Source organism: Stomoxys calcitrans, chromosome 4, assembly GCF_963082655.1.
Source record: "Stomoxys calcitrans chromosome 4, idStoCalc2.1, whole genome shotgun sequence".
In the NCBI taxonomy this organism is placed as follows: Eukaryota; Metazoa; Arthropoda; class Insecta; order Diptera; family Muscidae; genus Stomoxys; species Stomoxys calcitrans.
In genome coordinates this window covers 7,772,623-7,844,711 of record NC_081555.1, presented here as the reverse complement: position 1 = coordinate 7,844,711, position 72,089 = coordinate 7,772,623, and the positions used below count along the sequence as shown (strand labels likewise).

At 36.8% G+C, this 72,089-nt stretch overlaps 2 protein-coding genes across 2 annotated transcripts; both read right to left on the bottom strand.

Moving 5' to 3' along the window:
- Nucleotides 1-48,448: 48,448 nt before the first annotated feature.
- On the bottom strand, nt 48,449-58,023 carry LOC131997327 (uncharacterized). Its single transcript, XM_059368160.1, has 2 exons — nt 57,956-58,023; nt 48,449-49,558 (listed from the first exon to the last, which is right to left on the bottom strand). Exons 1-2 carry the CDS (start codon nt 57,964-57,966, stop codon nt 48,721-48,723), a joined length of 849 nt encoding a protein of 282 aa, XP_059224143.1. The 5' UTR covers nt 57,967-58,023; the 3' UTR covers nt 48,449-48,720.
- A 3,335-nt stretch (nt 58,024-61,358) lies between these two features.
- LOC106081197 (uncharacterized) lies at nt 61,359-61,990 on the bottom strand. Its single transcript, XM_013243002.2, has 3 exons — nt 61,883-61,990; nt 61,711-61,822; nt 61,359-61,641 (listed from the first exon to the last, which is right to left on the bottom strand). Exons 1-3 carry the CDS (start codon nt 61,940-61,942, stop codon nt 61,583-61,585), a joined length of 231 nt encoding a protein of 76 aa, XP_013098456.1. The 5' UTR covers nt 61,943-61,990; the 3' UTR covers nt 61,359-61,582.
- Between the last annotated feature and the right edge of the window lie 10,099 nt (nt 61,991-72,089).

The following is a 72,089-nucleotide window of genomic DNA, read 5'->3' as shown; positions in this document are numbered from 1 at the left end:
TGACAGCCGCAATATGTGGCTCAACTGAAAGATATTTGGGAGTAAAGCACGAAACTGATATTCACTTTTGGCACCAAGTGTCTAGGGGCTGCCCGACCCCATAACACGCACCGCGAACAACCCCCAAAAAGACATATTGACCGATTATGACAATATGGGACTCAAAAAAAAAAATTTAACGGAGTAGAATACAAGCTTGGTAGTTAATTTTGAGCGCAAGTATCAGGGGGCCCGCCCAAACTTTCCATAACAGACATTTTGATCGATCAATAACACGACTATGACGACTATGGCTCCAATGATCAGGTGAATGTACAACGTGTTACTAAAACCACCACATTTAGGCTAATTGGCGGATCCTGGAAGTATGGAAAATCAAGCGAGGTATATGAAGTGTAGTGTTTGTTTTCTTTACCCAGAGGAAGGGTAGTTTTTGTACTCTTTCCCTAGGGAAAGGGGAGTTTTTGTACCCTTTCCCCAGGTGAAAGGTAGTTTTTGTATCCTCTTCCTAGGGGAAGGACAGTTTTTGTAACCTTTCCCTAAGGGAAGGGTAGTTTTTGCAATCTTTCCCTAGGCGAAAGGTAGTTTTTGTACCCTCTCCCTAGAAGAAGGAAAGTTTGTTTACCCTTTCCCTAGGGGAAGGGTAATTTTTGCACTCTTTCCCTAGGGAAAGGGTGGTTTTTATACCCTTTACCTAGGGGAAGGGTAGTTTTTGTACTCTTTCCCTAGGGGAAGGGTAGATTTTGTAATCATTACCCAGAGGAAGGGTAGTTTTTGTACTCTTTCCCTAGGGGAAGGGTAGTTTCTGTACCCCTTCCCTAGACGAAAGGTAGTTTTTGTACCCTCTCTCTAGGGGAAGGATAGTTTTTATACCCTTTCCCTAGGTGAAAGGTAGTTTTTGTACCGTCTTCCTAGGAGAAGGATAGTTTTTGTACGCTTTCCCTAGGGGAAGGGTAGATTTTGCACTCTTTCCCTAGGGAAAGGGTAGTTTTTATACCCTTAACCTAGGGGAAGGGTAGTTTTTGTACTCTTTCCCTCGGGGAAGGGTAGATTTTGTAATCTTTACCCAAAGGAAGGGTAGTTTTTGTACTCTTTCCCTAGGGAAGGGTAGTTTTTGTACCCCATCCATAGGCGAAAGGTAGTTTTTGTACCTTCTCCCTTGGGGAAGGATAGTTTTTTACTCTTTCCCTAGAGGAAGGGTAGTTTTTGCACTCTTTCCCTAGGGAAAGGGTAGTTTTTATACCCTTTACCTAGGGGAAGGGTAGTTTTGGCGCGCTTCCCTAGGGGAAGGGTAGATTTTGTATCCTTTCCTTAGAGGAAGCGTAGTTTTTGCACTATTTCCCTAGGGAAAGGGTAGTTTTTATACTCTTTACCTAGGGGAAGGGTAGTTTTGGCACGCTTCCCTAGGGGAAGGGTAGATTTTGTATGCTTTACCCAGAGGAAGGATAGTTTTTGTACTCTTTCCCTAGGGGAAGGATAGATTTTTTATTCTTTACCAAGAGGAAGGGTAGTTTTTTTACTCTTTCCCTAGGGAAAGGGTAGTTCCTGTACCCCTTCCCTAGACGAAAGGTATTTTTTGTACCCTCTCTCTAGGGGAAGGATAGTTTTTATACCCTTTCCCTAGGTGAAAGGTAGTTTTTGTACCGTCTTCCTAGGAGAAGGATAGTTTTTGTACCCTTTCCCTAGGGGAAGGGTAGATTTTGCACTCTTTCCCTAGGGAAAGAGTAGTTTTTATACCCTTTACCTAGGGGAAAGGTATTTTTTGTACTCTTTTTAGGGGAAGGGTAGTTTTTGTAGTTCCCTAGGGGAAGATTTGATTTTGTACTCTTTCCCCAGGGGAATTCGTGTACTCTTTCCCTAGGTGAAGGATAGTTTTTTATTCTCTTTCCCCTGGGGGAATGGTAGTTTTGGTACGCTTTCCTTAGGGAAAGATTAGTTTTGGTTTTTGTACTCCTTCCATAGGGGAAAGGTAGTTTTTGTACTATTTCCCTAAGGGAAGGGTAGTTTTTGTACTCTTTCCCTAAGGGAAGGGTAGTTTTTGTACTCTTTCTCTAAGGTAAGGGTAGTTTTTGAACTCTTTCCCTAGGGGAAGGGTAGTTTTTGTACTCTTTCCCTAAAGGAATATTAATTTTTGTACTCTTTCCCTAATAGAAGGGTAGATTTTGTACTCTTTTCTTAGAGGAAGTGTAGTTTTTGTACTCTCTCCCCAGCAAATTCATAGAAAATTCCTTCAAAATTTAAGTTTTTATAAAATTTATTTTCATATATAGTTCTTGGAGATTTGTGTTTCCAATTGAATATCGGAAGAAAATTTCATTTATATGCTAGAAAATTGGTATTGAAATCTATTTTTAAAATTGATTTTAATGTAAATCTTTTGTGAATGTTATTCTGAATAAAAAGGGGATTTTTGTTTTTCTATGATTTATATCAAAAAAAAATTATGAATTTACAACGTCAGAATACGCTTTATTTTCAAAGATGTTAACAAAATGTTAGCTCTATGTTAACTTTACACTAAGATTCCAATTTTCACTAACCTGTGTTGTCCACTTTCTGCCGTCTTTGACACAAAGTCCAGCAGTTGTACACCAATTTGCTTAGATGTATGCTTCTTTCAACTGTATTAAGCGCCTGTTACGAATTCCTGTTACGAATGTCTGATTCACAGTAGATATTAACATGAGCGCCTCTTTGTCTGCTAATTCACTCAATCCACAAAAAACATACGTTAACAGCTAAATTCTTCTCACACCATGTTCTAATGTCGAAAACGCAGTTCTATTGCTCTTGCTTTTGTTTTAAAAAACACACGCGAAAAACACAAGACGAAAAATTCTGCCGGCAGAGCCTGCAGCATACACACGCACACGAAAACGGCTCGCAATTTTGTGATTCTTTAGTCTTTCCAAATTTTTATGTAACGAAAGCAGCCCAAACACATTCACTTCTTAATATGGATGTGTGTGCATTTTCCATTTTCATTTATTTCTAATTTGCCGATAACCACCGCTTACCACTATTCTCTCTTTGTCCAACATTTTAGTCCAATACGATTTGCTATAAACACACACAAAGGGAACACACAAAAGCCTTTAATAATGCAACGAAATTGCCAAAACACTTCGTAAAATACCATGGGATAGTAGGTACAAGTTTTTAATAATTTTTAAATCATTTTTAATTGTTCATAATGTATTTCATATTTTTGTTAACATTAACAAAACGATTACCCGAGCCTAATGCCTTTAACACTATTTTCGATATTTTAACTCCTCACGCACCGATCACTCAAAGAAAACTAAACAAATTTGCCACCCAAAGCTAATTCCTCTACATTTTTCAGCCACAGGTGCATTGTTGTTATAAAAGAATGCAAAAACAATGTAGGTATGCATTTAACTCAACTATTCTTAATGATGATAGAGGACTGCCGTCAATAAACTTGTTAACACGAAGCTTTTCGGGTCGACGCAGTTTGAGTCAAGGGCGTGGACGACAATTCCTATGGCTAATACTGAAAGCAAGTAAAAAGAATTTCAGTATAGATTTCCGTGTCATAACGGAACACATAGTATATATGTGTATGCAAAATCTGTGCGGCAATCGGTGTAGGTCATGTGGGGAAGATGATGAGACGTTGGAGCATTTTCTATGTCATTGCCGGCAATCGCAGCTAACAGACAACGGCGCTTAGGTAGGGACTCAATACCAGACATTAACCAACTTAGGGGCGATGTATGGAAAGCAATTAAGGATTTTGTATGTAGCACGAAATTCCTGGCTTAGATTTTTCTTTTCGAGGTAACTTTTTGCATGTCCATAGTGGCATGGAGCGGACTAATATCTGCACCTAACCTAACTGACTGAAGAATCGAAATTGTAATATGATGCAGCTAAATTATTGAGCTATCTTAATTTGTTTTTAAACTTAAAATCTATTCACAAATATCTTCGCAAGTCACAAAATACGAGGTCAGCCTCAGTAATAAGTAAAAAAACACATTATTTTGTAATTTTTATAACTCCACAACAATTAAAAGCAATTGATACAGAAAAGCGAATGTTTTATAGAGCTTGGTAATCCCTTTCTGAAATAAAGAAGTTTCTAAATCGTTAAAAAAAAATTGGTAGGGGATGATCACGAATGGAGTCCAGGGTTTCTGGGGGCCTGAAATTTTGGAAATTGTCTGACAAACAACTCTACTCTATACAATATAAATTTTATAAAAATATCTCTACCATAAATTAACATTTCGCAGAGCAAACCAAATTTGGTAGGTGATGGCTTAATTACAGGCCCTACGAATTGGGCCCTCAAAATTTTGTAGATCGGCCAAGAAACACCTCCGCTTTATACAAACCAAATTTCAAAAGATACCTCTATTCATTCAAAAATGGCAAACAGATTTTCACTTCCTTTAAGTCTTCGGAATGTGTGATTTATCGAAAATGTTTAGGAAATTGGCCGTGGTGTCTAAATGAGTAGCAATTATACGCCAGGACTTGTCATTCAACAAAATGGCAAAGCTGGAATCGATATAATAAATTTTGGCCGTATTATATGGGTAAAACCCAAAATGAACTCAAAACTTACACTTTTTTGAAAACCAAAACTCAATTAGAGATTATCATATAACCAAAACCAATGAGCATATCGATCAATGTTTTCACCGTTTGTAGAAGAATATCTCCTCAAAAGAATAGCTATAAATTATCGCCATACTGGAGAAAGATGTTTGCCAAATCGGCATATTTTAGTATATTGGCCGTAAAGATCTCACTGTATTTAAAGTTTACTTTGGTAACGAAAACATGTTATCAAATTGGGATTTTCACCTTTGGGTTTTCAAAACTCAAAGAGTTTTCCAGTTTTTTCGAACAAAAATGCTAATATTGTACTTCACATATCTGTTACTAGGGTCAATGAAAATTTTTCATAAAAGGCATCATCTGGCCCTCTTTACAGTATAATAAGTTAAATTGAAAGTTTTATGTCAATATTTCTATATAAAAACGAAACTGATCATCTTCTTTGATAAAAAAAAGCCAACAATTGAATTTTTCCAATTTTTTTTTTTGTAAATCGCACTACTTTTGATGAAGAATCAGACTATGGCAACTTTGTCAACTTTTCTTTATAGAAACGAAACTATGATCGCCTTTTTTGATAAAAAATAATGCCAAATATTGCATTTTTCCGAATTTTTTTGATTTGTAACCAGCATTACTTTTGACTGAAGAATCAGACCATGGCAAAGATTGCGGCAAAAATATAGCATATTTTGTGAGCTTTTTAAATCAGTTTAAAAATGACCATTGCAAACAATTAAATGAGGGACCAGAATCTGTTAAAATAAGAAAAAACAAAAAAAAATGTTAGTCGATTATCTTAACACTAAAAATGATAATTCCGAGGCAAGGAAAAATTTGGAAAATTATGTCCGGTTTCACAAATTTTTTTCCACTTTGGAAACAGGAGCAAAATTTTGTAAAACGAAGTGACCTTTTTTGAAGACCCATTTATGACTCCCCGGGCCTTCTAAAGTCCCGAAATTTTGCACAATAATCTGGTTACCACCTTAGCTATAACCATTTAAAAATACAGTTATATCTTTAGCAGTTCAAAAATTACAGACTAAGTTTTTCGCCTATCTCACTGTGCGCGGTTCGAACTCGACAATAAGAAGGTCCCTTATCATTGAGATTGAAATCTTAAATCGGCTGCACTCATTGTTATGGGAATCCCCTCTGAAATAGTCAAAGGGAAATTTGCATTTAAATTAAAAAAAAAACAACTCATATTTTAACCAAACTTTCTTTAAAAAAAATTTAAAAACCCTGGTTTAGTATATATTAAAATTCATACTAAATAAAATTTCTGTGCAATTATATTATGAAAAATTTCAAAAAAAAAGTTTAACCAAAATTTATGAAAATGTAAATTGTATGTTTTTGCGTATTTATAATAAATTTGCTAGCTTTTACCAAGGCATCAAATTAATACGAAATTTTTCATTTCAATTAAAAACAAATTTTATTGAAATTTTGGTAAAATTTTCTTTGAAAAAAATTTTTATGGAAAAAGTTTTTTTGACAAATGCACACTCATGCCAAACTTTTGTTACGAATATAAAACTTGCAACATTTTCTCGAACGTTTTTAGAAAAATAATACTTCTTGTCCCCTTTTTTACTTATAATGCGTTCAACGAGTCGTACGCTCATAGCAAAAATGTTTGCTGCAACAGCAGAAATAAAAAAAAATTGTATATTCCATTTTGTTTTTCAATTTTACAATGACATAACTTAAAATTTTTTACAATTTGCTAATTTTTCATCGAACTTAAATAACAGCAGACAAAATAACTACTACTATTATATTTATGCTTTTAAACAAAATATGTACGCCTAATTTTTTTTTTTTTATTTTGATATAGCTAATGCCGCCATTTTTGTTAAGAAGTTTAAAAATTTTGAATGGGTTTATTCAAAACTTTAAAGTTTTTAATTTAATATCAGCAGACAGTGTTTGCTGATATCAACACCGTAATTTTTCTCGATGTAGTATTAAATTTAATTCGAGTAAAAATATTTTATGTTTACAAACATTTTGTATTTAATTGTAGATTAAATAAAAAACCCCGTTGAAGATGCTATTCATGAAAATTGCGAAATATTTGGAGAATAAATAAAACTTGAACACCCACATCGAAGACCTCGAGCTTGATCATGAATTTAACAGTTTATAAACAGAAAGGTCGAATAAAAAAAAACATAACGTTGATCTTCATAATGTTTCAAAATATCTAAATTTATGATGGTTTTATGAGATGCAACATAACATGTTAATCAATGTTAACTTACCTTATTCATTTTCATTTCATGTCTCGAATTTCTCTATACCCACTCTAATATATAATTATCGCACAGGCAGGTACAGGAACAGGCAACCTCAAAATCAGCTACAACGATGTCTAACATAACTGCAGCAACATTACTTCAAATTTGTTCAAAATCACTTTCACTTAGCTGTTTTTCTGCACATAACATTAGTATTTTATTTGGGGCAGATTAATTCATGACACTCAGATTCATAATGCATAGCAGTTGCTTCACCTTTCACTATCCTCTGAGCCGCATTAACGAAAATATTTTGCATTGTTTTTGCATTTCAACCACACACGAACAAACGAGAATCACGAAAGTCCATTACTGTTTACAACGCGTACTGCTCTGCCGGCGGAGCTCACGAAATAACCGAACATAATTTGGTGCGCTCTCAATGCCTTGCCCTTGCTTCACACCTCTCTTAAACACTCATTTCTTTGATTAAATTTAGATTTCTTTACACCTATTTTTGTTGTTGTTTATTGCATTCGCTTTCCTTAAAGCCACACTTCCGAAATAAATTCACATTGCTTTTGCATTTTAAACACACACGACGAACAATAAACGCCAAAGTCCACTCCCGTTTACAACGCGAACTGCTCCGCCGACAGAGCTACCGATATAACCGAGCACAATTTTCGAAGGAATATTGAGGGGCTACAAAACTACAAATTTGTTCAAAATTACTCTCACTTAGCTGTTTTTCTGCACATAACATTAGTATTTATTTCATTAGGAGAAGATCAATTCTTGCCACTCAGTTTCACAAAGCATTGCACTTGCTTCAGCCTTCTCTCGCAAAAATTTTCATTGCACTTTTACGAAATAATTTTGTATTGTCTTTGCATATCAAACACATACGACGAACGAAAAGCACTAAAGTCCACTACCGTTCACAACGCGAACTGCTCTGCCGGCAGAGCTCCCGAAGTAACCGAACATAATATGGTGCGCTCTCAATGCCTTGCCCTTGCTTCACTCCTCTCTGAACATCCATTTCTTTTCTTAAATTTTGATTGTTTTACTGTTTTTGTTGTTGTTTGTTATATTCACATTCCTCCAAGCCACACTTACGAAATAATTTTATATTGTTTTTGCATTTTATATGCACACGACGAACGATAGACGCTAAAGTCCACTCCCGTTTACAACGCGAACAGCTCCGCCGACAGAACTACCGATATAACCGAGCACAATTTTTGAAGGAATATTGAGGTGGTTTATCACAACCTTTAACTTCATTATTTAAATGACCATTATTGATAATCAGATCAGGAATCCAAAAAGAGGGGGTGAGCTTTCCGTTTTGTTAAGAAGGTACGAAACATGTGAAGCACAATCGTTTTTCGTTGTATGTTTGCTTGGCAAGAACACATTTTCGGTCTTATTCACTTTTTCATAAGTGCCCAATGGACTTACTTTTTTCTAAACAACATTTTTTTTTTTGCAAGAGACTTCCTTAACATTTTAATATGCTTCGATTTTCTGTTTTTGCTTCAAATGTCCAAAAGCCAGACCTTTTTTCAATGCCTCAACAGAATAACGGTAAACACTTTGTCCACTTCCACCTGCGAATCGAATGTTCTTTGTGTTGCTGTGGCCTTTTAGCAACTATACATATTCACACACACGCACACGAAACCCGAACACGCATTCAATGCAACAATGAAAGAGCTCCACCAAAACTTATCCACAAGTTATTAGTTAAATAGAAATACTTTTTCTAAATATTTATGCAATTTCTAAAGGTCTATTCAATATTTTTGGCATTGCTTATCAATTTTCTAAGATTTATAGGCGTTTGCATAACTTTTTTGCCGGTTTCTTACAATTTCACTACTTTACGTTCTTAACCCGCCGATCGATCACGAATAACTAATCATATTGGTGTTTGACAAAATTCCTTTAGGCAATTTGCAAACGCAACAACAACCACAATATAAGCAGAGTACTTTTTGTAAAGATGAGAGTTTAAATAAAGAGAAACCCTAAATGACTTTGGGGGTGGCTAAAGGAAAGAGTTTAAGATTCATTAAATAGTTAAGAGTTCATTGATCCCGAGAAAAAGATTTCTAAATGTTTGAGGGAGAGTGTGAAATTGCAACTGTTTTAAATGCACATTTCCCCTCCTCCAAAAGGTTTGTTGGTGAAACTGGAATCTGCTAAATGGAATGGTCGCAACATGGAAAAAACACTTGCTGCCATCAACAGTTCTTTAGCAATGAAAGTACTGGCATATTTTTTACGTGAGAGTTTAAGTAAAAGAAAAAAAAGAACGGTGTGAAATAAATACCCTTGAATTGGGGTAGAGAAAAAGCAAAAACAAACTCATTATAAGCAGGGGACTTTTGTTAACATGAGAGTTTAAGTAAAAAGACAATGAACGGTATTAGTTAAAAGGTTTGATGTAAAATAAGGTAAGAGATATAAAAAGGTAATCAGTCGAATGATCAAGAGAATAGATCTCTCATTCAATTTGGTAAATGAAAGAAATGCGACAAAATATGTAACAGTATTATATGCCCTTCTCCACTCCCCCAAAAAGTTTGTGGGAAAATGTGCAATTTGCCAAATGTTGAAGTGTGCGTTTTTATATGGGAAATAAGAATGAAAGAATGGAACGTTACACAGTGGTGTAACAGTCATTTGCTTTGCCTGTGCAGGCATATAGTATATATATCAAACCAAATCATTTAAATGCTGGTCAATTAAGAAACAGGAAAGGTAGACTGATCTTCCAATTAAGGGCAATTAGGGAATAGTCAGCTTTATTAGGCAAATGTACATCCTTGCCGAATATGATCTACACCGGGAAATATTTGGATATACAGTTGTGGTAAAAATTATAATGACAAACATTATTATGAACAATAACGAAAAAAAGGAGAACGAAAACATGGTTACCTGTGTTAAAAGTTAAACCTGGTTATTCGAAGACCTTTTGAGTTTCTTAAGGTGAAATTAAATCTCATTTAATTCATGGATGTTCGTTGTAGTAAATTCACTTGGAAAAAATAGTAAGTATACTAATCGAAACGTTGTAATTTCTTGGGAATTGTCTTTTTTCTAACTTAAAATCTAGGAGGAGAGAAAAGCAAATGGTTACAACTCAGTCGCATGACTTTTTGCAATATTTTCTTCGTAAATTGTAGCATTACTACCAAATATTGTTCGCGTAACAGAAAAAAATTATTGAAAAATTAAAAAAACGCTTATAAAAACCGCAAGGAAAGTTTAAAATTTTTGTTTTTTTATGCCCCAGAGGTTTCACTGTGGTTTAAGACCCATGATTGCGATAGGCTTTTCTAAACTCGGTACTGATTGCTATTGGAACTAGAATTCAGCTTGTCTGGAGGAGAGATTTGAGTCGTTAACTTATATGAAATGTCACTTAATTGGCATATTTCCTTGGCAATTGGAAGCATTTTATTCCCTAAGACATCGTTGTAATCCGCAACACACATTTTGTCCCTAATCTAGAAAATGGGACATGGACAAGATGCATATAAACACCTACAAATCATCAATGAGACGCCACCATGTTTTACGGCCTTCTAGCGGCGCTTAAGATTATGTTCGTTGTGAATTGTGCATTTTTTTATAGAACAAGAATTATTACTTTTAAATTTAAGAACGCGAATGTTTAATTTCATCAATATCACAACAAAATGTGTATACAAGTGATATAACAATCACTAAATACGAGATTACATGTCATTAGTTACGAAAGTCCATTCGATGACATATGCGGTAATTCGCCCCAGAATAGAGCTGGCAAATCGATATTCGCAAGATTCGATTTTCGCTATTTCAAAAAATATATATCTTTTGTATCGATACTATATTTAATTTCGTGTTACCTATATTTAAAACTAAAATGGAAAGAACAAATCAGGAGATCGGTTTATATAGAAGCAATATATATGCATAGAACGATAAAACCAAATTTAATAATGCCAGTTGGAAATCATAGGAGTAGTCATTGTACAAAATTTTAGCCCAATCGGATGAAATCGGTGGCACTCTATAGACTCAAGAAGCAAAATCGGATTATTTAGAGAGGAAGCTGTATCAGGTTATGGGCCGATTCGAACGATACTTGAAATACTCATTAAAAATTGTATGATTGGGATATATTCACAATCGGATCGCTATTTTTTGTTCATATTTGCGAACATTGCAGGTAGTACAGACATAAAAAGTATCAATCGATATTAAGCTAAAAACTTATGGGGTTAAGAGCCTTTATAATGATATCGGTTTATATGGCATCTATATCTTAGTAAGGTACAACCTGGATCATATTTTGTAGAGATTAGGACCTTATATTTCGAGTGGATTAATATAACTCACTGATTTAAATTTGGGCGGAATATGGTACGAAATTTGCCTGTTGTGGACTTTAGTCCCTATACCGGGAGATCGGTTTATATAACAGATATGTCTAAGTATACTCTGATGGAAACTGTATTTGGCAATGATGTCGAGATGCTTAGTTTAACTCACTGTTTTGAATTAGGGCCAAATCGGGGTTGATTGCTCCTAATATAGGGTTAAGACTCAATAGCAGGAGATAGGTCTATTGTGATCCGAATTGGCCCGTTCAAGAAATAAACCTGCTTACTGCAGAAGAACGGATCTGTGCAAAAGCACATAATTTTAATATCTCATTTTACGAAGGCTGTGCAACTGACGCATGGACTGACACTCAAACATCGTTAAATCGCCTTAGAATGTTATGACGATATTTTTTTGCCATGGCAAATTTTGCCATGAATATTGCATTAAGGAACAAAGGCAAACTTCTAACATAATAAAGAGTGCTGTATGATTAAAGTTTAAGCTCAATAATAAGGGACCTCCTTTTTTAAGCCGAGTTCGAACGGCGTTCGCAGTGCGCGAGAAGTTTTCACATGGCTGCTATGCATGGCATAGTACCTCACAACCACCGATGGAAAATATTTTTTGATGTTCTCACCAGGATTCGAACCCACGTTCAGGCGCCATAGGCGGACAAATCAATGACTGCGCTATGGGGGCCTCGATTAAAAAAATTTTAAACTTTTATTTCATAGAAAATTCATTATATTTCTATTCTTTAGAAAGTTTATTTATTTTGAAATTGTGTAAATAGATGTTATATTTACAAGAACTATTAAAGCTTATTTTACCAAATTATGTACATATATGCTCAATATTACATGTTTTATAGAAAATATTGATAAAATTTAGTAAATTTCCTCGCGATTTAATTGAGCTCACTTCTTATATTTGTTAATACAGTTGATATCAGCACCCTCTTTTCAACCTAACCTAACCAATACAGCAGAATTCGTTTAATCGAACACAGCTTAATTGAAAAGTCGGTTAATATAAAACAATCACTTGGATCAATTGATTTAAAGGACGTTTTCGCACATTTCACTTCTCTTAATTGAAACCCCCATCATTTTTTCTTTTTTACACATTTCACTTCGCTCATTTGTACACCCCATTAATTCAAAAATCGTTTAATTGAAGTATAAGTTATGGTGAAAAAGTCACATTTCAAAGATATCAACTCCGCTTAATTGAAAACATTCAAGCAATTTTTTTATTTAGCCAACAATACTATTTTACTAAATTCTAACTAACTTCACATCATACATTTTTCATAATTTTTATAATTTAAAACCTTTAACTTAGCTGAACTTCTGGTAATGGAAAACAAACTTTATTCTACAAACATCGGTTAATTGAAACGTATTTCAATTATGCGGACTTCGCATTATTGAAAACGTTGGATAAATTAAAAAAAATCTTGTAGTTTGCTGTTTTCAATAAACCGGACCCGACTGTATATCAAATTATATATATTTTTCGAGAAATTAAATTTAAATAGACAATGCTAGTGTATGTTCAAAAATTTATCGAAAATTCGTTTTTTTTTTAATATTTTCTGGAAGTTTTGCCTCATATTTCTAATTCGTCAATCATTTAATTTAATAACAAATAGCCTCTAATTTTTTTATATAAATTTTTCAAAGTCTGTTTTTTTTAATAATGAAAATAGTTTTTCAAACCTTTTTAAAAAATTTCAATGAAGCTTGAATTTTTTAGCCGAAGTGTTACTTTTTTTTCATTGTTAATTATCTGCAAGCGCTCTAACAAACACACGTTGATTTTATCAAAAATTAAATGCCCTTAAAATCACTGTGCAATAACTCAACATTTTCGGAATCTTCTTAATACGCACAACAAATTGAAACCAACATTGGTTATGCGACCACAAACATTCTTGGGGGAGGGGAGATGTGCATGTGCAACCGTTACTCCTCTTCAGTTCTAATAGGTATTAAAATAACAATAACAATGAGAAATGTATTCTCTTGATCAATGAACTCTTTGCCTGTCAATGTATGTAAATGCTCTTAACCATTGAACCCCCACCAAAGGCATTTAATTACCACGGTTCAATTTACTCTTTTACTCATTCTCATATTGACATTATGTCCTCTGCTAATAAGGTATTTGTTGTTGGCTTTGCAACCATACTCTTCAATTGCCTAAAGGAATTTTGCCAAAGACCAATTTGTTTAGTCATTCGTGAGCGATCGGTGCGTTAAGAACGGGCAATTATAAATTTGTAAAAAATCAGTGCAAGAATAATGCAAATCGATTGCAAAATCTTAAAAAAGTGTTAAATAAAGCCAAACTATCTAACAGGCCTTAAGATTGGGTTAAAATATATTAAAAAACTTTCCCGTTCACTAATAACAAAAGTGAATAGTCTTTGAAATGTTTTTTGTTGCTGTTGCGTTGAATGGCGAGTTCGGTTTACGTGTGCGTGTGTGTTTGTAGTGTGAAGCAACTTGAAGAACATGCGATTCGCGAATAATAGAAGAAAAAGACAATGTGTTAATCGATAAACGATAAACAAATCTCTTTAAAATAAAGAAATTGTGAAAAACCCTTTTAAATTATCAAGCAGACTTAAGGAAAATAGTTGAATGGTAATTTTTTGAGAAAATACTTGTGGCTAAAGTTTTTGTGAATGCATGTGCATATATGTCAGCAATTAAAAAAGACTACAGTAATGTGAAGGCAATCGGTCCGGGAATCAAAGATATAAGAAATGCGATGTGTCAGACGAATAGCTATCTTTAAGTGTTACAAAAAAATGTCTTTGCCAATTCGTGTTTGTATATTTGGCATATGCAGCCAATTCGAAAAATCAAAGCTATAAGAATGCAATCTGTATTTTGCATTAATCGTCTTATGATTAACTATTTTTGCAAGCAACATTGTGTTAGTCAAAGACTTGGGGAAACGGAAAACATGTTACTATTGCTAACCCATAGTATAAAGACCACATTGTTTGGTTGTATATTTTACCCCCTTTTTAAACATAACGAAAAGCTTTCTGTGTTTCTCTCTTCCTCTGTCTCTCCCCCTCTACGTACTTCTTTGATTTTGCAAAAAAAGAGAGAAGTTAAATGATTGAGCTCCCTAAAATGTCTTTGACAATCGTATTTGTGTTATATCGGCAGCTCTGCCGGCAGAGCAGTTCGCGTTGTGAATAGTGGTGGACTACAGTGATTTTGGTTCGTCGTGAGTGTTAAGAAAAAACTAGACTTATGGGAGCTCTGTAATTGTGTGTTTCTGTGGTGAGTTAAAGAACTTAACAGCAAAAGCAACAGTGTTAAGCAACAGTGATCGTTAAGGCAATCTTTTGGACATATAAGGAGGATGGTTAAGTACAGTTATAATTAGAAGCTGACATACATATGCATATAAATGTGTTTCGATGCGTGTATATGTATTTTTTGAAGACTATTCAAAACAGTGATGTTCAAGTAGATTCGTTATACAGGAAATAAAGGTGTGGAAAGGTGAGTGAATTTTATTCATCACATATTTTGATTAATTTTCTTTAAATATAAACCACTTAATTATGAATACATAGAAAAAACGTTTTTTTATATATATGAATGTGTAAAGAAATATTCAAAAAATTATACATTTAAGCTCGAATTATGGCAATTCGATTTTTATACCCTCCACCCACGATGTAAGGGGTATACAAATTTCGTTATTCTGTTTGTGGCTCATCGAAATATTGATCTGAAACCATACAAAGTATATACAGTGGCGTGCAAAACAAAAGCAAAGCTTTTTAATATTGATGAAAATAATACTAAAATTCGATTTTTTTTACAGTACGTACTATAAGCTTTAAAAGCCATATATCAAATTGGGGTTTAAACAAATATTTTTATAAAAATGAGGTTTTTTCCTTGTGCGAAACAAGAGCAACTAATTGATGGTTCATATCAGTTGCGCCATTTTTGACCATGGTTATTCATCTTAAAGGCATAGATTATATTTAGCTGATAATTACTGACATCGAGAAATCTTTACCGTTTAGTTTTAAAGTATTTATGTGTGAAAATTTCAGATCCTTAATTTTTTTCACTGGAAAGCTAAGACAAGTGTCTTGTATCCAGCGATAGAGTTGACAAGTGGAAAACTTGTTGTCACTTGCCTTGTACGAACTCTTAATTGAATTTAGAAACTAGTAATTTTTAAGTAAAAATATCTAAATTTACTTAGGCCTTCAAATTGTATAGAATCGGAAAGAGCGTGGTCAATATTATAATTCCTGTAAACGGTTTCAGGCCAACATTTCCCAGTTGGCCATGGTGAACCGTTTATTTCGAAAAATGGGGCATCATATGAAAAAATTATCAAATATTGCCAAAAATGGCCAATATCTTGGTTTATTTAATACTTATGGCTCCAAATTGAATAGATTCGGAAAGAACCTGGTCCATATTATATTTCCTGTAAATGGTTTCAGCTCACTATATCCCAGATGGCCATAGTGGGCCATTTATTTCGAAAAATGGGGTATCATATGAAAAAATTACCAAATTTTGCCAAAAATGGCCAATATCTTGGTTTCTTTAATACTAAGGGCTCCAAGTTGAATAGATTCGGAAAGAGCGTGGTCCATATTATATTTCCTGTAAATGGTTTCAGCCCATTATATCGCAGTTGGCCATTTATTTCGAAAAATGGGGCATCATATGAAAAACTACCAAATTTTGCCAAAAATGGCCAATATCTTGGTTTCTTTAATACTTAGGGCTCCAAATTGAATAGATTCGAAAAGACTGTGGTCCAAATTATATATCCTGTTAAAAGTTGTATCTCACTTTGTCTCAGTTAACCACAGTGTGGCTATTTCTTCTATTGAGTGGTGAACTAAATTCGACATCCACATTTTTTTACGACTTGTATTGTATTTTATTTTGATTTATTATTTTATTTTATTTTTATTAATTTTTCGTCATATTTGTGATTGAATTTCTTTTTTTATATTAGGATTTTCCACATTTGTATTTGGTTTTCATTACTTTTATATTAGGACTAGCTGACCCGGGCCCGCTCCGCTGCGCCTTTATATGGAACAAAAGTTTCTTTGGGTTATTTATTTTCGACAATTAAAAGCTTTTAGTGAAATACCATGCTACGAAAATAGTATATCGCTGGACTAACAGTTTAACAATCTAAGTGCCTTTTTCTGAATCCCATATGGTCTTTATTGGTCTACGAATTTAAGTTTGGATATAAGGTGTATTCCATTCTTAAAAAACTTCATTTCAGCCCGTCTACTCATGATTACTGATTTAGTGGTGTTTTCGGGGGAGAGGTGGTCCCCCAAAAACTTGGCCCAGAAAAAATATCAGCATCGTGCTCTTCAAATACCAATTATTTAAACCCCATATTGCCATTGGCTTAAGAGGAGTTTACAGGATGAGGCGTCCCCCAAACACATGGCCCCAAAATAGGTTATCAAATTCGTTTTCTAATCTTAAAAACCTTTCATTTGAGCCACATATTGGCATGGTCGAAAATTTTTTTTCCTTTGGGGTGTGTTTTGGGAAAGGGGTGATGCCCTAAATACATGGTCCTAAATAAGGATATCAAGTACGTATTCTACTCCCAAATACCATTATTTGAGCCCCATATTGCGATGGTCACTAAAAAATTGCTGTTTGTGGGGTATTTTGGGAAAGGGGTAGACCCCCAGAAAATTGGTCCCAAAAATGGGTATAAATTCTTGCTCTACCCCCCTAATTCCTTTCATTTAAGCTCTACATTGACATGGTCGGTAAATATGCTCGATTTAGGGGTGTTTTAGGGATTGGGGTGGTCCCCCAAACACTAAGCGCGGAAAATATATCAGCAACGTGCTCTATTCTCATATATCTATGTATCATTTATTTGAACCCCATATTGCCATTCGATATCAAATTCGTTTTCTAATCTCATTTAAACTCCTTATTGCAAAAGCCAGCAAATATGTCCGGCTTAAGGTATTGGCCCTAAAAACTATGAATATTTAGATCCACTGTCTTGAAGACCCAAATTGTCTTGGTGAACAAATACGTTCTACTTGAGGGTTGTTATGGTGGTGGGACGTCCGCTAGACAGTTGGCCCCTAATGTTGATATCAGATACGTGGTCTACTCCCACATACCTTTAATTTGAGCCCCATATATCCATAGTCGGCAAACATGGCCGGCTTGGGAGGTGTTTGGGAGGATGGACGGCCACTCAGTGAGTTGACCTTGAAAATATATATCGGATTCGTGTTCCACTTTAAAAACCCTCTTATTTGAGCCTCATATTGCATTTGTCAGCAAATACTTACTATTTGGGTGGTGTTGTGGGTGCGGGGTGGCCCCATAGACACTTTTCCCGAATATCGATATCAAATTCGTGCTTTACTCCCGAAGATCTTTTATTTGAGCCCCATATTGCTATGGTCGTAAATTTGTCTCCTTCGGGTGATGTTTTTGATGAGAGACGGCCCCCAAACACTTGGTCCCATATTTGGATATCAGATTTGTATTCTACATTCAAATACCCCATATTCACATGGTCACTAAATAAGTCCTGTTTGGGGGGTGTTTTGGGAAAGGGGTGGACCCCCAGAAACGTGATCCCACTTTTGGACTTCATATTCGTCTTCTACTCGCAAATACCTTTCATATGAGTCCCATATTGCCATGGTCGGTAAATATGTCCGATTTAGGGGTGTTTTTGGGGCTTGTGGTGGTCCCCCTAGCACTTGGTACGACACTTGGATATCAGATACGTTTTCTTACCCTAAATACCTTTCATATGAGTCCCATATCGTCGTTATTGGTCTAAATATATGTTTGGTAGGTTTTAGAGTGGGGCGGCTCCCCTTGGTACCCCATCCGAAATTTGGATACCAAATTTTTATTTTTAGGGTACTATATGAAAGCACACAAAATTCCGCTTAAATCGCACCACCCATCTCCGAGATCTGGCGTTTCTGAAAATAAGGGGAAATGGGGAGGGTCCGCCCCCTTTAGATATCAAAAAATTTAGTGCCCTATTTTCACCACGGGGTCATTATGCACCATCTGTGAAAATTTAAAGAAAATCGGTTCTGCCGTTTCTGAGTCTATAAGGAACACACAAACTTACAAACAAACAAACACAAATTGATTTTTATACCCTCCACCATAGGATGGGGGGTATACTAATTTTGTCATTCTGTTTGTAACTACTCGAAATATTCGTCTAAGACCCCATAAAGTATATATATTCTTAATCGTCGTGACATTTTATGTCGATCTAGCCATGTCCGTCCGTCCGTCTGTCTGTCGAAAGCACGCTAACTTCCGAAGGAGTAAAGCTAGCCGGTTGAAATTTTGCACAAATACTTCTTATTAGTGTAGGTCGGTTGTTATTGTAAATGGGCCATATCGGTCCATGTTTTGATATAGCAGCCATATAAACCGATCTTGGGTCTTGATTTCTTGAGCCTCTAGAGTGCGCAATTCTTATCCGATTAGAACGAAATTTTGCACGACTTGTTTTGTTATCATATCCAACAACTGTGCCTAGTACGGTCCAAATCAGTTCATAACATGATATAGCTGTCATATAAACCGATCTTGGGTCTTGACTTCTTGAGCCTCTAGAGGGCGCAATTCTTTTCCAATTTGAATGAAATTATGCACAACGTGTTTTGTTATCATATCCAATAAATGTGCCAAGTATGATTCAAATCGGCCCATAACCTTATATAGCTGTCATATAAACCGATCTTGGGTCTTGACTTCTTGAGCCTCTAGAGTGCGCAATTCTTATCCGATTTGAATGAATTTTTGCACGTAGTATTTTGTTATAATATCCAACAATTGTGCCATGTATGGTTCAAATCGGTTTATAACCTGATATAGCTGTCATATAAACAGATCTGGGGAATTGACTTCTTGAGCCTCTAGAGGGCGCAATTCCTATACGATTTGGCTGAAATTTTGCATGACGTATTTTATTCTTACGTTCAACAACTGTGTCAAATAAGGTTCAAATCGGTTCATAACCTTATATAGCTGCCATATAAACCGATCTGGGATTTTGACGTTTTGAGCCTCTAGAGGTCGCAATTATTATCCGATTTGCCTGAAATTTTGTACGAGGGATTCTCTCATGACCATCAACATACGTGTTTATTATGATCTGAATTGGTCTATAGCCCCATACAGCTCCCATATAAATCCATCTTTCTATTTTACTTCTTGAGCCCCCAAGGGGCGCAATTCTTATTCGAATTGGCTGACATTTTACACAGGTCTCCAACATATAATTTAATTGTGATCCAAACCGGACCATATCTTGATTTCGCTCTAATAGCAGAGCAAATCTTTTCTTACATCCTTTTTTGCCTAAGAAGAGATGCCGGGAAAAGAACTCGACAAATGCGATCCATGGTGGAGGGTATATAAGATTCGGCCCGGCCGAACTTAGCACGCTTTTAATTGTTATATGTAAGATTTTTTGTAATAGGTTTTCTGTATTATAATTTTAAATTTCACATATAGATGGCGCTCTATCGTGAATTTTTATAATATAATATATATTCACTTACATATGGTTAGAGCTACCGTGAGATGATATCCAATTTTTTTGCCCAAAATGCAAGAGCTTGACTTGCATGACACGTGGTTTCAACGAGACGGCGCCACATGCCATAAAGCACGCGTAACAACGGACTTATTGAGAGGTAAGTTCGATGAACATTTTATTTCACGTTCAGGAGCGGTCAATTGGCCGCCTAGATCGTGCGATTTAACGCCTTTAGACTAATTTTTGTGGGGTTATGTTAAAGCTCATGTCTATACAGACAATTGACGTATTGGAAGACAATACGGAAGCATTTATTCGTGAGGTACCGACCGAAATGTTGGAAAGAGTATGCCAAAATTGGATGAAGCGGAGGACCATTTGAGGCGCAGTCACGGTCAAAATTTGCATGAAATTATCTTCAAACATTCAATTATGTGGACCGTACTATAGATTCAAATAAAGATTTCATGCATGTTTCTCAACTTAACGTTTTTTTAGCTTTCATTTAGCTCTTAAAAAATCACCCTTTATTTATTTAAAAAAAAAATTTATTGGTTTTGTTTTTTCATTATTTTGAAATTTTGTTGTTGTTATATTTGCAAATTAGTTAAATGTTTTCCAATCTAGAGGCATGGCCTCACTAACTAATTAATAAAGCATTTTAAAGTTGCATATTTACTTTGCATTAACGTCAGCATCATAATTGAACTTGATAAAAATAAATAAAATTCACAAATTCCTGGCATTGCTGTCATATAAAAGACTTGGCGAATAATCGAAAATTATTCATTTGAAGACATCTTTGCCATGAAGTTCTTTCTCCTGTGCTCATTTCTCTTGCTGGCAGTTATAGTGGGTTCGGCATGGAGCCAACAAACGCTTTCATCAAGACCTTACCGGCATAGACCACCTTTCCGTGGTGGCGTTGGCAATGTTGCACCAATTATACTTTTACAGAATTCCGGCGGTTCATCATCATCACCATGGGACAGTTTGTGGAGTTGGATAAGTGGTGTCTGGAATGGTTGCCCAAATTGTCAGGAGTCTGGTTGTGATCAAGGAACAGGATCTGGCTGTAATTATCCAACTGCAACGGGTACTGCAACGAGTAGTGCAATATCGGGTTAAAAGAAACTGTAATCCAATTATATTCGATGGAAAATTATCAAATGACTATCAAAAATGTCATGCGTTCTTAATTTCTAACCAGGCAGTCGAGAGTCAGTCGTTAAGGTTTTGCCCAAACAGACAACAATTGAAGCTTCTGGAAACCGTAGAAAGCAAACCGGGAGATTGATTTATACAAGAGGTATATTAGGTTTTAGAGCAATTTGGACCGTAATTTGCATGACTATGGGAAGTCGTTACAAAACACAACGGGCAAAATTTTATCCAAATTGGATGACAATCGCGGCTTCTAGGGACTCAGGAAGTAAAATCCGGGGATAGGTTTATATGTGGGCTAAAACTATTAATGGATCTTAATGGCGTGGATGTTGGATATACTTTGCTTAAAAATTTTAGACAAATCGGAAAAAATTTAAGTTTCTTTGGTCTCCAGAATTAAAATCCGGGAATCGGTTTATATGGTTGCTATATCAGACTATAGACCGATAAGGCGCGAATGTTTAGAGTTAAAAACAGAATATCTTTGTGCCAAATTTCAGCCACATTGGATGAAAATTGAATCCTCTAGAATTTCAAGAAGTCCAGACTTGAAATGGGTTTATATGGGGGTTATATCAGTTTAGGAGGCCATCGAAGCCCAGAGGGAGGCCACCGTAGCGCAGAGGTTTGCATGTCTGCCTATGACGCTGAACGCCTTGGTTCAAATCCTGGCGAGACCATCATAATATTTTCAGCGTTGGTTATCCCTCCTAATGCTGGCGACATTCGTGAGGTACTATGCCATGTAAAAACTTCTCTCAAAAGAGGTGTCGCACTGCGGCACGCCGTCCAGACTCGGCTATAAAAAGGATGTCCCTTATCATTGAGCTCAAACTGGAATCGGACTGTACTCATTATTATGTGAGAAGTTTGCCCCTGTTCCTTAATGGAGTGTTGATGGATAAGTTTGCATTGGCATATCAGTTTAAAGACCGATGTGCATCATACTTGGCAAGGATGCTGAGAGTCAGAATCGGAGTCTTTGTGTCAAATTTCAGCTAAATCGGACGGAAAATTACGGCTTCCAGGGGCTCAAGAAGTCAAATCGGGAAATCGGTTTAAATGGAAGCTATATCAGGTTATAGAGCGATTTGAACGATACTTCGCCTAGTTGTTGGAAGTCACAACGGAAGTTGTTTAAAGGGGGATATATACCAACCCAGCTAACAATATGATCCGACTTGGTCCGAAATCGAACCGATTCGTCGGCAAATTCGTCCGCATTTTGTAATATGTTCGTGAAGCAATTAGTCCGAAATCGTCTTCAAACTCGGTCCCAATTCGGTACGACATAAATTTTCCCATCCGAATTTCTCTGGAATTTTGCTCCGACAAAATATGGCGGTAAAAAGGTCAGATTTCCCTCAGCTGTGTCGTTCTGAAAACATAAAAACCTTTTCTCTCGTTTTTATACCCACTACCATAGGATGGGGGTATACTAATCTAGTCTTTCCCTTTGTAACGACTCGAAATATTGATCTAGGTCCCCATAAAGAATATATATTCTGGATCGTCTCGACATTCTGAATCGATCTAGCCATGTTTGTCCGTCCGTCTGTCAAAATCAAGATATCGGTCGAACGCGTAGAGCCAGCCGCTTGAAAATTTGCACAGTTACTTAATATTGATGTGGGTCGTTGGGGATTGCAAATGGGTCATATCGGTTCAGATTTAGATATAGCTCCCATTTAATCGATCTCCCGATTTGACTTCTCGAGCCCGTGGAAGCCGCAATTTTTTTCCGATTTGGCTGAAATGAAATGTTATGACTCTCAGCAACTGTGTCAAGTACGGTCAAAATCGGTCTATAACCAGATATAGCTACCATATTTTAGCAGAATCCATGGTGGTGGGTTTCCAAGGAGTGGCCTGGCCGAACTAAGCACCCTTTTACTTGTATGTTACTATGTCGGTAAGGAATCGGATACGATATCGGATGATTCATCCGATTGTCAGGCCGATGTCGGGCGGAAATCGGAAAATATTGTTTAACTGGGAATCTAAACCGATATAGCCCATTTGCAATCCCCAAAGGAGTATATGTGCAAAATTTCAAGCAGACATCTTTATTCGGACATGGTTGGTTCGACATAGAAGGTGTAGACGTTCAAGGATATACAGATATTCGTTATGGGATCGCAGATCAATATTTCGAGGTGTTACAAACGGAAAATCTAGGTTAGTATAGCCTCATACTGGTGATGGTGGGTATAAAAAGTATTCTGTAAACGTAAAAATCCACTGTGCCTTATACATAAAATAGTTTATTATGCTCCTGGAACATTTTTGAATTTCGGTGCATTGCATCCTTCAAGAGATTGCGATCAGTGCCCATGGCTTTTTATACCCTCCACCATAGGATGGGGTACATCGAAATTCAAACCAATGAGAACCACCAATGTGTATGCATTCTTGATCGTCTTGACATTCTAAGTCAATTTAGCCATATCCGTCTGTCGATTGCACGCTAATTTTCGAAGGAATAGATCTAGGTGGTTGAAATTTTGCACAAACACTTCCTATAAGTGTAGGCCGTTTGGCATTGTAAATGGGCCACATCGGTAAATTTTTTGATAAAATTACCATATAAACCAATGTTGACTTTTTGTGCCTCTGTCTGATTTGGCTCAAATTTTGTATGTTTGTGTTAAGTATGGTCCAAATCGGTTTATAACTTGATATAGCTGCCATATGAACCGATCTTCGATCTTGACTTCTTAAGCCTCTATCTAAGACGATATAGACATGTCCGTCCGTCTGTCTGTCCGTCTGTCTGTTGAAATCACGCTGCAGTCTTTAAAAATAGAGATATTGAGCTGAAATTTTGCACAGATTTTTTTTTTGTCCATAAGCAGGTTAAGTTCGAAGATGGGCTATATCGGACAATATCTTGATATAGCCCCCATTTAGACCGATCCGCCGATTTAGGGTGTTAGGCCCATAAAAGCCACATTTATTATCCGATTTTGCTGAAATTTGGGGCAGTGAGTTGTGTTAGGCCCTTCGACATCCTTCGTCAATTTGGCTCAGATCGGTCCAGATTTGGATATAGCCCCCATATAGACCGATCCGCCGATTTAGGGTCTTAGGCCCATAAAAGCCACATTTATTATCCGATTTTGCTGAAATTTGGGACAGTGAGTTGTGTTAGGCACTTCGACATCTTTCTTCAATTTGGTCCAGATCGGTTCAGATTTGGATATAGCTGTCATATAGACCGATTTCTTGATTTATGGTTTTGGGCCCATAAAAGCCACATTTATTATCCGATTTTGCTGAAATTTGGGACAGTGAGTTGTGTTAGGCACTTCGACATCTTTCTTCAATTTGGTCCAGATCGGTTCAGATTTGGATATAGCTGTCATATAGACCGATTTCTTGATTTATGGTTTTGGGCCCATAAAATGCTCATTTATTGTCCGATGTCGCCGAAATTTGGGACAGTCAGTTAAGTTAAGCCTCTTGACATACTGCTGCAATATCGCACAGATCGGTCCAGATTTAGATATAGCTGCCATATAGACCGATATCTAGGTTTTAGGTTTTGGGGCCATAAAAGACGCATTTATTGTCCGATGTCGCTGAAATTTGAGACAGCGAGTTTGGTTAGGCTCTTCGATGTCTTTCCTTAATTTTGCCCAGATCGGCCCAGATTTGAATGTAGCTGCCATAAAGACCGATTTCTCGACTTAAGGTTTTGGGCCCATAAAAGCGACATTAATTGTCCGATTTCTCTGAAATTTGGGACAGTGCTTTGTGTTAGGCTCTTCGAAATTTTTATGCAACTTGGCCCAAATCGGTCCCGATTTGGATATAGCTGCCATGTAGACCGATATCTCGATTTAATGTCTTGGCCCCATAAAAGGCGCATTTATAATTCGATTTCACTGAAATTTGGCACAGTGACTTATGTTAGGCTTTTCGACATCCGTGTCGTATATAGTTCAGATTGGTTTATTTTTAGATATAGACAATGTACTTATTAGTATTTGGTCCAAATCGGAACATATTTGGATATAACTGATATGGGTCATAAGGTATAAAATTTTCACCGAATTTTGATGAAAGGTGGTTTACATATATACCCGAGGTGGTGGGTATCCAAATTTCGGCCCGGCCGAACTTAACGCCTTTTTACTTGTTTCACCTTCTGGAGTGCGCAATTCTTACAAGGAGTTTTCTTATGACCTACTACAACGTGCCAAATATGGTCTGAATCGGTCTATAACCTGATATAGCTCCCGACCTCCAGATTTGACCTTCGGTCCCCTTAGGGCGCAAGTTTTTTTTGGATTTGGCTGAAATTTTGCACAGGATTCTACTATGGTCTCCAACATCCAATCCAAATATGTTCCAAATTGGTCCATAACCTAATATAGCTTTAATAACATGGCAATTTTTATCCATTATCCTTTGTTTGCCTATAGAGATATACCACCTTGGGAAGCATTTGCAAAGAACTTGACAAATGCTTCCCAAGGTGGAGGGTGTGTTAAATGTGACCGGCCAAATTTAGCAGGCTTTTACTTATTTTCAAACTGATCTTGGAGCATTTTTCTTAATATGCTTTTAATATAGCCCATGTCCTTTAAAAAGTAAAAGCTCTTAAAAATATTTTTTTTTTTTTTTCAAAATTCCTTGCTTTAATTTTTTTTTTTTATTTAAATGCCAAATTCTTCAAGTGGCATATTAATTTTTATTATATAAGGTCAACATACTGAGGTCAATTTTAAAAGCCACAACGCAGCCAATTCATTAAACTGTCCCATGGTGATGATGATGTTGATGTCGATGTAGTATCAATCACTACGGGTTGAATTCTGGGCACTTGTTCCTGATAACCACAAGGATGCCGCTGACACAATCGGTGAGGAAATCTTGGGCGACTTGTGGACTGGCACGATGCCTGTTCAAAAAATAGGGCTAATAAAACCAGCGAGAGTACGAATAACAACCTCATAGTGTTTAAATCTTTAAACTTATCTTCAATACTTATCAGTTCTTAGCTTTTATAGGTTTCCCATGTTTAGGCGATATATTGCCAAATACATTTTGTTTGTCTAATTAGCATATTGGTAGCTTCAATTAGAGTTTTGATAACAGACTTTTGGTAAAAAAAAAAAATTAATAAATATTTGAAACATTTTTGCAGTGACCTTGGTTTGGCATTGCTAATTAAAAGCTGTTAAATGGTGCATAACCATTGGCGTAGTTAGAGGGGTCCTGGGGGGCTTAGACCCCCCACAGAATCGGTAGCCCATCAGAATTTTCGTTAGTACATATATCTCCATATGGAGGCCACCGTAGCGCAGAGGTTAGCATGTCCGCCTATGGCGCAGAACGCCTGGGTTCAAATCCTGGCAAGAACACCAGAAAAAAAATTTCAAGGGTCATTATCCCCTCCTCATGCTGGCGATATTTGGAGGTACTGTGCCATTTGGGGACAAATTTGCATTTGCATTTAGCCATACCAAATGGCAGCCATGTAGGGTTGCCCAAAAAGTAATTGCGGATTTTTTAAAAGAAAGTAAATGCATTTTTAATAAAACTTAGAATGAACTTTAATCAAATATACTTTTTTTTCTAAAGCAAACTAAAAGTAACAGCCGATAACTGACAGAAGAAAGAATGCCATAACAGAGTCACAAGCTGTAAAAAAAATTGGTCAACGCCGACTATATGAAAAATCCGCAATTACTTTTTGGGCAAACCAATAGAAACTGCTTCTCAAAGAGGTGTATCACTGCGGCACGCCGTTTGGACTCAGCTATAAAAAGAATGGCCCTTATCAGTGAGCTTAAAAACTTGAATCGGACAGCACTCATTGATTTAAGAAGTTAGTCCCTGTTCCTGAATGGAATGTTCATGGGCAAATGTGCATTTGCATATATCTCCATATATATAAAAGAGTTGCGTGACTGACTGTCTTTCTGACTGATCATCGTCCAGCCCAAACGACTAAAGCGAGAATCTTGAAATTTTGCTCGAATGTTGGTCTTGGGTCACAGGCACGGGATAAGGCTGGATTTGGTGATATTCGTACGTTTAGGTACTAAAGCGCGAATATAAAGGGCTAGAATTATGTTATTGGGCTCAAATTAAAGAGCGCCACAAAAAAATAATGTATGGTAAAAAAAATTGGAAAATCGTACTGAAAGTGGGAGAAATAGTACGTTTAATACCGCAATGGGTACTATTTGGTACATACTTTGTAAATTGAACTAGAGCACTGAATTTTGGAACTTATGCATACTTTGGCACCATAATTGGATGAATATAGGGGTTTTTGGAAATTTGTACATTTAGGTACTAAAAAAGGTTGGAAATGGTGAACTTTGTAGAAGGCGGATGGATAGAGATAAAATTTTGAAATATGACTTAAAAGACATCTGGTACAAAAGGATGAGGGCGGAAAAAAAGGAAAAATAGTACTGGCAACGGGAGAAAACCTACATTTAATACCGCAATTGGTACCCTTTGGCACATTTTTTACAGACGAAGCTAGAGATCTGAAATTTGCCATATGTGATGGGCGACTAAATGATCTTATCACAATTCGTACTTCTTGGTGCTAAAATTGGTATCATTTGGTACTTTCTTTATAGTTGTAGCTTGAGGTCCGAAATTTAGCATGTAAGAACAACTAAGAAATAAATAATGGATGACTAAATGAATAAATTCAAGTTTCGTACATTTTGGTACCCAAATTGGTACCATTTGGTACTTTTTGTTCAGATGGAGCAGAGGTCTAAAATTTAGCATGTAGAAGTATATGATGTGTGGCCAAATGATCTATTCACCATTCGCAAAACTTGGTCCCAAAATTGGTACTGTTTGGTACTTTCTACACATTTGGAATTAGAGGAACGAAATTTGGGATGTAGGTACAACTTAGAAATAAATAATTGATTGACAAATCGATCTACCTAAATTTCGTACATTTTGGTACCAAAATTGGTACCATTTGGTACTTTCTTCATAGATGGAACTAGAGGTCTCAAATTTAACATGTAGGTACAATTAGGAAAATATGATGGGTGATCTATTCGCAATATGTACATTTTGGTACTTTCTTTACAGATGGTGCAAGAGGTGTGAAGTTTGGCATGTAGACACAAGTAGGAAATATATGATTTTTAAATTCGTTCATTTGGGTACCAATATTGCTACCATTTGGTATTTTCTGTGCAGATGTGCAGATGGAGCTAGAGGTCTGAAATGTGGCACGTAGGTAAAACTTAGAAATATATGATGGACGACTAGATTTTTTCACAATTCGTACATTATTACAAAACTCTATAATATTTTAAACTGAGTGACTAATTAGGTTTTTGGAAATCCTACACTAAAAAGGGGGTATCAATAACGGGGCTAGAGAAGCGAACCACTGGGATGCTAGTTTTTTTTTATAAATTTTTAGCAGAATCCATGGTAGTGGATTTCAAAGATTCGGCCCGATCGGACTTAGCATGATTCTACTTGTTTTTTTTTTATATATATAGTCTCTTCTTCCTCGATGTCCTCACAGCTTCTGCAAAGCTGGCAACCTTCAGCCTATCAACATGTTTTCCGATTAGACAGTGACCTGTCATGACGGACACAATGACTGAGACATCTGTTCTGGCCAATGACAGCAAAGCAGTAGACCTCTTGAAAACTAGATTAGGCCACATCGTATAGGAGTGCTCACAGCCCCCTCTTTGTGACCATCTATCATTCGTTGTCCTTCGGGCCTGCTCCTGAAAACTTTGCTTACACGTCGCTAGAGGCATACCCACAGATTCCAGTAGCCTTGGAATGTGTGGGGTAGTTCCTAGTCTTGCAACCTCATCCGCTTTACAATTCCCTGGGATATCTCTGTGGCCCGGCACCCAGAACAGGTGAATTTTGAAATGTTCAGCTATCTCGTTGAGAGATCTGCGACAGTCGAGTGCGATTTTTGTGTTCCGTCCGTCTATCTGTCGAAAGCACGCTAACTTTCGAAGGAGTAAAGCTAGCCACTTGAAATTTTGCACAAATACTTATAATTAGTGTAGGTCGGTCGAGATTGTAAATGGGCCATATTGGTCCATGTTTGGATATAGCTGCCATATAAACCGATCTTGAGTCTTGAATTATTGAGCCTCTAGAGGGCGCAATTCTTATCCGATTGGAATGAAATTTTGTACGACGTGTATTGTTATGATAGCCAACAACTGTACCAAATATGGTTGAAATCGGTTTATAACCTGATATAGCTGCCACACAATCCGATCTTGGGTATTGACTTCTTCAGCCTCTAGAGGACGCAATTCTTATCCGATTGGAATGAAATTTTGCACGACGTGTTTTGGCTATGACTTCCAATAACTGTGTTCAGTTAGGTTCAAATCGGTCAATAACCTGATATTGCTGCCATATAAACCGATCTCGAATCTTGACTTTTTGAGCCACTAGAGGGCGCAATTCTTATCCGATTTGAATGAAACTTTGCACGAAGTATTTTGTTATGATATCCAACAACAGTGCCAAGTATGGTTCAAATCGGTCTATAACCTAATATAGCTGCCATATAGACCGATCTAGGGACTTGACTTCGTGAGCTTCTAGAGGGCGCAATTCCTATCCGATTTGCCTGTACGACGGATCCTCTCATGATCATCAACATACGTGTTTATTAGGGTCTAATTGGGTCTATAGCCTGATACAGCTCCCATGTAAATCGATCTCTCTATTTTACTTTTTGAGCCCCCAAAGGGCGCAATTCTTATTCGAATTGGCAGACATTTTACACTGGTCTCCAACATATAATTTAATTGTGGCCCGAACCGGATCATATCTTGATATCGCTCTAATAGCAGAGCAAATCTTTTCTTTTATCCTTTTTTTTGGCTAAGAAGAAGTGATGCCGGGAAAAGAATGCGATCCATGGTGGAGGGTATATAAGATTCGGCCCGGCAGAACTTAGCACGCTTTCACTTGTTTTGTATTCATTTAAAGCTTTAAAACTTGCTGCTGAATGCGTAATGCATTTCAAAATATTTATTATGTTATGCGATAATCTACGTCATTAGATGGCCTTAACTTATTAATTATGTTTACTAATTGTTTTGATAAATAATCTCTAGTACAAAATATTTATTTAATATTAAAATTGGCATGTGTTTTTATTGCCTTTAATTATGGATAGGTTTAATATAGAACACAATGTGGTTACGGGAGAAGATGGGAAAGGAGAAACATCATCCATTATTATCCATTATTGTCATAATGATATTTGTAATATTTATGTTTATTTGCCCCCACACACACACACGAACACTAATATACAGCCACTCAAAAACGAATACAAAGGCATTTATTACCATATGCCACTGGACAATGCAATGGACTAATATTTACAAAATTCTAGACAATTAATTAACAAATAAAATGTCAATTAATTTTATAACTATAGCAATGGGTAGCGAAAATGCACAAAATAATAATTAAAATATAAAAATGCACAAACGCCCTTCAAGAGAACAACCCACCCACCTCCCCCTATTACAGTCAACATAAATATTGCATTTCCATTTTGGGTTGAAACTACCTGATCCAGTATGCTGTAAAGCATAAGGTCCTGGTGGAATGCTCCAAATGGTAAATATTTACCTGACCTCGCGCGCTGAAGTTAATAAAAATACACCAATGGCTGTGTTTTCCTCCTCCTTGCCTTTTCATTTATTAATTAATGGTTTCATACATGAATACATACGGAGAAGCTGTACGCATTTTAATGGACATTTACTTTGTGTGAAAGCGTGTAAAGCTTTTATGTATTTTAAATAAATTGCCATGAATAAAGGAAACTGGATTAAAAACAAAATTACGATAAAAAATTAACAAATTTTTTTTAAATGAGGAATTGCAAAGAAATTTTATTTAAAAAAAAATTTAGACAAAATTTCCTTGATAAAACAGTTAAGGAATGGCAAAAGTTGGATAGTGCCGAAAATTTGTAGAATTTGAAAAAAAAAATCTTAAAAAAAATGCCCAAAATTTTGGAATAAATATTCCTTAAAATCATTTTTGATAAACGAAGGCCAATTTTCAATAAACTTTACTGTAATTGGCTATGATAGAACATTTGTCCCATTAGCCGAACGTGGAATATTGTTCCAAGTGCCTTGATCTCTTGAGTTATGGTATGGGTGTAGTAAGGCATGCGCCCATATTATAACTCTTCTGCAAATGCAAATTTTGCCCATGAACATTTCATTAAGAAACAGGGGCAAACTTCTTACATATCAATGAGTGTAGTCCGATTCAAGCTTAAGCTCAATGATAAGGGGCCTCCTTTTTATAGCCGAGTGCGAACGGCGTGCCGCAGAGCGACACCTCTTTGGAGAGAAGTTATACAAGGCATAGTACCTCACAAATGTTGCCAGCATTAGGAGGGGAAAACCACCGCTGAAAATTTTTTCTGATGGTCTCGCGAAACTCTTCTGCGCTCATTCTAAAATCTGACACCAAGATTCAAAGTGATCTTTCAATCGGGCTTTTAGTTGTCCCGGTTTGCATGTACCACCGTCATTGCCTTCAAAAAACTTCCTTGCTGGGTCTTCTTCATCCATTCTGACAACATGATCTAGGCAACGCAACCTTTGTATTTTGATACGTGTAACTATGCTATCATCGTCATATAGCTGAAGGAAATGCCACATCTTATGCCTCTGGACATTGTGGCTAGGCAAAGTGCAGCGACCACTGCCGTGAGGTTAAGAAAGCTTTCTCATTGGTCATGTGTCAGCTACGGACACTGTGTTATCCTTGATACAATGTCCGATGTTCCAAGCAGTGTTGATTACACCCTACCTGAGACCTTTTTTTGATAAAAAGTACTTTACCACTATTCCTGATGAAACCGATTGGAACTACGATATCCCTGTTTACAGAAGTTATATAGTTACTTCCATACGGATGGCTCCAAACTAAACGATCAGGTGGGATTTGGGGTACACTCTTAAGATCTAGAACTGGTCATATCGGGTGAGCAATGGGCAATATCGGTCCATGTTTTGATATAGCTGCCATATAAACCGATCTTGGGTCTTGACTTCTTCAGTCTCTAGAGGGCGCAATTATCATCCGATTTGACTGAAATTTTGTACAACGGCTTCTCTTATGACCTTCAACATACGTGTTTAATATGGTCTAAATCGATCAATAGCTAGCTAGAACTGCTCATATCGAAAAGGTTACCCGACCACTGCAATGTGTACAGCGGTCAAAAAAAGTATTCATCATTCAATGTTTTTTTTTTAATAAGTCTACAAAAGACAATTGGAATAAAAACATATTAAACTAATGATGCAGTAGTGCTTGTGTGATATATATGTACACAATTTCATTGTTTTTAAAGAAAAAAATAGTATTTATTGGAACAAAAAGGGCCATTTTACAGCTGAACACAAAAACGCACATCTCCAACTGAAAGTGCTTTTGGTCGACCAGATCTTGGTTTATTGTCAACAGTTTTCGTTTCTGTCCACTTTCTGATGATGGATTGTATAGTAGATCGTGGTCTATTTAATATTTCACTGATAGTTTTTTGAGTTAAACCATTCCTGTGGTGTTTTATTATCAAAACTTTTACCTCATCAGAAACCTCGTTTTGCTTACGACCCATTTTGACAAAAACTATATTTTCAATGAAATTAAATATTTGCTGTCAAGGGCAAAGCCTCCTTTACTAAATAAAACAGAAAAGGGGGATTCCCAAATAATATTTGAATTTGACTTTGATGATAGCACATCAATGATGAATACTTTTTTTGTTCTGTTTTTGGTGTTATTATATAAAATTGCATTTTTTGCGCTAATTAAATTTATTTTTTGAATTTATTTTAAAACATATTACGAAAAATAAACTATTGCATAAAACTGCATTATTTGTTTACTTTAAATTTTCTTCAATTACCCAAAATAAGTGAATTTATTATCAATTTTGCTAATGATGAATACTTTTTTTGACCGCTGTATCTAGCGGAGATCTTTGCAAGGAAGTGGTGGAATAGCTAAGATATAATGTCATTACGACGAATGGCATAAATATCTTCTCAGGCAGCCATTAAATCCCTGGAGAACGTATTTCTGAACACAAAAACCGCCCTCGACTGTCGCAGATCTCTCAACGAGATGGCTGAACAGTTGAAAATTCACCTGTTCTGGGTGCCGGGCCACAGAGATATCCCAGGGAATTGTAAAACAGACGAGAATATCCAGTCGAGGTATACTCACACATTCCAGGGAAACTGGAACCTGTGGGTATACCTCTAGCGACATGTAAGCTAAGTTTTCAGAAGCAGGTCCGAAGGACAACGAATGATAGATAGTCTCAAAGCGGGGGCTGTGAGCACTCCAAAACGATGTGGCCTAATCTAGACTTGAAGAGGTCTACTGCTTTGCTATGATTGGCTAGAACAGATGTCTCAGTCATTGTGTTCGTCATGACAGGTCACTGTCTAATCGGTAAAACATGTTGACGGACTGAAGGTTGCCAGCAACGACTTTTGCAGAAGCTGTAGGGACATCGAAGAAGAAGAGACCATAGAACACCTTCTGTGTGTATGTTCCGCACTAGCAGTCAGAAGGAGTTCCTCTTCAGGTTCTCATTTCTTTGAGAAGCTGTATGATTTAGCGGATATGAACATTCGCAAGTTATTGGGCTTTTTGGAGCGATCTGTATGGCTCAACGGTAAGTGAGTCTAATGGCAGACTGCCACTTAAACGTAATCTAACCTACTATAGATAGAAAAATTTTAAATAAAGTAACGAAAAATTTTTTTTGACAAAGTTTAGTTCTATAGTTCTATAGAACTAAACTTTTGAGACAAATTTTTATAGAAAATTAAAAAAAATATATATTGATAAAATTTTTTAAAACTTAGCATCAAAGACCGCTATATACGTACAATGTTTTTAAAATCATTTAAACCTACATACACATTTTGAAGCGATGACGTTCATAACGGTCGATGCATGAAACAACAACGCGTGTTCACAAAATCATTCACACTTGTTAACAATATTTCCAACAACGTCTGTGTATAATAATGAAACTATTGGTGCATGATTTTGTAACGTCCAGAAATTTGTGAACATAAAGTACAAATGTGCCCTTTATTGCCCTTCATGTTCAGAATCCTTGGTGGTGGCATATTTGTATAGGGTGCGCAAGAAAAAATTACTAATTTGAAAAAACTCCAGAGCGGTGATTTGAGCGGGGAGGGCGTCGAGAGAGGTCGCATCTAGAGGGAGAAGTCCTCAAATTTTTTTCTCTATCAGTTTCCATCATGCTCTGATCTGGGAAGCAACGAATCTTCGCAGTCGAGAGATTCTTTTCTAACGGTCGCTCCCTTATTGCTACGCAACGAGCGTCCCGCGCACACTTGGATTTTATCCTAAGAGAATCGTTCCTGGTCGCAATTGGTTTCTATCGTGGGTTTACTCATTTCGGTAGTGTGCAAGTGTTGCTTAATCCAATGATGAATTTCAACGAACCCTCAGAACTCCGGAAAATATCGAAAGAGTGCGGCAGTCAGTTTCCGCGACATTCAGCTCGCACATACGCAGCTGCTATGGGAATTGCTGACACCACGCTTGGACGAATTCTCCATCAAGACCTTAAATTTTATCTCTATAAATTGGCTTTTCCCGACCTCCTCATCTCGCGGAGGTGACCTCCAGTAGCCGTCACGCTCTATATTTTTGAGTCCATGCGATTTATTTTTATGGGATTATTTGAAAACCATGGTCTATATCGATCGACTTCGGACCATATCACACCTCAAGAACAACATTCGTAACGCCATTGCCAACATACCGATTGACATGCTGCAAAGAGTGAGTGAAAATCGACTTAGTCAGTGTATGCCATTGGGGGTTTCCATTTTCCCTATGTCATTTTCACGATTGGGGAAAATCCTTTTTGAGGATTTTTGGGATGGGGTGGCCCCTCAGATACTTGATCCCTTAAATTAATATCTGGTGCGAACTCTACTGTCAAAAACCTTTCTTACAAATACAAATTTTGCCCATGAACAAACTTCTCACATATCAATGAGTGCAGTCCGATTCAAGTTTAAGCTCAATGATAAAGGACCTCCTTTTTATAGCCGAGTCCGAACGGCGTGCCGCAGTGCGACACCTCTTTGGAGAGAAGTTTAACATGGCATAGTACCTCACAAATGTTGCCAGCATTAGGAGGGGAAAACCACCGCTGAAAATTTCTGATGGTCTCGCCAGGATTCGAACCCAGGCGTTCAGCGTCATTGGCGAACATGCTAACCTCTGCGCTACGGTGGCGACTTAATCAGTGTATGCCATTAGGGGTTACCATTTACCCTATGTCATTTTCATGATTGGGGGAAATCCCTTTTGAGGATTTTTGGGATGGGGTGGCCCCTCAGCTACTTAATCCCTTTAATTAATATCTGGTGCGAACTCTACTGTCGAAAACCTTTCTAACCTTTGCATGTTTCCCAGATCGTGTACATTTGGGGGTTTTGGGGGTAAGGCAACCCTTCAGATAGTGGGGTTAAAATATGTATGCCAAATCGGACTCTACTTTCTGATACCTTTCATTTGATACCCATATTGTCCCAATCGGTAAACAAGTCCGTTTCGATGGAATTTGGGATCGGGCGTTCCCCCCAGATTGCATGGCCCCAAAATTGTTAAACAAATTTGTGTTTTTAAGTTATCATAAGATTTAAAGCGCAGAAATAATATCATGACAAAATTTTCTGAAAAAAAATATACTTTGGTAAAATTTTAAATAAAAAAAAACAACTTTAAGCAATTGTCAACATAAAAAGTGGTTGACAAAATTTTCTATACAAATGCAATATGAAAAAAATGCCTTAAAAAGAATGGTTTTGCCAAAAAATTTTTCTCAGAAACAAATTATTGTGATATAATAATTCATATTTGATTGTAATTCCCATAAGGATTTATAACCCCTATTTTACTTTTTGCACACCCAGAAACATAATTTTTTTTAAATTTTGCCACTTAACCCATTTGCCCTTTACACCTTGCAATTGTTGCATAAATATTTATTTTTAACGCATTTTCGCATTGTTTTACGCAACCACATGGCGTAGGAGATGCATCCACTTTATGCCCTGTTGATTAAATATTTAAACATGGTTTAAATAAATACATTTTGGTCAGTTTAAAACTGACCAGAGTGAGAGAGTTGTATGGAATCCCGCTTCCGTTTATCAAAAGCCGGTTGCCAAATAAAGTGAACTTCAGGGGGAATTTTAAGTTTTAACAGAGTATTCTGTTACTTCATAGGCTTTGTAAGGTAGATGTAATATTTACATTGTCCGCAGAATGCAGGACATTTAAGAAAATAACTTAAATTAATCTTTGGGGGTACTCGTGGTTAAATGAAGTCATTGAAAGTTGTAAAAAAAAACAAATTCTCAAAACTGTTAAGTGGGCTGTGACAACGTGTATTATAATCTTGGCATTAACAAAGAGACTCTTCCAAAGATTTTAACTCGCAAAATAAGCTTTGACGAAATTATTGCATAAATACTTATAGATGGATATGCACCAGCCATATTTCTCAATCCTTCATAGCTTGAGCTGTTGTTTACCACTAAAGAACTTCGACCAAAGGTTTACCACCTCAGATCAGCAGATGTAGGAACCTTATATCAAATCCCTAAGAAGATGATGGAACCTTAAGTCTAACCTTTGAGGAAATGTAGGTATTAATTTATCATTCAATGTATTTATCATTCAATGAGCTGTTGTTTACCACTTAAGAACTTCGACCAAAGGTTTACCAAATCAGCAGATGAAGAAACCTTATATCAAATCCTTAAGCAAATGATGGAATCTTAAGTTTATCCTTTGAGGAAATGTAGGTACCAATTTATCATTCAATGTTACTCCGTTACTTAAGCTGCTTAAAAAAATATGCAAATTTTCAATTTGCCATGAACATTCCATTAAATTAATCAATGAGTGCTGTCGGAGTAAAATGTAAGCTCAATGATAAAGTAAATTATTCATTACAATATAAAACCAGTATCTGAGTTCTAGTGTATAGCGAATCTATACTCTGGGCATGTCGAGAAGAAAACTAGTCGAAAGATTTTAACTCACAGGATTAATGTTTAAAACAAATATTACCAGAACCCTTATAAAAGAGCCTTCAGAGCTCATAGCCACACTTCAATCCATCTAGTTATTACCAGTTTTTATGTATTTCGCAACAAAGTTTTTTCATATCCTCAAAAAAGAAACTTTCAATTTTGTAGAATCAAAAAATATTTGCCTTTCTCGCATATAATACCATCACCAAACGAATTCCGCTCAAAACGTTTGAAATAAGACCAAGCGGCTTAATTAAAAATTGTCATTACGCTAAGCTAATACAAATGGCAAGGCATGGGTGTAGCTAAGAGAACAAGAAATACACAACTATAGCCGTACGTTGTAAAGTTTTGAGTATCTTAGGTTTTATTAAAATTTTATCTGCTCATATGTTTTTGAATGGTGAAAGACACCATATATCATCAAACCCTTCCATTGACACTGTACCATTCAACATTCTTAGCAGCCCTTTCGAATAAAAGTAAAGAACAAACTTTTTATTATTGAAATCTTTTTAATATTAAAAGTGTAAAATTATGAAATGACATGTGCCGCATTCGTATGTTTGTTTACATCAACAACAACAGTGAAAAGCAAAACATGAGACATTGACATCTCTACGTTGGAAAGTGTAATAAACACTATGGGTTTAGGGTGGCATATAAGTATTATTAGCAGTAAAGAAATATTCTTTTCAATTTTAAGATGTAGAATAAACTTGTTCTTCAACTATGAAACAGTCAAAGCAAACAAAAAATTAAAAAAAGTTTTTTGTTTGTGGCAACTATAGTATTGTCGACTATCCTTGAAATCGTTGTTATAATTAAATTTCGAAATAATAAAAAAACGGGATTAAATTAAACTGAAAGTTTTTGGCATAGGACCACGACCGATTAATGTCCATATGGTTTTTTGTCGCAACCATACTATTGTTGTGCGAACCATAGAATTTTTGAGTCGGCATTTACTATGGTTAAGAAAAAGGCTTGATTTACACCAAAGAATAATAAGAAAATTGAAACAGTGGTATTAAAGTGCAACTAAGATCGAAATAAAAGGAAACTGACCATTATGAACGTTTTACAGAGTATTGTTGTCACAACTAAATATAACACTGCTGTCATAATCAAATATTAGTATGCATCAACTATATAGTTGTTGTAAATTTGGAATGATTTTAGACCATACGAAGCTTAATTTGCTCTTCAAGAAATCTTTTTACTGCTAATTCGAACTTTAATACTTTTATATTATTTTTGAATAATTTTCAACCCACAGTGCTCCATCACAGTAAAAGTTTGTTTATTAAAAATGAAATGTAATGAGTAAAAAACAAACGTGTGCTATATGTGACGATTATTACGACTATTAAGAACATTTCGTTAAGTCAATATTTAATTGTAAACAAAAAACAAAATTAAGACACACATTTTCTACGCCTTAGCTCTTCTTAACTCCCTTCCCTTTTTCCTAATAATAATCCCAAACTGTATCTCAATGTTGGAGGCATTTGAAAATCCAATCTAACTCAAACATATCTGCAGATAAAAGACGAATAAAATGCTACAAATGTTGAAGTTATGAAACTTATATTTGGAGTAACATAAAAAAAAACGTCCAAGAAGATGTAGGAGTGAAGACTTTTTCCAAATATTAATAAAAATCATTTTTCTTTATATAGAAAATCATGAAAGTTGATGTTTTGTTTTTCTTTTTTCAAAATAGAACAAACAACAAATGATTATTACTAAAGTTTTTTGGAAGAAGTTTTGAGACTCTGAGGGTAGAAGAAAAATTTCTTTGAACGACCACTAATGTGGATAATAATTCAACTAATAGCCCATATTACTCATCGCATAGTGGAGAAGAGTTTTGTTGCTGTAGTTGGAGCGGATAAGTCATTTGTTTTGCTCTACGATTCTTATCTGTAGCGATCAAAGCAAATAAAAGTTATCTTCGAATGAAGTTTAGATTGCATATAGACGGAACTTCAGGGCATCAAAAGAGTATAAATAAAGCAGAGAAAAGAACTCAAGGGTTATATTATACCTTTGTACATTTTGATTTTTTATGTTGGTAAAAGAATGAAAAAAGTTAAAATATAGACTGGCGCCCAACATGGGAAGCTAAAAACTTTTATATATGATTTATATGACTTTGATGTTATTTTGAAATTCGAAGATACACGGTAATATGTCTAAAAAACTGCTCCAAAACAAAAAGTGCCAAATGGAGATAAAGTTTTATGAAGTCATTTAAAAATTTTGAAGGCATTAACTCTTTTTAGTTTCGTAAATAGGACCTTAAAAATATTTTCGGGTGTATTGATTTTCTGTTCATGAGTAGCTTGAAGTCGGGTTAGGATGATACCAGAGTATTCGCCTGGGCCATATTGTGGTCGATTGTGATTCCTCAATAGCATTACCCTCTCTGATACTGGTAGTATAACGGGCGTCTTCAATGGTTCATTGGTTCATTGTGATTCCTCAATAGCATTGTTTCATTGTAATTCCTCAATAGCATTACCCTCTCTGATATAGGTAGTATAACGGGTGTCTTCAATGATTCCGGCTCATTTCATGAACGCACCTTCTCACACCACTTTGAAGATAGGATGAATGACCTCAATCGATCTGGATTCATTCCTCTTAACTCCTCCAATATCTGAAAGAAAAAAGGTCTCCATAACTTATTCTTACCAAGACTTAATGCCGGACATTGGCAGAGGAAATGAGAACTATCTTCAACGCAGTCAGTTCTCTGACACCAGCGGCAGATTTCATGATAGAGGCAGGTGAATTTTTGTTATCTAGATCGTGGGAAGATTTGCAGCCCCTCTCGCAAGCAAATCTGCGACAACATCAGAAAATTTTCAGCATTGGTTATGACCACCTAATGAGGTGCTTCGCCATGTAAAAACTTCTCCTCCAAGAAGTGTCAGAAGTGTCGGTCTGCGTTATGCCATTCGGACTCAGCTACAATATAAAAAGGAAGCCCCTATCATTGAAATTAAACTTGAATCGGACAGGACTCTTTGATATGTGAGAAATTTGCCCCTGTTCCTTAATTGTATGTTCATGGCCAAATTAGCATTTGCCAACTCCCACCAAATCATTTTTCCATCTTCCCATCTAATTTTGTTTTTTTTTTCTTTCTCCAATAAGATTTACGATTTTCAATATCAAATCTGTTGAAAGGCAAATTGATACATGTATTGCTCTCTTTCACCAGCCAAACCAAGTTTATGTCTACACATGCAAAACTGAAAATGTACTGACAGTTTCAGTCTACCATAAAACTTTAGAAAGATGCCAAAAAATATAGACAAACTTTTAACTACAGAATTATAAACACTTTGCAAATCATATTTGTTGTTTATTATTTTCACATCACTGCAGACAAAACATAGGAGTAGGAGGAAAGGATGAATATGTAGCAAAAACGGCTAAGTAAGTATTGAATTGAAATTCGTCTATCCTCAAGTCAGACAAGAAAAATTTCCTTGGAAATACTCTTTAAACATGATGTCCTTTTCAAAGCATAATCAGATAACCCTTAAATGAAGTGACCAACTTCTCTACTCCCCCTTACTTGGGTGTCTGCTAAGGATGTTATGGCTATGATGCATGACTTACTCACTTACCATGCCTTCGACAATATATACCTAACTGGGCTATGGCAAACTATTAAATAACTAACTGTAAATATCAATAACCGGAAGCTGAAGTTTCTGGAGAAAGACAACACACAGTAGTCGTCAATCCCAAGAATTTAATACCCATTTTGTTTCTTTTTATATTTCTGTACAAACTTGAGTAAACTTTTTGGGGCAACTACTTCTTGTCGTTTTGTTTTGCTGTAGATACTGGCCATACTTTTGAGGTTTAACCATTTCTTAGACTGAATGTACACAATGGAAGGGTAAGTAGTTAGAATGTTTGTCTTTTCTTGGGGAGATTTTGGTCGTTTGTTTATTTATTTATTTATTTGTGGGCTTGTAAACATATAAAATTCTTTAAATAAGTAATAAAATCAAAATAACAAAAATTAATTTGTTTTACAACAAAATATACCATATTGATAGTAGAACTACAGCAAAAGGCATATTTAAGAGTTTACGAATGACCCTTCAGGCCATTTGAGGGGGGAAATTTTACTATACAAACTAGAAATGAGAAATCATTGATCCTTTGTGGGTAAAGGAGGAGAAATGGCACAAGAATGAAACTTGATATAAAGAAGACGACAAGAAGTATCTATTGTTTATAGGTAGGAAGGCCACCGTAGCGCAGAGGTTTGCATGTCCGCCTATGACGCTGGGTTCGAATCCTGGCGAGAACATCAGAAAAAGTTTTTCAGCATTGGTTATCCCCTCCGAATGCTAACGACATTTGAGAAGTCCGTTCGAACTCGGCTATAGGGAGGGCCCTTATGCTTGAACGTGAATCGGACAGGATTCATTGATATGTGGGAAGTTTGCCCCTATTCCTTAACGGTAGATCATCTATGTTACGGTTCGAACATTCGTCCCATAGTTGTTTCGTATGCTCGCAAACTGCTGTTGAGTTCCATCTGTTAAACCAAGTTTCCTTATAACGTAACTGGAGCTCGTAGTAGACTTGTGATAGAGGCAGGAGAATTTCTGTTATCAAATATGGCTGCAAATTTAATAATTTGAAGCAGATACAAAAACAACCCTTAGTGAATCCCTCATCCATTCTTCTCCAAAACTTTGATTAGAAGATACATATAAGCATTTTAATTAATTTTTCGGTAAAATCCAAATGATAATTGTGGATCCTGAATTTAGTCATCGGTGATAGTAAAATGAAAGGTAACAAATATAACAGGAGATTCAAGCATTTTAAGTTTTTAATATGGTAAAAATCCATTTTTTTTCCAAAACTTTGTTTAGGAGATACAAACATTTAAAGCTTTTATATCGTCAAAATCTAATACAATAGATAATATACAAATATACAAACATTTTAAGTCAATGGCCAATATTATGTACAGCGGTCAAAAAAAGTATTCATCATTAGCAAAATTGATAATAAATTCACTTATTTTGGGTAATTGAAGAAAATTTAAAGTAAACAAATAATGCAGTTTTATGCAATAGTTTATTTTTCGTAATATGTTTTAAAATAAATTCAAAAAATAAATTTAATTAGCGCAAAAAATGCAATTTTATATAATAACACCAAAAACAGAACAAAAAAAGTATTCATCATTGATGTGCTATCATCAAAGTCAAATTCAAATATTATTTGGGAATCCCCCTTTTCTGTTTTATTTAGTAAAGGAGGCTTTGCCCTTGACAGCAAATATTTAATTTCATTGAAAATATAGTTTTTGTCAAAATGGGTCGTAAGCAAAACGAGGTTTCTTATGAGGTAAAAGTTTTGATAATAAAACACAACAGGAGTGGTTTAACTCAAAAAACTATCAGTGAAATATTAAATAGACCACGATCTACTATACAATCCATCATCAGAAAGTGGACAGAAACGAAAACTGTTGACAATAAACCAAGATCTGGTCGACCAAAAGCACTTTCAGTTGGAGATGTGCGTTGGCTAGTGCGGCAAGTTCAGAAAACTCCGAAGACAAATGCGACCATTCTTCGTAAAAGCACTATGGAATATTTAGGGAAGGAAGTTACTACACAAACAATTCGAAATACACTCAAAAGGCATAGTTACAGAGGAAGAACTGCACGTAAGAAGCCCTTTATAAATAAAATAAACCGAGTGAAAAGGCTAAACTTCGCAAAAATGTAGTAAAACAGCCCGAATCATTTTGGAAAACAGTCATTTTTGCAGACGAGAGCAAGTTTAATCTTTTTGGGTGCGATGGAAAGGTCATAGTGTACAGAAAACCAAATACAGAGCTTGAAGAACGAAACACAGTTGCTACTGTAAAACATGGTGGAGGTGGTTTAATGGTTTGGGGGTGTATGGCGGCTTCAGGAGCGGGAAATCTTGAAATTATTAATGGAGTAATGGATCATAAGTATTACATTGACATTTTAAAGAGGAATTTAAAAGATAGTGCTGTAAAACTTGGGCTTGGTAATAACTTTCAATATTATCAAGATAATGACCCCAAACATTCTGCTTTAAATACCAAGATGTGGATGCTGTATAACTGCCCCAAAGTCATTAAAACTCCTCCTCAAAGTCCCGACTTGAACCCAATTGAACATCTTTGGGAACATCTCGAACGCAAATTGAGAACGCGCAATTTTTCGAGCAAGAGTCAAATGCAACAGGTGATAATGGAGGAATGGACTAATATAGACCAAAATATAACCGCTAAATTAGTCCAATCGATGTCAAACCGTTTAAAAGAAGTTATAAGACGCGGTGGTCGAATAACAAAGTATTAATTTTTTTAAATTATGTTATTTATTTTTTTGTTTTTTTGCAATGATGAATACTTTTTTTGTTTAATTTTTTGTGTTCAGCTGTAAAATGGCCCTTTTTGTTCCAATAAATACTATTTTTTTCTTTAAAAACAATGAAATTGTGTACATATATATCACACAAGCACTACTGCATCATTAGTTTAATATGTTTTTATTCCAATTGTCTTTTGTAGACTTATTAAAAAAAAAAACATTGAATGATGAATACTTTTTTTGACCGCTGTATGTCGAATTTGAATATTCGACTACGATTGCCGAGAATTCGTGGTGTTATTTTGTCAGTATTATGAACAAAATCGAGGTGATTGTTTTCTTGACCGATGAGCTACAAACAAGCATCATATATTACAAAAACCAGACAACTCGATTTTGCACATAATGCCAACGAAATATTTACTTCAATTTTCAGCTGTCGAAGTCGAAAATTCGACTACGACATACATAATAGGGGTGAATATGTCGAAGAAAACTAACGGATCAATTCTTATCCATAATCCAGTTACTGAAATAGAAGCATTTGAAGTTACTATATCGGTAAAATTTAAAGGATAATTTTGAATCAAGATTTTTACGGTGATAGCTACGAGAAATAAGAAAGGTATCATGAGATTTAAGCACTTTAAGTTGATATTGCATCAAAAATCAAATGAATTCATTATTCTTTAAATTACTTATTAAGCGTTACAAGCATTTTAAGATATTTTGGTAAAATTTAAAGAATAATAATGGAACCAGGTTCCGTCGTCTGTAATTAGCACATGTAATATATGTTACAAATTTCACTTCGAAGTTGACAGCCGTTTCCACTTTTAATTCACCAAAAGTTTATATAATTCCATTAGGAATCATTTACTTTTATACCCACTATAAAAGGATGCGGGAACACCGATCCTGCCATTTAATTTTCAACACTCCGCAAAAATAATCCTTGACATCATAAACTAAATATGTTGACGTTGGATATCTTTTTAGTCATCTACCGAAAAGCGTTCAAATAAAGCTTTTCGCTTTAAATTTTGTGCATATATTTCTTATTGGTGTACATCGTTGACTACAACCGTAATTCAGGTGCTCTCTTTTCCAAATCCTGGCGCTCGATAAATGCCATTAGACATTTTTAGTCCATTGGGATCAGCGCTACGGTGTCAAGCAATTTTGACTCGACTTCGGTATAATTGCTCGACTTGGGGCACTCATATAAGTTTTTATACCCACCACCATAGAATGGCGGTACGCAAATCACGTCATTTCCGTTTTAAGCTTCGAAATATTTATCTTTGACCCTATAAAGTATATACGAGTATATTCAGAACATTCTAAGTTAATCTAGCCATATTCGTCCATCCGTTCAACAGACGTTCGAACGAAGGAGGGTACACTTATGAAATTTTCCCTAGATACTTTTTGCTGATGAAGGTCATTCACTGTTCCACATTGGACATATTGATTCAGATTGATTTTAGTTTATACTAAAACCTTTCCCTTTCCAGATACAGTTGCAAGTTTTTCATATATATATATATATCTTAAAAAAATATGTAGTGAAATTTTTGCAAGAAAAATTAAACAATTTTTGGACAGAAAATTAATGTAATTTTTTACAAATATGGAGTTTTGATAAAATTTGTTTCCAAACACATAATTTATTTGAAGATTTTTCTTAAGGCAAAATTTTTAGGCAATTTTTCTTTTTAATTTCCAATAAAATCTTTTTTAGTGATAAAATTTTAGCAAAATTCTAAAACAAAATTTCAGGATATTTTTAAAGACAGTAACCCAAAGAAAACTTCATTTAATATTTCTTTAAACACATCAAACATTTTCTCTAAAAACAATATTTCGATAAAATTAGCTCAAAGAAAAAAAAATCCCTTAAAGGTTGACTGTTTGGTATTGTGCACTCCCTTATGCATTCTATATACGAAATAATAATAATATGTAAGATAAATAATTTAAATAAAAAACAGAAGGATTTCGAGCTTCAACTAAAAAACAGCAAAATTGAATATACAAATCGAGTATTAAAATATAGACATTGTATTATTAAAAATTTCTAAAATTTATTTGTCCAAAGTCGAGGTTGTTTTTCCGTCTCCGCAGACCTGATTGTGATACCACAGTAGGGACAGACCAGGCCTTTGGTGGAAATTATATATAAAGTAACCAATTCAGGCATTTTTAAGATCCCTATAATTTTGTTTGAATTTTTATCAACTTTGATATCGGTTTTGTATCATTTTGTTGGTCATTAAACCAAACAATAGCAATATCTTCGTCTTGCTTACATCTCCTTTGAATATGGCTAATATTTCAATTTAAGTTTTTTTTTTTACTTTTTTCATTATTTATAATTTCTCTCGTTTTTTATGTATCAACAAAGAGCAAGGGAAAGTTATCCCCGTGGCTCATCTTTTTCATTATCCTTAAAACATAAATAAATGTCAAAAAATGCAGATTACTTATTAACCCCTATGGCGCAGCTATTATTCATTAATATGCTCTTGTTGGTTGTTCTTGTTTTCGTTGTTGTTGCTGTAGCTCGCTGCTTATTGTCTACATACAAAGTATCATTGAGGAACATTTACCTCACACCAGACAATGATTACCTACCAACTTCCCGTTACCCAACACCCTCAGACACACAAAATAAAATCTCCCGCCTATACCAAATAAAAAAACAAAAATTCTCAATACATACTTCCTCCCCCCTACTACTAGTACTACTTAAGGATCGGCCTCATCAGTTCCTTTGCCTTGGCATTTGAATATTTTAATATTTTTCATTCGTTTGGTATGACGTTGTTGCATAGACGGCAAAATTGAGCTACAAAAAAATTTATTAGCGCTTTGGCAATATTGTCTCGTATAAATTTTGTAATATTTTTGAATTTTTTTTTTTTGGTGCTGTTTGTAAGGCAGCTTCTTCATGTACCTTGTCATCCAAAGCCAAAGAGGGCATATCCTTGGAGGCAAAGGCTCAATATTATAATTTTATACATTATATTCGACGTTCACCTTAAGCTTGTAAATACGTTTGGATGTTTCAATTTAACCTTACGTTTGGCCCATCCCCCCACAGCATCAACTTCAGCAACTTATTGTCCTTGTCCCAGCATGCAGGAGGCTACAACTCACCAAGGCGTTACAAATGAAGTGCAGAACTTGGGGAATTTTGAAAACAGCCAAGGGATACCCAAAAATGTGCAAAGAAAAAGCGAGGCGAAAGAATTACAAAATAAAAATTGAATACTAATCCATGAATATAGATGATTATTATCTATGGTCTAGCTGGCTATACAGTTTCTGGCTAAGGATATAATGAATGAATATTTGGAAATTATAGGGGGCGAATTTCTATTGTGAGTGGGTATATTTTTGGTTAGGAACGTTGAGGGAAAACTGCAGCAATGTGTGGCTATAAAATGTGAAACACGTAATAAAGACAGTGGGTGTTTTTTTTTCCTTTCCTAATACTCTCAACCTTTGAATTTGAGAAAGAGAGGTGGAATATGGTTTTTACTTAACATTTTGTGTGATTATAAATAAATGAGAGAACAAAACTGAAATTGTTATTTTTTTAACTGGTTCTCTATTTCTGGTTATAAAAGATAAATTGAGAAATTATAAAGAAACGTTTAAAAAGGCGATATGAGGTTTAAAATGAAGGGAGGGATAATTATCTGTGCAATGTTTATAGACAAACATCTAGGCCCAAAGAGTAGTTTTTGGAAGGTGGACTCTATTAGAGAAAATTGAATGCAATCTGAATCTTAGTTTGGTTTATTGAGTCTCATCAAAGTAACATTCAAACTATTTGCTTCGTTCGGGTTTTTAAATGCACCTAAGCCTCGTCCAAAAGCTTGGAAGCTTTTTAAATTTGAATCATAGCTAAATAATGAAATATGAAAGATGGCCAATTTTTCTATTTTTTAGGAAAACTTTCTTTTGGTGTAAGATTTTTTTCTTAATTTTAAGGAACATTTATCCTTACTGTTAGTATAAGATATAATTAACTTTGCAATTTTTTACTAAAGACAAAATGTTAAAATAGGGACAGAGGTTGGAAAATTGACTTTGTGAACCCGCAAAACACTGCAAGTATATTGATTTTTCTTCTGTCGTCCTAGTCTACTCTTGTCTCTGATATCTTATTAACCCGTCAACTATTCCTAGATCCATCTCTAAAAATCTGGTTGCTTTAACTGCATATGAACGGATGCACCTGCAGGCCGATTCGTTGGTTTCGCTGGGTATCTAAATAAGTGATTGGTGTCATAGGGTGTAGGGTGCCGCACAGATGAACTCGTAACCTTGAACGATACGAGTTCATCTGTTACATGATCCGGTTCTCAGTTGAGCCAGAGTAGTTCTGTTTCTTCTGGGCAGGTCTTTCTCGTCATCGGCAATACCAGTGGTCTGATAACATATCAACAGCGCTTCAAAGCCTTCTAATAGAAGGACCGTATGACTTCTTAAATGAACCTTCCAAGAGGCCTACCTTGCATTTTCACTACATGTGTGTGTCTTTTGAAATTTTGATGTTTCTTTGCGCTGATTCTGTCCTTCTTAAGGCCATGCATTTATCGTGAAAATCGTGCTAACCTGGCAATGCCACTCAATATTAAAACGATACAAACATGGGATTCGAAAACCAGACCTCGCAGATTGTACAATTCTGGTAGTAAATGTGATGAGTGGACTGTATTGGATGCTTCCAGAACCGTAACAATTTACCATTGAAAGTACAGAAGAAGAAGAAAAAAGGCAAGGTTTCAGTTTGCTAATGTGGAACAGTTTATTAGCGATTTCTTTGCTTACCGCCTCCTAACGATGATGCTGCACAAGTGAAGTTAGTTGAGGCTAAGCAAAAGCGCGAAAGACGCCCTTTTGATTTAGTAAAGTATTTCAGCCGTATAGATAATGTTAGAAAGAGACAAAAAGGGGGTTTAGTACGTACTAGTTAGTAATCAATTCGTTGCGATACATATTAGGATGAAAGCGTTGCCAATCTTATATTAATTAACGTTAAAGAAAATTCAAATGGTTAAATTCAATATAATTCATTTGCCTTATTCTAAAGATGTTTATGACTTATATAAAAATGACTGCAAAAATGTTGTTGAAGTTGCTTCAACATGCCGGCCGCCTTGCAACACTGCAAAATCAGTAGTGACAAGCACCTGAGATGACCCAGCCAAAGATGGTACTCTGTACTAGTGGCATATTGGAAGACGATTGGATTAGGCCAGCTCGTAAAACTTTGGATAGTTGATCATTCGCCACAATGATTTCAATATTCGATGGGTGAAAAAAATGTGGGTCTGCCAGGTCGGTTAGATGGTCATACAACGCTTTAAGTTTTGGCTCATTAGTGGCTTTTGGTAGCACGGTGTGAAATTGAGATTTTACTAAACCATGAATCTGAATTTTTATTAAAGGGTCATGATACGATTCCAGATTTAAGCAGCAATACTCTTTGCCATCTCGCTTAGTAGTGCGAACATTAAGGCGTTCGACCAATTCTTTCAAAACCACGGTCTGAGCTTCTCCAGAGCTAAGCAGCAATCGCGCTTTTTTTGGACCAGTAGATGTCACGATCCGAGCAAGAGCAGTAGGAAGGAAAACGTGCATTGTTGGACGTCGGCTCAAACGCTCATTTAAGTGTTTCTGACGGCTAGAGGCTACAGGTGTTTCCCGAAGAGCTGAATCGCTTCTTCCGTTTCCTTTCGTCTTAAAATGGGCATTCCGATTTTGTTGTTTGGTTCCAGAGGATTTGTCGTCGGTATGAACCATAGTGTGGTGATTTTGTTGGCATACCATGCACTTTTGCCTGGATGGGCACCAGCTTCGTGTATGTGCAGTGCATAGGCAATTGAAACAAAAGCCTTTTTCTCTTATGACCTTCCGTCGTTCCGAGACAGGCATACGTTGAAATTTGGGACAATGTTTTAGGAAATGTCTTTCCTCGCAGATACGACACTTTGGTGTGCTAGATGTTGAGCTGAAATGTAGGATTTGGTATATTTAATGTGTGAACGGATTTGGAGAAATTTGACAACTAAGCTTTTGGAAGGATACACAGTTTAACCAAGGGTCGAACAATTGTACCCCTCTGTGTGCGTATTTCCGCCACACGAACCTTTGAATCTTGCCCAGTAAATACTTTGATAACTCTACCTAAGCACCATTCAGTAGGGGGTAAATTGTCTTCCTTGACCACAACGAAGTCATCCTTTTCTAAATTTTGTTGAGATGATTTCCATTTATATCTTCTTTGTAGTTCACAAACATATTCGTTTTTCCACCGTTTAGAAAACATTATTTGCAAAGATTTCAGTCTTTGCCAGCGATTCATCAAAGAGAGATTGTCTGAATACTCTTCAGGGATCGCCATAAGCGCTGCTCCTCTTATGAAATGGCCAGGGGTTAAAGGAATAAGATCAGTCGGGTCCTCGCTTATTGGTGACAATGGTCTGGAATTAAGCACACTTTCTATCCTGACCAACAGTGTGGAAAATTCCTCATAAGTAAATTTGAGATTGGAGGCAACTTTCCGTAAATGAGCCTTCATGCTCTTTACAGCTGCCTCCCACAGGCCACCCATATGTGGAGCATGGGGTGGAATGAAATGCCAGGAAAACCCGTACATTCCGTACTTCTCTGCAACCGATTTCTCGGCCTTTCTGAGGAACTCCTTGTATTCCCTTAAGAGAGATCTACTTGCTCCAATGAAATTGGTACCATTGTCTGAGAAGACTTTTTTAGGAAACCCCCGTCGTCCTACGAAACGATTAAAGGTGGAAAGAAAGGCCTCAGTGGAAAGGTCTGAACAGGCCTCCAAGTGAATAGCCCTGGTCGATAGGCAGACAAATATAGCAGCGTATCCCTTTTGCAATTTCGCATTTCGCAATTTGGAAGTTTTCAATTCAAACGGACCTGCAAAATCAAGTCCAGTGTGCGTAAAAGGCAAAGAGAATGTGCATCTTTCAGCCGGTAATGCAGCCATAATTTGGTTTCTCACTCGATGTTTATAAACGGTACAGATTTTGCAACTCCTGACACAATGACGTACAGCGCTCTTTAGGCGAATGATGTAGAACTCCTGTCGAATAGCACGCAACATGGTTTGATGCTCCGCATGTAAAAGAATCTTATGTGTATAATCAATAAACAGCTTGCAAAACCTGGAATTCTGTGGCACTATGATGGGAAATCTTTCGTTAAAGCTTAAGTCCGAGTTTGCCAAGCGGCCATTTACTCGCAGCAGACCATGTTCGTCGAGAAATGGATTTAAAGTCAATAACCTACTTTTGCAATTAATAGGTTGGTGGGACTCAAGGGCCTGGTATTCGGCAGAAAAGTATGAAATCTGTGCAAGTCTTACTAATCGAAATTTTGTAGAAATAATCTCCTGCGGAGAAATGAATACATTTTCTGTTTCCGGGAAGTTCCTTTTTTGACATCTCCTTGCAAATCGCAGCATGAAACAGATTACCCGTAGAGCCCGATCGAGAGATGAGAACCGTTCCAGTATATCGTCAATCACTTGTGTTTGGCAGGTAATAACCTTTTTCTCGATAAAAGCCTCTTTGTAGGTCATTTGCTTAGGCCAAAACTCAGATGGTTTGACGAGCCACTGTGGTCCATGCCACCATAAATGATTTGCGTCTAGTTCTGACGCAGTACATCCACGAGTACCAATGTCGGAAGGGTTATCCTTGGTTGGAACGTATCTCCAGTTGACATTTCCAACGTTTTCTAGTATCTCGGAAACTTTATTGGCAACAAAGGTTTTCCAGTAAAATGGAGGTTTTTGTAGCCAGGATAATGTAATGGTAGAATCTGACCACAGATATATTTCTGAAACAGTGAAGCTTAAATGTTGACGAACTGATTTCAACAATTTTGATAGCAGTGTAGCTCCACATAATTCCAGCCTGGGAAGACTGACAGTTTTCAACGGTGCCACTTTGCTTTTGGAAACTAACAGAAACGATGTTGTAGCGCTATCCGAAATAGTTGATACAATGTACAAACAGGCGCAGTATGCTTTCTCAGAAGCGTCACAGAAGCCATGAATTTGAATCCTTGCCTCTGGGGCGTAATGGATCCACCGAGGAATTTTAATATTCTCAATTTCATTGAAATTTGAAAGAAACATATTCCACTTTTCCAAGGAGTGTGGTTTGACTTCCTCATCCCAGTTCGTGCCGTCAATCCAAAGCTGTTGCATGAGAATTTTGGCCAATACAATTATCGGGGTTAACCAACCAGCTGGATCGAATAGTTTAGCAACTATAGACAATATTTTCCGTTTAGTAATCGGAGTAGACGGAATGGAAATGTTGGTGACTTTGTAATAAAATTGATCAGACATAGCATTCCATCGAATGCCTAATGTTTTGGTATCGCTTGTTTCTTCGATTTTCAAAAAATCTTCTGTAAGAAGGTCTTCCGGGGGCAAGTGTTGAAGAATTTTAGAGTGATTAGCCGTCATTTTTTTTAGAGGGAAACCCGCAGAATTTAACAAGTCAATAAGTTCCAAGACGTGTGATCGGGCTTCCGTTATTGTGTGTCCACCCGAAAGAATGTCGTCCACATAGATTTGGGTTCGTAGAATGGATGCAGCCGTTGGGTGGGTATTCTTTCCATCTTCACTCAATTGCAACAGTGTGCGTATAGCCAGATATGGTGCACAGTTCACACCGAATGTGACAGTTTTTAACCAGAAATCATCAACCCCTTCACTAGTCGAGTTACGAAACAGTATCTTTTGATAGGGTCTGTCCTCTTCGTGAATCAGAATTTGGCGGTACATCTTTTCAATGTCGCCATTAAACACATACTTAAAAAATCGCCAGCGCAATATAACGTTCATTAGATCGTTTTGAAGAGTGGGGCCTGTATGTAGCATGTCGTTCAATGAAACTCCTGTAGAAGTTTTTTTGGATGCGTTAAATACCACTCTTAATTTGGTGGAGACGCTTTCAGATCTAACCACAGCATGGTGCGGTAGATAAAAAGAAGAGTAGCGATTGTTCTCACATATTTCCATTGATGGCGCGATTTCCATGTGATCAAGCTTTAAATATTCAGATAATACCCTTTTGTATTCTTTGGCAAGTTCAGGAGAATGTCCAAGAGTTTTCTCCATACGAAAGAATTGTCCCATAGCAATACGTCGCGAAGATCCGAGTACTCTATCAGGCGGTAAATCCTGTCGGAATGGCAGGCGGACCCTGTATCTCCCATCAGGCAGACGATCAGTTGTCTTTCGGAAAAATTCTTCGCACCGGGCATCACTTTCAGAAAGAGGTTTTGCAATTGGAACTTCCTCTATTTCCCAGAACTTTCGAATGTCGTCATTTAGAGTATCAGTGGATACCACCCAGGAAGCAAATGTTGTAACAGAGCGTGGTCTTGGTGGTCCACTTATCAGCCACCCAAATTCCGTTTCCTGTGCCAAAAGACTTCCAGAAACATTCTTTTGAACACCAGATTTAATGATATACGGTAAAATATCGCTTCCAAGCAACATATCTATGGGGCCAGGCTTAAAGAAGTTTGGATCTGCCAATTCCAGGCGATTTAACGCCGACCAATCAGAAATTTGGGTGGGAGCACCTGGCATTAAATGCTTCAGATTGGAAATAACAATGGCCGAGGTGCGTAATTTGAAGTCAGACTTTCGGGACTGCAGAGTAACATCACACAGTTTAGATGAGTTTTCCAGAACGGTTCCTCCTAACCCAGATATTCGAGTTAACGACTTTTTAGTGGGGATTGAAAGTTGTCTAACAATTCGACTTGAAATAAAGGACTCCTGAGAGCCTTGATCAACAAATACCCGAATGGCAAACAATGTTCCCAAGTGCTCGATGTTCACTAAGGCGGTAGGTAAAACCGTTTCTTGTCCGGAGTTTGCAAAATTAGATTGGACATTCGATACATCATCATAGGCGGCATAGGAAGTAGATGGCTCATCCTCATATTGTGCATCGACGTGAAATGAGGATGATTCATGTTGGTTGTTTTGTGAGCTGTTTCCGGTTGTTCCACTTGTATGTCTTGCACCTGAATTCCTATTTCCGGCGGGGCCAGTGGGATCCGGGTGTAGCATAGTATGATGTGATTGCTGACAAGTCTGGCACAACTTTTCGCTTTGGCAATTCTGAGCCTGATGTCCGTAGGAGAGACAGTTCTCACAAATCTTGTTGGTAGAAACAAACTTTTTCTTCTTACCCAGTGGCCAAGCCTTAAATTGTGGACAGCCCCTCAAAGAATGGTTCTGTCGACAAATTTTGCATGGGCGATAATTCGAATCCGACTTCGTGTGAAAATTCTGAGATTTGTGAGCAGATTGAGAAGAATTCGTCGGTCTCTTCATATCGGAAATTGACTCTAACATGTCTAACCTTTTCGCGATAAAATCATCCAGTTGACTCCAACTTGGCATTGATTTGTGGTCATCTATTGAATTCTCCCAAGCAGTAAGTGTTTCGTCCGGCAGCCTGGACGACACCCAGAAAACAAGAAAAGGGTCCCATGATAAAACAGATAAACCGTAGGACCTTAGAACAGTCAGACAGTTGTTAACTGTGAATTGTAAGTTCCTCAAAGCCTTCCCTTTCTCTGAGGATACGTGTTCAGTTTCGAAAATTCTCCTAAGTTGGTAATTTATCAGAATGCGTCTATTTTCATAACGCGATCGCAGAGCCTCCCAAGCCAACTTGAAATTTTCATCAGTGAGCGCAAACTGTTTCACGATCTGATTTGCCTCCCCACGCGTCTTTGACCGAAGGTGGAATAGCTTCTGCGCAGGAGACAATTTGGGGTGTTTGGCATAAATTGCCGTAAACATGTCCCTGAAACTCGGCCACTTATCGTAGCCACCACTAAAAAATTCAGTGTCGCATGGCGGGACTTTTACAACGAAACCCCCATCTTCCGTAGCCCTAGTCTCTGTTTCCTCCTTCGCCTTAGACTTCTCCAGCTTCTGCCTCTCAATTTGAACCAAATCAAGAATAGCCGCCTTACAGGCCTTGTATGCCCTACAAGATTCAGAGAACTTCGAGTGAATCGCATTGCGCACCTCTTGAGTGTACTCAGGTTTTTCAGACGTCATCTCCGTCTCATAAACCTGTGTCAGTTGACGCCAACGTCGCTCCAAGTCATCTAGTTCGACCTGCAAACTAGATGCAGTATGATCCTCAATGGGAATTCCAGAAAAATTGGCGCAAAAAGTGACCACTTGGTCCGAAAAAAAGATAAACCTCTGGGAACTCATCTTCAGCTGAATGTGAGAAGCGACGAAATACCAAACAAACTACAAAATTTGAGAGTATAACAAATAATGGCCTATTCAAATAACCTCAAATGGTACCTTTATCAGTGAAATAAAAGGGTAATATATAGACCTCTACTCGAACTCAACACAGATTGCTCTTCGAAAACCGCCGAAGACAACTCAGGTCCAATAACAAAACATCAATTACCAATCGCGATCATAGGAATTCCGTACCAACGTGAATATAGTACAAAATTCAACTTGGTCAAATATATCCGGTTACAGGTCTTAACGGATGATCCTAAAACGCAGTGAACCAATTAAAACCCCAGCACGGAACTTGTGTATACTGGTCTCCTTCGAAATATGGTCACTCTCTTTCTCCCAGTCACTAAGCCATTCGTGATAAAATGATTCTGAGAAAAAAAAAATTCCACCAAACGTCTTGGGACTTCCTCCTGAGCTCTTCTTCCAGAAAGGAACTCTGAATAGTAACGCGTGCGTGCTATGGACTTCTTCTACCCCGATTCAACGTGCTCTCCTCCTCAGCGGCGGAGCGATTAATCCCAAAGTTCAGTGCTAATATTTCCGGTTCACCGTACTAAGTCTCTTATCTCCGAAATAGATAAATAAACCAAAGTTCTATGGCTCCTAAGGTGTCAATTGGTAATTCATATGAAATATAGTATGTCAAGTGTCACCTATATCCCAAGCCAGGACATATAAGGTGTAATGTAAAAATACAGGTGAGAGATGGGTTCAGTCCCATACAATTCATTCAGGTAAGCAATATGGTAAATAAATTCATGCGCTTAGATTGAAAATAATCGACTGGAGGTAAATAGGAAAAAAATTAAGGTAGCATAATGGGTTCAATACAAATAAGGGTTCCAATGTTGCGGTACTCTCTAATAAGCTGTTTATTTAGAAAATAACCATTTTATGGTTTCATGGCGAGAAATTGGGTAAGTGGGTAACAGAGTAATCGTTTCCTGGGATAATATATATGTATGTGCATTGACGTGGATTGTCCTTTATTATTCGATATATGACCTACATATATTCTCATCCCAAAGTATAGGTGAGTCAATATAAGCATCAAATATTATATTCAAGTATTGATGTCAAACTTCATCAAGATAACTTCATAACCTGATGTGCATATATCTCTAAAATTTAATTCGTGTTTAATTTCTTTCCTCCTCATGTATGAAATTTGTAGGAGCATCGTAGCCATCTGTCTACACATAACAATACATGTTTCATCTTCCAACCGGTGTATTATTGACAAATTCGTTTTAATTCAATTCCCGGCTGTGATTGGCCACTTGTCATACATGACACCTGTTGGACACTTTCAATTTTAAATATACAATCTCCTTTTGACTTCCAGATAATTTCGTGAATTCTTCGTTACATCCAGATTTTTATTTAGAAAATGTAGCGTTTTTTGGCAATATCGCGTGTTTTTCAGGGACTGAAAGCCAACCACTATTTAAATTGATTTTCTCATAGGAATTTATAAAATTTTGTCAATGAAACTTACGTGAAACCATTGTTTCAATGAAAATAGAAAATTGTCATGATAAAAGGTAAGGTTCAAGGAAAAGTAGCAACATTCATAAAACAGCTTTTCTATGAAGAATGAAATTTCAGTAGTGACTTCACAAACGGCCCTCGTATGTATACTTTGTAACATGAATGCACTCACCGCTAACCTTCTCTCCCCCTTTTGCAAATCATACCGGTTTCTTGTCTGACTTAGCCGCTAATACTCCATGTGTCTCCAATTTCCAACAAATTCTATGATGTATTTGGGGCTTTTTCCCTTTCGTTTCTAGCACATGGAATTCAATTATTCAATGGATGCTAATCGATGTTAAGGCACAATTTTTCTTTTTTCTTTTCTTTAAACCGGAAACTTCCTTGCTTTTTACACACGCTTTAATTTCAGTAAGAACAAACTTGTCTAATTAGATTTTGCCACAACTATGTTTTAAACTTTCTATACACTTTCAACTTTATTTCCGTTCACCTCAATAGTTTTCTAATTAGAATCTTCCACATTTCTATTACGAAAAAGTTTTTGTTTTTCTCTTTTCTAAAGATTATTTCTTCATATTCATACACCATCCATGCAGCCTCGCTTCAAAAACTAAATGAGGAATCGCCTCTCATTGGTCTTCTAGCAGCCTGAATGTATTCGTCTGCAGATCAGCACGGCTCTGTACGTATAAGAGATGAGTTTGGCTTTATGTATTTGCAGTGGAGTGGAAGAAGTCTCAATCTAAGAGAGTCAGTAATGGAAAGTTAGAGGTCTCAACCGTAGTCGCATAGGATTGGGAGCCTGTTAGTTAAGCCAGTGTGAAATGACAAATCCAATGGCAAAGGGAAGAGCGTCCGTGATGAGATTTCGTTTCTACCTCTTCCTCTGTACGTAGAGAATTATGTATGCCAGCAGCGGCGTGGGCGTGAAGTGCAACAAAATTTATATATTCGAGAATTACGAGTATATCAGTATAAGTAAAAAAAAAAAAAAAAAAAAAAAAAAAAAAAAATTGTGTCTCTTTGCGATCACTTATGTATAACAAAAGTGTGCAAATTACACCAGTGCTATTAGAGTATTACTCTCTAATCTGCAATTTCTTGTTGTTGCAAAGACAGATTGGAATGACAGCAACTTAGATAACAGTCGTACTCTTAAGTTCTGGGTTAGAAAACAGCAATGCAAATACACACTTTATGTCTATTTATTCCTATAGTCTCATAAAATTAAATGCTCTGAAGATTATCTTAAGCTCGTGAAGCAAGATTCGATCGTTCATATATTTTTGCTCGTGAAGCAATATTAAATCTTTATATAGTCTGCTTGTGAAGCAAGATTCGATTTCCATATATTTTTTGCTCGTGAAGCAAAATTAGTTTCCGAAGGTATCATCAAGAAACTCTTTTGACAAGAGCATTGAGAATTATTCATGTGGACTATGTGCGCCTTTTTTGGGTTTCAACAGTACAAAAGACAGTTTTTTATTTTTGGACTTTCATGTCATGTAACATTCAAATTTAATCGCCAAATCCCTATCCGTTCACACATTAATAAATCCTACGTACCTTTTTCCCATTGTCTTCTATGGAAGTTATAGAATAATTTGTTTTTAAACTAGAGCGGTGGACGTGATCCCAGCTAGCTTTATAGATTCACTTGTTCTTTCCAGGTTCGATGGACCATGTACAATTCTGGTAGTAAATGTGATGAGTGGACTGTATTGGATGCTTCCAGAACCGTAACAATTTACCATTGAAAGTACAGAAGAAGAAGAAAAAAGGCAAGGTTTCAGTTTGCTAATGTGGAACAGTTTATTAGCGATTTCTTTGCTTACCGCCTCCTAACGATGATGCTGCACAAGTGAAGTTAGTTGAGGCTAAGCAAAAGCGCGAAAGACGCCCTTTTGATTTAGTAAAGTATTTCAGCCGTATAGATAATGTTAGAAAGAGACAAAAAGGGGGTTTAGTACGTACTAGTTAGTAATCAATTCGTTGCGATACATATTAGGATGAAAGCGTTGCCAATCTTATATTAATTAACGTTAAAGAAAATTCAAATGGTTAAATTCAATATAATTCATTTGCCTTATTCTAAAGATGTTTATGACTTATATAAAAATGACTGCAAAAATGTTGTTGAAGTTGCTTCAACACAGATGCAAATAGGAATGATATCAGGCCTCGAAGTCGCCGCCTTTTCCCGCTTGGATGGATAATGGGCACACCTCGGTATGATGAGATCGCACTAGTTACTGCATATTGGTAGATATCCTGCATACCTACCTTGTATGAGACAGTTGTGAGCGGAACAATGAGGTATTGGCGGAGCGCGTTCTTAAACATTCAGATTTTCTTCTTCTTGTTTCTGGAAGGGAGGGTCAGCCCGGTAAGTCGGAAGTTCGGGTTCTCCCTATGGCAGCCCAGGAGCAACCGTTTACATAGAACTTCTCAGTTGTACCTAACCATAAAGATCTTGGTATCCTCTTGTAGATGGTCGGTGATCGCCATATGGTGACATCCTGCGATGGTCCAAGTGCTGTGTTATGACAGGTTTCTGGGTTTCACCAGTTTGTTTCGCACACCATCGCGGTCGATACATGGGTCGTATAGCTTATCATCGGTTGCCCGATCGCCTTATAGATCGTCTACAGGGTAACCTTGTCCATTCCCCAGGTGCTGCCGGCCAAATATTTGAGGACTCTGTTCTTGTTCCTTGCCCTTTCGCAGATCGTAGTACCATGGACCGACATTGCGATGCAGTTGTCGAGGGTTGGGGATCGCTTGTCCATCGACCTGTATATCAAGCTCTATGGTGTAATCGGTTGTCCGCGGTGAATAATGTTCCCGATGATTTGGTAGGGGAGATTTTCAGATTGCGGCTCCTGAAAAAGTCTGCAAAGTCCCGTAGACAAATATTTATTTGCTCACACAATCCCTCGCCAGGACAGAGCAATCATCTGCATATGATATAATCTCCACACCAGAAGGTGATTGAGGAGGTTAAACTCTATGGCGTTTCGTCTTAGTATTCCTCAACTCCACATGCAGTTATATTTCACAATTCACCGCACACATTGTTCACAATTTACCTTTTCTTCGAGTTCGGGAGATCAGACTCAATAAGGTCATTGAACAGAATGGTGTGGTTGACTGTGTCAATCGAGAGCCACAAGGACAGTGCGCTCATGAGGCCGTTTCGTATTCTGACCGCTGCTGATAAGTGTGATGATATCGGTGATAGAGCTGGCACTATCGATATTTTTTGCGAAATTGAACAAAAATAAGCGATTCGACACTGAATATATGATACATTGCGCCTATAGAGGGCGCAATTTTCATTCGATTAGGCTACAATTTTGTGCAATGATTTCTCTCATGACTTCCAACTGATTTCTTTTAAATTTGGCTTTATTCGGTTTTGTCTCTAGTTGCATGCTCGATAAATTGAATATCAAAATGATTTGCACATTGTTTTGAACCTCGTATCTGGTGTCAATTGATGGGCTGTTGAGTGATCTCAGTGCTGACACAATCTAGTGGCACCAGAGCCTGTGTTGCATTTCTCGACTTGCTTCACCCATGTTGTTGTGGTTGTAGCCATCCTCATCTAGCTCCTGTAGGTGAGCAAGCTCGTTCCGGTCCAAAGGACCGATCGCCGCGGGAACAGGATGGCCATTGTTAATTAAAAGGCGCCAATAACCAGCCTTGCCATATCATAGCATCATAGGCAATCAGCATTTGTGCCGGCGCCGCCCGGCCTCTCGATGAGTCTCTTCAGTCGATACCGCTGATTTTCCTCGACTGCAGTTGCAGCTACTCCAGATTTAGCATTCCACTATCACCAACCTGGTAGCTCGCAGCTAAGCTTCTCGTGACAGCAATGTACACCACACAGGTCGGATCTCAACGTTCCAGCCTGTGTGGTGCTCACAGCTATCCCGTATGGGGCCCAAATTTTGCGTTTGCGATCTTTCACCAATCAATGTCAATCTCTTCATTAAGTTTGCTTAGCCTTGTGCTGCCAGGTTTGGCCAGGCGAAACTCCTAACCTTCCTCGGCCTAACTCACTGCTTCGGCAGTTAAATTTGGTCTGATGGTCGGTATTCTACCGCCTGGGATCAATCTGGCATCTGCTGTCGTGATGACAGATCAGAGAATCCTTGCTGCGCTGTGAACATCTGAAGTGGGCGGTTGTTGTCGGAATGCGTCTTCAGCTTCTGAGAAAAGGAAAATATCGTTCCTTAGCTAAAGAGAAAATACTCACTGTTTCAAAAAGTTTGTCCTGATATAAATGTTTGGAAACTCACTAAATTTACAAAATTGGCAATTTTTAAGGAAAAGTTTCCTCAGGTGAAAGATGTTTAACTTGAGTTGTAGTAATTCTTACCATAAATGCTAGTAAAATAGATACTTGACTTTATAACAATTTTTTAAAAAGGAAACCCCCTTTAATGATGGTTAAAATATCGATGAAGGTTGGGAAAATGAATTTAGGAACAAGAGATTAATCTTTTATAGACCAAGAAAAAAACCTGCAAAATATTGTTCAGATGGGACCAATTTGGATATCGCCCACATATCGATCGATCTACCTATTGAAGGTCTTTCGCCCGTAAATTATGTATGATATACCCAATTGTGCTCAAATTTGGCAAAGTGAGTTGTATTAGGCCCCTCGATATTCTTAATTCAATGTTCGGCCCGGAGCTTAATCTCTTTTTACTTGTTTTAAGTAATTTTTACTAGTGCGTGGTGGGGGATATATGATTAAAGCTCCTTTGCTTTATTCATTTTCATTTGCTTTTTTCCCCTCATTTCTCTTGCGCACCTCGTCTTTTTGTCACTCTATGACTTTTGTTAAATAATTTTTATTTTATTTTAAGGTTTTGGATTATTCCTGGCTTTTGCCATAGCAGCAGCTAATAATTAAGTTGAAAATTTATTACTGCGGTAGATAAACAGCAAAATGTTAGTTTGGTTATATCATTTTTGTATTTAGACGACAAACTAAACTAAACAAAAAAACGAAAACAAATGCTAAACATATACAAACATTACCACACTTGATTCAAGGATATATTAAAGGACGATTTGGTAGAGTGGGGGAAAAGGCAACATAATCCATAGGTAGGTAACATGAATTTATTTCCTGGACATTTCAATAGCAAGTGAGAGGTATTAAGCCGGATGTGTTTAACTGGTCGAGGTAGCAGCTGTGGTAGAAGGTGGTGGAGCGCCATTTGGAGGAGGTCCTATTTGAGAGAAGGACAATAGTAAATACATTTTTTTTCAAACGCAGAGTCATGTTTGTGAAAAATTACCTCTAGGTGGCATGCCGCTGGGAGGAGGACCATTTGGTGGTGGACCACTAGGTCTGGCCCCATTGGGAGGTGGTGGAGGCCAGGAATTGCCACCTTGTTGTTGGGGAAAACTCTAAACGACAAAATTTTCTTTTTAGCTTTCTTTGAATAAAGTTGAGAATTTTCAGCTTACCATAACAGTTCCCACTAAAAATGCCCAAATGGCTAAGAGCACTACAATCTTTTTCCACATTTTGTTATCAACTGCAATAGTCAACTGTCATCACTAGGCATTTTTATATAAAATTCAAAACTCCTACTCTAGTAGTTTTCCCTCTTTCTCTATGTCTAATTCTAAAATGCATTTAGTTTGAAACGAAGCGTATCATTCTAATAGAATGTCTAACAAAAAACAAATTTTATAGATGTTTTCATTATAAATGTTATGATTATTGTGAAATTGTAACAATAATTATTATTGAACGTGTGTGGCAAATTAAATCACAACCTGTGGTTAGTGTGAAATGCTCGAGGGTTTTTGTTTTTGCAGTCCAGCAATAACAATTAAGATCCCAGTTAGTTTTCGGTTATTAAATAAATTGTTGAACATATGGGTAAAAGCTTAATGAGCCTAAGAGTATGAATGAAATGAAATAGCCAGTACAAAGTTTTCAACACATGCAGGTAATTGAGGAAAATTGAATTACGTTTGAAAACAAAAACGTTTATTGCAAACATATTTTGTTTGGAACGTAGGCTAAGGTTTTGCAGTTGTAGCGGAATTTTGTGGCTGAGGACACTAGAAAAGAGTTAAGAAAATATTGTATACGGTAGTTGAGTCAACAAAATAACCTGTTTAAAAAAATTGTTTACGGCAAACATATTTTGTTCAGAATAAAGGTACAGAATTTGTGATTTTATTGGAATTTTTTTTTAAACATAATTTTTGTTTATTCAACGCATTTATGAATAAGACACCATGATTCGATTCTTAAATTCCCCTGCAATCAAAAATACTGAACCATATTCCAAACATAATATGTTTGCCATAAACATTTTTTTTGTCAAATGTAGCTTATTTCCCTCAACTTCTACCGTTGTTTACTTTTACCTTACGAATGTAAAGAGTTCCTGAGAATACACCCCAATTCAAATTGAATAATACTTTGCTATAAACTCGAAAATTGTTGCAAGCATTATAGTTGAAGCACTTACTAATGGTGTGGAAAGCACCATAATGACACATGTAAAAATTTGTTTATGAGCAACATTTCATCACATGTTTGCTTTCATATAAACAAATTTTATTACACATTTGAAAAAAAAAATAGATGAGTTTGCTGTAAAATACCATGTAAAGTTGGGTTTTTGGAAAAACCACATACAAAATTATGGGCCAACAATAAAATGTTACAAAATTAAGTAACGCCATTTCGCTGTTACAATAATTATAGGAAAAACAGCGGCCAGAAAGTATCTAGAAAATCCCCTAAGATTCTGCTAAGAGTGTAAACAATTAGGATAAGTATGCCTGTTTTGGAGTTATTTATGAATGAATTAGGGTTCTAGGGTCTAAAGGTTTCAAAAAGTGAGCGGACCGATGTTTGACACCCCTACCATCATTGATTCTACTAAAATGGAACAGATGTGTAAATACTTGATTAGTATTGAAGAAATCAATTTGTATTGACACTTCTACGGTCGGAGAACGGACTACTCCTTAAGCGTCTTGGCTTTTGGTGAGAAAAGGTAGAACGGTCTGTACGACTGCCTATCTTCCAAACATCGGGTACTAAAAGAGTTCAAACAAAAGGTGTATAAAGTATTCGACTCCAGGTGGATTCAGATTCTTCAGCATCAACATAGAGATTCCGTCGAGTTATAACGCCTTGGGTGACTTGGTACTATGGATGACATTCGTTACTTTGTCCTCGGTAAATTGCGATGGGGGTCCATGGACTCGTAAACCACGGATATGACGAATGGCTCTTCTCATTATCTTGTCACTCTGAGGATGCTCTATAAATTGATGGTTGAACAACCTGGCGCATCTCAGTCAGTCAGTGTCAGACACAGCTACGTCGCCAAAAGTTACTGAGGTTCTGTCATTCCCTCTACCGCGATTCAAGAGTGACGTAACTGTAGACCACAGCTTGGCTAAACCGGTACCTAAGTTACATTGCTCCAAGTGTTTCAGCCACAAAGTCCGCTACCCTGTTTTTGCCAGTTTCAGCTCTATGATTCTGAGGTTAGTGGGGTCCGTGCAACGAATTCCATCACGCTTGTCTGCGATAACCGCTGCCTGCGCCGGGAAATTGGATCGCACTTGGGATGTTTGACCGGCTGGTATAAAGTATAAATTTTTTTGAAGTTTTGCCCATTAACATTCAATTAAGGAACAGGGGCTGTGTTAACGATGTCACATAATTTTCTCTCGGCAACTAGCATATTTGAGAGGGAGTACGCCCAATGAAGCGGTGACTGGTGTACTCTATGCAGCCGACGCAATCTGCCTTCTTATAATTGATAAATGTTTGGCGCTCAGAGTTTACGAAGTCGGGTGGTCGGTCGATAGTGAGCATTATTGGAAGGTGGTCAGATCCCAAAGAAATCATAGTTTCGCAGGATATGACGGCATGCCGTGATATGTCACACAGGAGATGCAATGGAAATGTCTGACGAACTGCTGCACCTCCTCATAATCCTAGTGGGGGCATCCTCATTCACGATGCAGAACGTGGAGCCTTCAATGTGCTTCAATGTGCATATTTGAGAGGGAGTACACCCAATGAAGCGGTGACTGGTGTACTCTATGCAGCCGACGCAATCTGCCTTCTTATAATTGATAAATGTTTGGCGCTCAGAGTTTACGAAGTCGGGTGGTCGGTCGATAGTGAGCATTATTGGAAGGTGGTCAGATCCCAAAGAAATCATAGTTTCGCAGGATATGACGGCATGCCGTGATATGTCACACAGGAGATGCAATGGAAATGTCTGACGAACTGCTGCACCTCCTCATAATCCTAGTGGGGGCATCCTCATTCACGATGCAGAACGTGGAGCCTTCAATGTGCTCTGTCAATGTTATGACCCGCTGGTCGTTACTTAGGGGAGAATACCATGAAAGGTGATGCTGCGCTTTAAAGTCTTCTAGAATCAGGCGATTATGGCCTGACACTGGGCCACTTATGTAATGACTGTAAACTTTGCCACTAACTGGGTCATAATAACCAACCGGCGGTATGTACAAGATTTATAGATATATCTTGGCGGTATCGGTTTGGCAGCTATTCCCATACATTCCATGTAGGGGTCACCAGCTCCAGGCGCAAGTGAGATTGGTCCATACTGCACGGAATGATGTATCACGAAGAACAATCACCCACATCCACTCATAAGTGATCCTTACGTAGCACATTTATTCGTGACAACTGTGCAGGCTGCAGGTGTTGCTCAACTTTTGTCTGCTGAATCACTGAAACCTATGTGATCTTCTGGCTACAATATAGTCGGTTTTGCCACGGAGCCCATTGCAATTCAATTGCGAGAATTATACATTTCCCGGCACTGGTATTATTGGGGCTGAGGTGTGACTGCTGCGTATATTGCCGCATGGGGGAAGTCGGAGGGATCATATGGACCGACAACGTGGACATCGAAAGCGACAATAAAGAACCCACTGCTGTCTATGTTCGCACATCACCTTGCAACATATTCAGTGCAACTATACTCCCGTATTGGTGTAGGACCAGAGCAAAATCCGAATGCACCTACTCGTGCGGAGACGGCACTCAGGAATGTGCCCCTCGCAAGAAGAAAAAAGGCTGCAGCCTTTATCAATGAAGGACTCCATTTAGTCAATCCGGTACGTACAACCAGCTGATATGGGAATAATCGCCTATAGTGGTTCGAATGGCATAGTTCTGAGTCTTAGGAAAACTAGAATAAAGACTACTCACTATTCAAATCGTCTTGGTTATGACAATTTGGCAGCCTGAACAATTTTTCGAAATGGCAAGCTGACTAACTTTAGTGTTCTGCCAAAAGGCGCCCTTGAAACCATTCAAAATTACAAAGAGTTATCTCCTCCCCTATCTTAAATGATAGATTTTTTACTATTTTTTTTTTTTCAATTATATCCCACTGTGCGTCTTCAAAGATCTTGTTGTTCACACTATGCCGATATTTTCCTTCAATGCATACTGGTACAAAAACCTTACGAAGAATCTTCCTCTGAAACATTCCAACCTCGAGTTTCTTTTCTATTCTTAAAGGAGGAGTAATTTAAACGAATTTGATGCAAATAATTTTTTAATTGAAACTGCTTCAATCATGAAAATGATACTATCAATCACCGTTTATAAAAAAGTAATTCAAAAAATTTTCAATTAAAAAATTTCATAATTTTCAAGTTTTTTGCCTCTTAGGGCGAAGATCATTAAATTTAACAATTTTTGTTTGATTCTCTTCCGAGGCGAGCTCTATAATCGGAGATTTTCTTTGCAAATGAAAAAGGAAAGCTAGGGATCGCAGCACACATCTACCACTTTGGGACGCGTTTCGTCTTTGGTTAGAGGATTTTTCAACCATATTAGGTGTGATGGCTTCAAGGGCCGTATGTTGGTATGTTGTATTTGAATCGTATTTATTGCGAAAATGCCTTTATGGCACAAATACCACATTAACCCCGCTCAACAACCCTGCCTATTAGCTGTACTTTTCCCAGTGCATTTGTTTTCGTGTAATGAGAGATTTTTTGTTTGCGACAATTACACTACTTCCATGGTGCACATGATTCTGTGCATCTGTTGGAAGTAGTATTGGGCTTCGAACGCTAGACAAAGGCAATTTCATATTCAATTAAACAAACTGATTGAAATTTTTTAATTGATTATATTAAAAAATGATTGAAATTTTCAACAAATTTTTTAATTGATCCGATTAAAAAGTTTCTATAAATTATAATAACTATAATAAAAAACTATTCCCCTCAGGAGTTTTCCAAAAAAATGTCGGGTGTCGGCTACGGTTGTCCTATAGATTGTTATTGTTGTCGTAGCTCTGTTGTGCATTGCGTCGGCAGCTCTTGGCCGATGAAGGACTCCATCGGGTTAATCCAGTACGTAACCGACTGCCAAGGTGTTGTAATAGATTTGTTGAAATGTGCGACGTAAGGCTCTTTGAAAACTCCTTACCTTTATAATGTAGGGGGCAAAATAGCCTTCAATTAAATTTACTTAAGCACCATATTTCCTTCCCTTTATAATGTAGGGGACAAAGTAGTCTTTAATTGAATTTACTTAAGCACCATATTTGACAATTTTTTGAGATTCGATGAAAAAATGATTGAATCAATTTATTTTTTAATGAAAAATTACAAACTCTCAATCACTATTGTAATTGAAAAAATTTCAGATTCAATTAAAAAATTAATTGAATCAATTGATTTTTTAATTGGAAATGGCAAAAGTTTCAATGACGACTGTAATTGAAAATGAACATATTCAATAAAAAAAAATTATTGAATAAATTAATTTGTTAATTGAAAACGAGTTTATTTTCAATTAAATTTTTTATTGAATTTTAGATTTTTTTTGTGAAGTTCTTTCCTTCTCTATATGGAGTCGCGACATTCCAGGTGCATATTCGCATTTATAATAAAATCACATTTCGATATACCCGGTGAGAATTTACTGAATATCATCAGCCATCATACTTTTCAAGGTTTGTCACAAATAAAGCCATATTACTCAGACTCTGTTTTTATGTAATGAGGCTATATATACCCCAATTTGATAATATTCATTTATCATTTGGCTTTCTCGGGGAATCTTATTTTCTCTTAGATTTTATTTCACCTGCTTTCTCTTCCATTCGAAAATTCAATACTCAAAACTTTTTATGCACATTATTTTTATTATTTATGGATACTATTTTACCGGTTAATTGTTGAACTGTCTGAATGTATAAATTTAATATGCAAATCAAGTGGTGTCTATTACATTCACCACCATTCGCAGTTTTGTATAACGAAACCTAACAACCCAAAGAAAAAAATTCTCCAATAAATTCTCAAAAGTCAAAAGATGAACAAATACTCAACTCAGTTGGCAAGCGAAACGGAAGGCAACTCTCTTATATACAGGACATAGAAAGCAATGATATTCAACATAATATATATGTATGTACTTGTCTATATATATTTAGCTATCTATTTGCTTTTTGTATACCATCTGTACCCAGTCATATACATGTATAGATTGGGAGGCAAAGGTATATACTTGCTAAGGATAACGGACACCAAAATCTACTGTAAGAAAAGTTTTATTAGTTTTTCTGGTCTCCCTGGTCGCAGTACAGTTGCTTGTCGGGTTTTTGGCGGGTCACCATTTTGTTGCAAAGGCAATGGCAATGGCGGAAATAGCGCCATAGCAAATAATAAAACTCATAAAAAAGGCAAAGCCAAAGAAATGCAATGATTACAAATGAGTTCATAAAAAACACAATAATTCAGCAGACAGACAAATCCAAAGGAGCATAAACAGTGTATCAAGGATTGGTAGACAAAACTCAAACTGGGTGATAGATGCCATAGATAGAATGAAAACTACACCACACTATGGTGTTAATTTAAATCTTCATACCTTGGTCTAAGCCACATCAGTATCAGCAATCAACAACAGAGTGTTGGCAAGCATATCACCCAAAAGCAATTCAAGCCCCACCAACCCCAAAGGAGTGTCAAAGATGAATGCTTCATACTCAGCAGTCATAGACATTTTGCTCGCAGATTACGGAAGAAAGGACATACAAAATCAACTACTCTCTTTCTTTAGCTCTAAATTTATGTTTCTAGATATTCTTGAAACCAATAAAACTTGAGAAAACCCAAATTGATGAAGACGGAGTAAAAAAATCCAAATGGTGGATACTCAAATAAAATATGTTCCCATTCAAATATGTTCTTGTTAAGACAAATCCCCCTACAATTGTTTCTTCTCCTTCCCTCACTGACCATTTCCCCTTCTCATTGCCTCAAAGTGTTACAAAGGCAAAGTTTTGCGTTTTAATTTAAAATATGTGTTTTTGTTTTCATCATTTTTTAGTGGTAAAGTAGTAAAAGTCAGAAAAAGAAATCATGAGAATGTTTTATTTTATAGACACAGACTCTTGGGGAAGACAGTTCAATCAAAGTTTGTCTAACAACCAAAGACTGTAGTGACTTATTTAATTTTTACTATGGAAATCTCTGGAGTTTAATTTTTTAAGAATTCTTATGGGTAGAGAACATAAAATAGAAGAAAGTTATGATAGCCATAAATTTTATATTATTTATGAAATTTATTAGGAACTCCCATTTCCTAATAAAGTTTTAAGTCGAAAGACCAAAAAATGGATCTTGGATAATAGCTTATTATAGGTACTTCGTTTAGTGATGTCAAAGATGAGACTGGCGGCCTCGCAAATTTGTCAATGAACATTCCTTTAAGGAACTGAGGTCCCTGTTCCGGCCTACATTTTCTAGGCGGGACAAAACAGCACGCTAATGAAAGGTTATTTGTGTATCTACAATAAAAAATATATAGGATAGGAAGAGAAATTAAGTAAAACCGAGCTAAATTCGACCGGGAAGGATTTTGTTATCGATTTAATATATGGAAACACTAAAAACCAACAGTCAACACTTCTTTTCGCGATGATATGAGGGCCCGAAAGTAAGCCTTGGAAAATGTCGCAAAATCCATACTTGGCTACCAGAAGTCTCCCCCCAAAAAACCCATTGTATAACCAAGAGTGTAGAAATGGCGTGCCGCAGGGTGACACCCCTTGGAAAGAGGTTTTTTATATGGCATAGATCCTCACAAATGTTGCCGGCTTTAGGAGGGGATAACCACCGCTAATTTTTTTTCCTTATGTTCTCGCCACTATTGGAACCTGGCGTTCAGTGTCATAGGCGGACATGCTAACTCATGCGCTACGGAGGCGCAGAAGTTTCGAAAGATACAGGATAGAAGATTAACGTCTATTCGGCAGATACAAGAGGGAAAGAGAAAGACATAAGTATGTGAAAGACATTGAGATGTACAGAAATCAGAATGAAGTCCGTCAATTTGACCAAAGATTCATACATGAAACCGATGGGTTTGGTACAGCCACATCCTGCTGCCGAGACAAATAAGGTTATCTCGCAACAGATACGGATAGGATTGGTGTATAGGTACTGGGGGAATTTCCTCATAGGTGTAAAATCCCGAAATCATTCCTTGGTAAAGAAGTAACACTGGGTAGCATTACGAAATTCGTTGTTAATGTAATTTTATCTTTTAGTTAGTTACGTTGGTTTACTTCAGCTAGTTTACTAGTTCATTTCGTTCAATTCTTATACCTAGTTCACTTCGTTCATTGCTTCACTCAGATCACTGATTTACTTCGTTGACTGGTTCACTTCGTACACTGGTTCACTTCATTTGATAGTTCACTGGATCACTTAATTCAATGGTTTACTCAATAGTTGGCTTCTTTCAATGCTTCACCTCGTTCGTTGGTTAAGTACGGTCCATGGTTTACTTGGTTCACTGGTTCGCTTCTTTCACTGGTTCACTTCGTTCTCTGGTTCACTTTGTTCTCCGGTTTACTTCAATTTCTGGTGGACTCGTTCTCTGGTTTACTTCGGTTTCTGTTTCACTTTGTTCTCCGGTTCACTTCGTTCTCTGGTTCACTTCGTTCTCTGGTTCACTTCGTTCTCTGGTTCACTTCGTTCTCTGGTTCACTTCGTTTTTTGGTTCACATCGTTCTCTGGTTCACATCGTTCTCTGGTTCACTTCGTTCTCTGATTCACTTCGTTCTCTGGTTCACTTCGTTCCCTGTTTCACTTTGTTCTCTGGTTCTCTTCGTTCTCTGGTTCACTTCGTACTCTGGTTTACTTTCTTCTCACTTCACTTTGTTCTCTAGTGACTTTATTCTTTAGTTAATTTTGTTCTCTAGTTCACTTTGTTCTCTGGTGAAGCAAAATCTTCAGAATCAGGTACGATTCTTCTTTCACTGGCTCATATCGTTCGCTGGTTCACTTCGTTTGCTTATTTCCCCAATTTCTGGTTAACTTCGTTCACTATTTCAATTCGTTCATTGATTCTCTTCGCACATTGGTTGACTTTGTTCTCTCGTTCACTTTGTTCTCCGGTTCACTTCGTTCTCTGGTTCACTTCGTTCTCTGGTTCACTTTGTTCTCTGGTTCACTTTGTTCTCTGGTTCACTTCGTTTTCTTGTATACTTCGTTCTCTGGTTCACTTCGTTCTCTGGTTCACTTCGTTCTCTGGTTCACTTCGTTGTCTGGTTCACTTCGTTGTCTAGTTCACTTCGTTGTCTGGTTCACTTCGTTCTCTGGTTCACTTCGTTCTCTGGTTCACTTTGTTCTCCGGTTTACTTCAATCTCTGGTTCATTTTGTTCTCTAGTTCACATTGTTCTTTAGTTTACTTTGTTCTCTAATTCTTTTGGTTCTCTAGTTCACTTTGTTCTCTATTTCAATTTGTTTTCTAGATCACTTTGTTTTCTAGTTCATTTTGTTCTCTAGTTCACTTTGTTCTCTACTTCACTTTGTTATCTAGTTCACTTTGTTCTCTAGTTCATTTTGTTCTCTAGTTCACTTTGTTCTCTACTTCACTTTGTTCCCTAGTGAAGCAAAATCTTCAGAATCAGGTACGAAAGACAACGAATGACAGGTTATCACAGAGTTATCACTGCAAAGTTATGTTGCTCAATCAAGACTCAAAGAGATCTACGATCGTACGCTAGAACAGACGTCTCAGACATTTTTATCATCATGACAGGTCACTGTCTGATCGGTAAACATGTTGACAGACTTCTGGTGCAAGTAAGGACTTTTGCAGAAGAAGTCGAGGAAGAAGAAGTTATAGAATATGTGTGTCCACACTGACAAGCAAAAAGAGTTCCACTTTAGGTTTCTTTTTTATGAGGACTTGTTTGAATTAGCGAATGTGAAGGTTCGCAATTTGTTGGGCTTTTTCAAGCGATATGGTTGGTTAAAAGGTGGGAACTAGAAGGCACTTTCCTTCTCCTGTTACTGTGTTACTTGAACTCTTCTCACCAAATGCTGGCAACATCTTCGCTTCAAATAAGTCCTTAACATTTAATATTCCCCTTTTTCAGAAGAATATTTCAAACGCTCAACAGCATGCTGTTCTTTCATATAACAGTGTGGAACAATTACAAGGTTAAGCACTGGGGGATTGGAAATTCTAAGTAAGGGAGGTGGTGGATGATGTATTTGATGGTCTGTAGAGCAAACCTCTAAAATGGTTAAGAGTTCTTAGGTTCTTAGGCCAAAGTTTGTTTTTGGACTCTTTATGTATAACCCTAACCGAAGACTAAGGGTTGCTAT

Bases quoted from the DNA above. Each gene is read 5' to 3' on its own strand.
- LOC106081197 (XM_013243002.2), bottom strand. From the start codon at position 61,942: ATGTGGAAAAAGATTGTAGTGCTCTTAGCCATTTGGGCATTTTTAGTG. The intron at 61,823-61,882 runs GTAAGCTGAAAA...TTTGTCGTTTAG, and splicing joins TTTTAGTGGGAACTGTTATG to AGTTTTCCCCAACAACAAGG. The intron at 61,642-61,710 runs GTAATTTTTCAC...TCTCTCAAATAG, and splicing joins CAGCGGCATGCCACCTAGAG to GACCTCCTCCAAATGGCGCT.